Here is a 72,089-nt window from a genome sequence, read left to right on the forward strand (position 1 = left end):
TGGGGTGGGGTGGGGTGGGGTGGGGTAGGTTTCAACTTTTCTGTACACCAAAAAATTTGTTCTTTACATAACATTAGCGCATTTCACTACAAAAGTGGGGGGGGGGGGGGGGGGGGGGGGGGCAACAGGCCTTCCAATGACCATTTTCATAGTAAATTAACAGTAAAACGTTAGGTTTCCTGCCCCCCCCCCCCCCGGGTTTTACGTGCCTGGAAAGGGCATGACCGTAAATTAACGATCTGTATTGTATACTGTCAAGCATATGTTGGCAAAAATATTGGAGAGTGGGAACTGGAACTTCCTGTCCTTCCACCAATCATTTGAAAAATCCGATTTTATTAAAAACATAATTTTCTGTAAATCGTTGTGTTTGCAAATTACATTAAAACGGTAATGTTTTTGTGTGTACATGTATTGCCGCTGATCGCTGGTACACATGCGATGGCTCCGAACTCGGGCAATCGAGCCATGGGTTACGTAATTGTAAACAAGAACAAACCTCGGTGTGTATGTAAAATGCTTGCAGTTAATGACTGAATGAAATGAGACTGATTCGATGTGGATTTCTGATGATTTTCTATACATGTTTAGAGTTGGTATAATCATGATAAGAACCCGTGATTTAAAAAATAAAGTTTATAAATTATTTGTTATGCTTACAAAAAGGATCCATTTTTTTCACTTTGTAGAGAATGCAGAAAGCTTGTGTATCAACTGGCTAAAGTAGAGTTAAATCACAGATTGCTTGTCCACATGTGATGAATCTCCAAAATTAAACACAATAAGACGCTTGAGATGTATATATATATTTGGGGCGCTCTTGCCTTTTTCATTTCACTTATAAAAACCGCATCTACTTGCACGCATGATTGTATTTAGATGAAATGAAATGAACCGACAAATAAATCCTTCTGTATGCAGACAATTATAAGTTAATAAAACTTAAAACTACTTCATTTTATTTAGTACGATTTTTTCTGACAATTAGAAACGTCACATACCCTTACCGTAAACTTATTGTGAGGAAAATGACAACCCGATAAATAATCAGGAAAATTGTGTAGGTTTTTTTAAATGTATGTATAACTTGACACAAATATTATGAGGTCCATTGATCACTAACTCGAAATGTTTGCGGTAGCATCTTTACAATTACTTTATAATTGAAATAAAACATAATATAATTGTTAATTAAGTATGATATAATGTAAAAGGATTCAAAATGATTTCAAACATAATTTTCCAGTAATTGATGTGTTTATTTATGCGATGGACGAAAGCCGAGTTAGCTTCGATGTTTTTGTTTTGATTATGCAAACTTGTCACTCTGGCCACCTGCGAGCGAGGCGAGAGTTGGGTTACATAACTGTATAAACAACGCTGACCGTGAAGAATGTAAACAGCTTGCAGTTATTGACCATGATTTATTATACGTTTGAACGTTTTATTTTTATGTATATTACTTATTTTAATTCTAATATGAAACAAATAAAAGATAATTTATCTCTCTCCTTTTGTTGTTGTTGAAGGTTTGTTTATGTTAAAACGAAAGAAAAAGAGAAATGTATCATTAAATAATTTGTATTTGAACCACAGAGCATGTTAAAAACCTTATTTAAAATGAATATTAGTATCTATTGTAGTCAGGTATGTTATTTTTAGCAAGTTTATTTCAGTTATACGCATGGAGAGTTCTCGCTCACTTGCCAAATGAAAATGGCTACTTGTTTACGGGTATAGCTTTTTACTCTAATATAACACAAGATTCGAACAAAATAACAATTTCATGAGATAAATAAGATGTTAAAGAACAACTTTTCCATCGGAAGCCATATCGAATTCTTTGCCGTTTTTGAGCTATAAAGCGAAAACTTTTAGGGGCCGTAGATCCCTAATTTAAGGGGCCAGCCCCTTTTTACTGGTGTCATATAAAAGCTCTTGAAATTCTACACAACTTTTATTCTACATGTCTTAACAAAATATTTTTAGTTTAAAAGATATAAAGGAAATTATGTGCAAATTTTCGCTCTTTCAGGCGTCCTGATTTTTGACCCCTCTCTATCGCCATTTTAAATGGCGAAATCAAAAAACAAAATATGATGTGCACAACTACAATGCTTCTACTTTACCAATTCAGTGTTTTCTCTGCTCCAATTATTATAGTCTCGGAGCCTTTATCTGGAAACCAAAGCCCCTAAAATTTCACTAAAAGGGAAATAACTCGCAAGCGGAAGAGAATATCCAAAATGTTTAAAAGTATTTTGAAAGTCTTTAGTAAAATGTATTAAAGCTGAAAATTTGAGCAAAATCGGTTGAGGAATGAGCGAGATATGAAGCTTCAAAGTTAGCGTCTAGGAAAAAAAAAAAAAAGAAGAATAATAAGAATAATCTTAACCAGCACAATAAGTAGAAGGTCTTTCGTTGCTACGGAAGACCTTAATTATATAAAATATATACATAAAATATGCACACGATATCACTGGGGGAAAAATAAACATATACAGCATATCTATATATCACTTATTTGAGTAATAATGCTGCAAATATGCTGATTTAAAAGATGTAATAGAACCTTCGAAAAATTGAATTTAAAAAAACCCAGTCTAAATCCTTTCTACCGACAAAACACCTTATGCAATATTATTTACAAGCTGTTTAGGTGGTAATTGGTTTTTTTGTTGGTTTTTTTTTTTTTTTTTTTTTTTTTTTTTGTCGATTAAATCTAATCTGTTTATGAAATAGCTAGCATGTCTTCACACCCGAGGGCGCATATGATGTCACACATAATGGCGCGTGAAATATCGAAAGTGAATATGCATATCGCCAGATTTGAATTTCATCGCTTTCAAACTCGAAAAAAACTACGCAAAATTTTCATTAAAACACATTTAAATTAGTTTTAGGTATGACAAGAATTAATATTGCTAAGAAAATGAAAAACTTTAGAAACATGCATTGTGTCCTTAAATAACAGAATAATGGTAGTTCAGGGATTCGACATTTATTGATATGTAAATACTACACACGTCTTTTCCGGCATGCTTATTTTTAAAATACTTGATTTTCGAACTGTATTGTGTCTTTCCGGTTTGTAATAGATTGCACTGACAAACTCTTTTACTTTAAAGTTCCGTTGGGATTCAAATTAAAATAGATCCTCAGTACCCTTTGCAGTACCCTTTGTTTGTCTTAGGAGGCGACTAAGTGGATGAAAACGCAAAAACTGAGGTCCCGTGTCATAGCAGGTATGACACGATAAAGAGCTCTCCCTGCTCAATGACCGCAAGCGCCAAGAATAGGCCTCAATTTTGTAGCCCTTCATCGTTAAGGATAACGTCTCCATGTGAGTGAAAAATTTTTGAGAGGGACATTAAACCCACCAACCTCGCTGTTCCACAGGAGAATACTTCACAAAAGTTTTTTCTTTCTTGACCATGTATACATGGATCATCTTACTTTTGGTAAATGATTTGAAAAACTCTTGAATCCACACAACTTAAGAGGGTTTGTATTATAAGGTGGTCCCGCTACTCTTGAAAAGAATTTGTTGGAATTGATTTCCCATAGAGAATTATGATCTCATATTCTGGTCCCACCTGAATCTGAGAAATTTTAATCTGAATTACCTGGGGATGCTTGCATATTAATATGATTAATGGTCCTGCTGTTATTGAGAAGATTTTTAAGATGTTCCATATAGGACGTTGATGTCCTATTGTGGTCCCACCCTACTACCGGGGACCCCAGTTTACAAACTTTTGAATCCGCATTACCTGGGGATGCTTGCATATTAAAGGTCAAGTACGGTGATTTTCCTAAAACTTGAGTTTTATACAGAAAAATGTCTGTCGTACACTTATGGATTAATTTCCATGGCAATTTTGATAAAAATCACTTGGCGTGAATTACACGGCGCTATCAAACTTTTACCAGAGCGATCGATAAATGTGTTGTGACGTGAGTTATCGCTCGTAGCTTATGACGTCATCTGAGACAACTTTCGACTGCATTGATAGTGTTTACATAGAAAAGTCCTGTATTTATGGTACAATGCGCTGCTTTGAACTGCAATGTCAAATCGGGACAGGGATTAAATATATTTCTTTTCCCAAAAGATACTAAATTTCGAAGAATTTGGATACTGAAACTGAAAAGAGACACTGAGATTTGTGACAAGCCACGAGGATCAGTGAGTGACACTTTAATTAACGAGGATCAGGTTTCCATCATCCTGTTTGACTCCAAACAAAGTGCAAAGTGATGATTAACTGGACATCCTACAAAACAAGTGGAGGGATGTATTTTAATTATATAAAAAGTTCAACCCAAAAAGGGGGGATGCACGCAATCCACCCCTCTCTACATCCACCACTGAATGCTTTAATGCGACATTGTATTCAATGGGTTTGCGATTGCACATAAAAATTAATGTCACCCATTACCTTGTTCGAATTCATTTTATTTCTTTTATTAAATGAAATATCTTTCGAATATTGTCGTACTCATACTATATTTATAAGGGACTCATCGTCATCATTTCATTTCTTCACTATATATATATATATATTGAAAAAAATAAAATATAGTAAAAATGGAAATGAATTTAATTTTAAAAACCCATTTTGATAAAACCTTATTTATTGAGAGGTCAGTCCAATTTCCAAAGCTTTTTTTTTTCAAGTTCATTATGAAAACAAGTACAAGTTTTTCCTTTTCCTAATATGCTACATTCCTAATGTGCTATACATATATATCATGAATCATTAAGGCAAAATTTCACACCTCAAAATGCTACAATTCGTTAACTTTGTGCCGTAATATATCAATTTCGCATTTGACGTGTGTTGTGAAGAAATTACATGTACTAATAGGCCTAATTTACATTTTATGATATTGTATCTACATGTAGATGGGTTTTTTTAAAAAAAAAAAAAAAGGGGGGGGGGATACAAATAACGTTGTGCACAATAAGTTTTTTTCTTTGTCTTTTGTTGTTCTTTTTTCAAAAAGGCATTTTTCAGTTAAATATATATCTAGCTAAACACATTATAATTTGAATCTGATCAATCTCATACAAATAAATCCCATAATAAAAAAAATACAAACGTGAGAGTCAATCTAGTTAAATACGCTCACAATCGCTACAATAGAGTATACGGCGAGTATCTATGAATTCTGATTTTGATTAGCCTCGATTGTGTAAAATACAAAGGTTATATTTTGATAGAACATTTTTTTCCAATATTATTCCCAATTTTCTATGGACTGGCCCGGTAAATAATTTCTAAATGAGATTCCGATGAGATATTTGTCGAACATATAAATGTATATATCATATAAATATTACTATCTAATGGTTTCGAAACGGGTGTAGGTACACACATTATAAAGGTTGAATCCCAAAACTCAAGTGTATCTACGGTATTTCATCGTCACTATCCACGGTGTTGCTAAAACTGGCAATTCCTCACAGAAATTAAAACGATGATATACAGGCGTAAACAACTACAATTGTCTCAGATGACGTCATAAGAAAGGGTGACAATCCCTTCATTCGTTTCTAAAAACAACGATTTTGGAATAGGTATTTTGCGCATTTACCTGGATTTTAAAAAAAATAAACACATCAATAAACTTTTCAAAACGGGTTTTAATGAATTATAAACTTTATTTTCAAATCTATTTTTATTACACTTGACCTTTAATGACTAATCACTGTCCTGTTGTTTTATTTATATTTATCTTCAATATTTCATGTGAAACTTTTACGGACAGACACTTAACTCTTGAACGGGGAGGGATCTTTATCGTGCCATACCTGCTGTGACTCGAAGCCTAGGTTTTTGCGGTCTCATCCGGGTTAGAATAGGTCCTCAGTACCCCTTACTTGTCGTAAGAGGTGACTAAATGTGGTGGTCTTTCGGATGAGACCGTAAAAACCGAGGTCCCATGTCACAGGATGTATGGCACGATAAAGATCCCTCCCTGCTCAAAGACCGTAGGCGCCAAGCATAGGCCTAAATTTTGAACCCCTTCACCGGCAATGATGACGTCTCCGTATGAGTGAAAATTTTTCCGATGGGACGTTAAACAATACAACCAAAGGGCTGCCCCATTTAGTCGCCTCTTACGACAAACAAGGAGTATATTGAGAACCTATACTAACCCGGATACCTACGGGACAAAACAGCAAGGTACATGTATGTTAGTCATACTTGTATTAAGGCATATCCATGCTGCGTTAATTCAAGTTTGGTAATATAGTGACCCTTAATGGTTAGGTTGAAACCACAGTATGATGTTAAAAGTTTTCATGGGAATTTTTTTAAATGACAGTGACAAAGCAACAGCAAGGCCAAAGTGACTCTAGTAAGTGATGTGGTCCATAGGTATCTTTTTTTATCAGAATAAGAACGAATGTTGATTTATTAGAGCTTGAAAAGGTGAAGATAACGAACAGTGATCAATCGCATATAAAGAATACAACATTCAGAGTTGGGTAAATACGGATCCTTAGATATACCAAAGCACTCAAAGTCAATAAAAGCGTGCAATCGATGTTGCCGGCACTTTATTAGAAAATAAGCTATATCAAATCATATTTTTTGTGTGCTATACATTCATGGACCCATAGCCTCCCTAGGCATGGTATACTTTTTATTTCCCCTTTACTTATAAACTTGGTAGGAAGCGTAGATACCCTGATTTTGTAACATACGTGACTGTCGCCGACTCAATTTTTAAAATTGAACAAGCAAATATAAAAATCTGAGAGCGTGTTTTTTAATTTTCTTTGCGTTAATATCATTTGTATTTCCTAAATTCTCATTCAATAAAAGTTTAACACCTTTTGCGTATGATTTTAAGCAGTGGTGTATATATTACTCCATGTCGCCAGATTATATTATGCGATCATAGGGTCAATTAAACACCCAATGTATGGACAAAGATTTCGTATTATCTTTATGTTTTTGATCTATTTTGGCGCTAAACTATTAAAAAACTGTGGGAAAATATTCATCAAGCGATATTTGGATGTGGCATTGAGAAGAAGTCATCATTATTCTCAAAATTTTGTATTCTGATTTTAGAAATGTAACATACGATACAATAAACTTTTTATGAAAACGTATTTGCAGAGCAAATGTTGCCCCTTTTATGAAAATCTCGTAGTGTACAGAGAATGAAAATATAAACATTTCTTTTGCAGAAGTCAATAGTTGGTCTGAAATTTGACAAACGTGTCAAGATGTAACATTCGTGATGTAACACTCGTTACCGAGAAATTAATTAAAGGGAATGATAGAACAATTTCCGGCGTATTTTTGCTCTCTCTCTGCATGATGTGGTATACGACATGAACGTCTACTATGAACATTTGAGTTTGGAAGTCAATACGTGTTAAACTTTGAGAATTAGTATTAATTTTCTCTTACGGTAAGTACTGTTACAACAACTGCAATGTTTGGTATACAATATTGATTAAGCAGATGGAATGTTTTGGTCTGAATTTGTTCTTCTGATATCAAAGAATGTATATCGTATTCGAAATATCTCGAAATTCCTCTGGTGTAAGAATTACATTGGGTAGAATGCTGGTAACATACGTTACTCAAAGTATGTTGAATATCAACTATGTTATGAAGAAACAAATGTGTTATTGTTCCCGTATTCACTAGCATATACAGATATCCTCTGCAAGAAATACAGTCCATGTTTTTTTCTGCTACTGTCCTATTTATGATACATGTAACTATGCAACTCTACATTTATCAATTTGCTAGAATTCAGCATCTTTTCATAATATATCTTAGAAATGAAGGGACTAATCTCTGATGATTGTTCTATGCAATCTTATAGAGAAATCATTCAAAAATATTTTATCTGAGTGTAACGTATGTTACCAGAAATTCTGTTACGTAATATTATTCTACTTGTTTTTAATTTTTTATTTATTTTTTCAGAAATGGCGCTTGTGAGAGCAGAAGTACAGAATAACTACCATGAAAAAAAAATGTATTAAAACATAAGAACCATGAAAAAATGTTTTAGAAATAATATTATATGCTCCCTTTGTGGCATTACTGAAAAGGTAGAATGTCTGTATAGACAGTGAAAATAAAGGTTTAACTACCGGTCATAGGCTACCATAATGATACATGTAAGTTTTGTCTCTCAAAATACTTATAAGCAACTGGTCATTTGAGTAATTTTGTATGACCTTTGACCTTGTGACTTGGAATCCAATGGGGGTCATCTATTCATAAGGGGCACCAGTGTTTCAAGTTTGATGTATATCAAGGAAAGATTTCTCAACGGTAGTTTAACTGTTGTCCTTTTGACCTCAAAATTAATAGGGGACATCTATGGCTTAAGGTTCACGTTAAATATTCATTCATAACACCGCGTGGTGGATTATACTGACAGTTTCTATGGAAAGGTATTCCAAAATAAGCAACAAAAACATAAGATTCGGTATACATTTAATCAAAATGTTGGGAAATTAAACATTTTCTTTATATTATTATTGTAAACAGATTGTTAGAAATGGGTAAATATGATTCTTTCCATTTTTTGAATAGAAATGATGTGTTTATAGTAATGAAAGGAAAAATAAGAAACATACGTTACTTTCATTGTTTATTATAACAAAGAGCAATCCAGGTTTCAAAATATGTGTCTGTTATTTCTATAAGAATCATGAGCATTTATATAACGAAACATCAATCTTTTACTTTTGTTTTAATCGCATATTTATTGCAAATTAACAAATTCAGAAGAAAAGACACATTTGGTAACATTTTTTGCTTGTCTACGTTATATTTCTATTAAAATTGGTATTTCCATTGAATTAAGTGATGTCGTTATGATTTTGCAACATCAATCGTAAAGAATAACTGATGATCACATCGTTTTGGCATAATATTTTCATGGATGTAATGTTGTGTAAGTGTTGAAACATACGTTACATAATTATAGCGCTACTTCATTTACATACAAAAAAGCTATCGTTCTATATCTATTGCTAGTCTTTTGTTTTCATGTTTCATACATATTGAACTGTTCGAGAATATTTGTTAATCAATTTTATTTTCTGCCATTTCAAAGATATTGAAAGTGATATCTAGTCGTTTATTTTGCGCTCTTAAAATCTTATTGCTGACTTTTACAGCAGATAATTTCTTGTTGTGTTGATTAAATATTTTCTTTGAAAACCTGTATTTATTGCCTTTCGCAAATTAGAAAAATATATGCTCAGTCAATTCCAATACAAGTTATGGAATAATACATGGAAAATTAATGTTTATCTTACATATTATCATGTTAAGGACTCAGTAACGAAGGTTACATGTGAGAAAAATCTCGAAAAATATACCATACTTTGACCTACTGTAAAAAAAAAATCTGTCATACTTAACTTGAAACAATTTGAGGTGAATGTTCAACAGATATTTACCATTAATAAACGCATGTTACCATATATATTTTGAATGGTCGCTAAACTATGATTTTGAAACCCTTAATTGCACGCATTTATTGACTTTGGGTGAAAGGTGTCTATAGCAAGTATATATATGTGAGCATTAGTGAAAGATACGTAATCAAATGATCTCTTTGCAGAGTTGAATATATCATGAGTAAGTCATGTGATGTTGGCTAATAGAAATAAATGGGTAGAAATGTATATATAAAGAGAGCAAATACTATCTTTTTGCATGTTTTAGCGGCCATATAAATGAATGAATGAAAAAGTGAACATAACAAAAATTTCAATATTATCAACCATTTAAAGATTAACAATTTCATAAATTGTATCAAGAAATATTGCCCCGAAGACTGAATCGGTTGACTGGGAAGAGTAAGCCCCCACCCTATCGCCCAGTCACAGCTGATGTGAGCCACCTTATTCATAAGACTAGGATGGGTAGAAATCGATTAATCCATGAGTCCTCACATCCATGTGATGCATTTTCGACGTCATATAAACTCTCATAATATTATTGACTGATCTGTTTTGATCTTGCAAACTCGCACCTGGTTGAGCTTGACCCGAAAGTATGAACTTGCATGTATTAATCGATTTCTATCCATCGTAGTTTTATGAATAAGTTTGTATAGATTTACATATAAAAACTCCTATGTAAATACATCGCTCTTTTTCTCTCTCTTTAGATGTAAATGCATCTCATATTAACATATAGATGAATTTCTATTTTGTACAAGAAGAAAAAAATTATACCAAAATTTCTTATCTACCACAACAAAGCAATTCTCTTTTGTTTACATATCAATAAACACCCAAAGTCAATAAAAGCGTGCAATTGAGGGTTTCAAAATCATGGTTTCTCGACAATTCAAAATATATATGGTAACATGCCTTTATTAATGGTAAACATCTGTTGAACACTCACCTCAAATTGTTTCAAGTTAAGTATGACAGATTTTTTTTTACAGTAGGTCAAAGTATGGTATATTTTTCGAGATTTTTCTCACATGTAACCATCGTTACCGAGTCCTTGACATGATAATATGTAAGATAAACATTAATTTTCCATGTATTATTCCATAACTTGTATTGGAATTGACTGAGCATATATTTTTCTAATTTGCGAAAGACAATAAATACAGGTTTTCAAAGAAAATATTTAATCAACACAACAAGAAATTATCTGCTGTAAAAGTCAGCAATAAGATTTTAAGAGCGCAAAATAAACGACTAGATATCACTTTCAATATCTTTGAAATGGCAGAAAATAAAATTGATTAACAAATATTCTCGAACAGTTCAATATGTACGAAACATGAAAACAAAAGACTAGCAATAGATATAGAACGATAGCTTTTATGTATGTAAATGAAGTAGCGCTATAATTATGTAACGTATGTTTCAACACTTACACAACAGTACATCCATGAAAATATTATGCCAAAACGATGTCATCATCAGTTATTCTTGACGATTGATGTTGCAAAATCATAACGACATCACTTAATTCAATGGAAATACCAATTTTAATAGAAATATAACGTAGACAAGCAAAAAATGTTACCAAATGTGTCTTTTCTTCTGAATTTGTTAATTTGCAATAAATATGCTATTAAAACAAAGGTAAAAGATTGATGTTTTGCTATTCAAATGCTCATGATTCTTATAGAAATAACAGACACATGTTTTGAAACCTGGATTGCTCTTTGTTATAATAAACAATGAAAGTAACGTATGTTTTTTATTTTTCCTTTCATTACTGTAAACACATCATTTCCATTCAAAAAATGGAAAGAAACATATTTACCCATTTCTAACAATCTGTTTACAATAATAATATAAAGAAAATGTTTAATTTCCCAACATTTTGATTAAATGTATACCGAATCTTATTTTTTTGTTGGTTATTTTGGAATACCTTTCCATAGAAACTGTCAGTATAATCCACCACGCGGTGTTATGAATGAATATTTAACGTGAACCTTAAGACATAGATGTCCCCTATTGATTTTGAGGTCAAAAGGACAACGGTTAAACTACTCTGGACATACGCTATTGTCCGTTGAGAAGTCTTTCCTTGATAGACATCAAACTTGAAACACTGGTGCCCCCTTATGAATAGATGACCCCCATTGGATTTCAAGTCACAAGGTCATACAAAATTACTCAAATGACCAGTTGCTTATAAGTATTTTGAGAGACAAAACTTACATGTATCATTATGGTAGCCTTTGACCGGTAGTTAAACCTTTATTTTCACTGTCTATACAGACATTCTACCTTTTCAGTATTGCCACAAGGGGAGCATATAATATTATTTCTAAAACATTTTTTCATGGTTGTTCTTATGTTTTGATGCATTTTTTTTTTCATGATAGTTATTCTGTACTTCTGCTCTCACAAGCGCCATTTCTGAAAAAATAAATAAAAAATTAAGAACAAGTAGAATAATATTACGTAACGGAATTCCTGGTAACATACGTTACACTCAGATAAAATATTTTTTAATGATTTCTCTATAAGATTGCATAGAACAATCATCAGAGATTAATCCCTTCATTTCTAAGGTATATTATGAAAAGATGCTGAATTCTAGCAAATTGATAAATGTAGAGTTGCATAGTTACATGTATCATAAATAGGACAGTAGCAGAGAAAAACATGGTCTGTATTTCTTGCAGAGGATATCTGTATATGCTGGTGAATACGGGAACAATAACACATTTGTTTCTTCATAACATAGTTGATATTCAACAAACATATCGTTAATGATGATATTTTGTCAATATGTAGTTCAATATTTGATGTCTAATCAAGCATTTCATTAAGTAGCATACGTTACTTTGAAAAACGTGTTACCAGCGTTCTACTCAATGTAATTCTTACACCAGAGGAATTTCGAGATATTTGGAATACGATATACATTCTTTGATATCAGAAGAACAAATTCAGACCAAAACATTCCATCTGCTTAATCAATATTGTATATCAAACATTGCAGTTGTTGTAACAGTACTTACCGTAAGAGAAAATTAATCCTAATTCTCAAAGTTTAACACGTATTGACTTTCAAACTCAAATGTTCATAGTAGACATTCATGTCGTATACCACATCATGCAGACAGAGAGCAAAAATACGCGGAAAATTGTGATATCATTCCTTTTAATTAATTTCTCGGTAACGAATGTTACATCACGAATGTTACATCTTGACACGTTTGTCAAATTTCAGACCAACCAATGACTTCTGCAAAAGAAATGTTTATATTTTCATTCTCTGTACACTACGAGATTTTCATAAAAGGGGCAACATTTGCTCTGCAAATACGTTTTCATAAAAAAAATTATTGTATCGTATGTTACATTTCTAAAATCAGAATGCAAAATTTTGAGAATAATGATGACTTCTTCTCAATGCCACATCCAAATATCGCTTGATGAATATTTTCCCAAAGTTTTTGAATATTTTAGCGCCAAAATAGATCAAAAACATAAAGATAATTCGAAATCTTTGTCCATACATTGGGTGTTTAATTGACCCTATGATCACATAATATAATCTGGTGACATGGAGTAATATATACACCACTGCTTAAAATCATACGCAAAAGGTGTTAAACTTTTATTGAATGAAAATTTAGGAAATACAAATGATATAAACGCAAAGAAAATTAAAAAACACGCTCTCAGATTTTTATATTTGCTTGTTCAATTTTAAAAATTGAGTCGGCGACAGTCACGTATGTTACAAAATCAGGGTATCTACGCTTCCTACCAAGTTTATAAGTAAAGGGGAAATAAAAAGTATACCATGCCTAGGGAGGCTATGGGTCCATGAATGTATAGCACACAAAATATATGATTTGATATAGCTTATTTTCTAATAAAGTGCCGGCGACATCGATTGCACGCTTTTATTGACTTTGAGTGTAAAACAAAAATCTATATTTTATTCTGGTACCTTAGCTGTAGATAAATACATATATATTCTATTCTGGTACCTTAGCAAGACCTGTATACATATACTGTAGATAAATACATCTATATTCTATTTTGTTACCTTAGCGAGACCTATTTTAAATTGCTCAAGCCTTTTAATATCTAGATATTCGACATTTCTGCAAAATAAAGTAAAAAAAAATCACACAAACCGTAAGTACTGTGCATCTAAATATAAATGTAAGTCAACCAAGAGAAATAGTTCTTGTATACGTCTCGGTCGTGATTTTTATAATTATAACATTTTGCTATGAAAGTCAACTTCTCTGTTTTGGGGGGGGGGGGGGGGGGGGGGGGTTGTGCTTAATTTTTAGCACGTTCACCTCCGTTGATAATCTATTTTTGTTTTCAAAATACGTGACTGGCGCTTAGCATTCCACCCCAACCATGATTATTTTCTTTAAAAACTTTTACTACATTCTATGATCCGCATGATTTCAGCTTCTCCATCGTCCACTTTCCATATCTGTGTTGCATATTCCATTATCACCTGCATATGCTGTTTATGTCTCTCAACTGATTCGACACGCAAGAGTTTGTTCTGCGTTTGATCCGTTTTTAAATCAAGGATGGCAACTGGCGAACAAGTTGATGTTACAGGGGTTTCAACAGTCTTGTTTAAAGTCAACATTTCACAAACTCTGTGGTCAGAGTGGCAATGCAAATTGTCATCTGTATGTTGTGTTTCATGCCAATTGTTAGGCCATTCTTTACACACTGATTTGGACCACGAATTACTCCATTTACCCGATAAAGATAAAGTGCTCACGGCTTATATGACCGGTCTACAGGGGATGCTTACTCCCCCAGACACCTGATCACACCCCTAGGTTATTCTTGGGTCTGTGTTTATCCAGCTCTTAATTTTCATTCCTTATAGGAGCTTTGGGATTGATCAATGTTCGTGATCTTCACCTTATCTATTTCATTGCACTGAAAATGCCTTATTCCTTTGTTTTCGGTACAGTATTTCATTTCAAACTACAAGTGCTTTCGATGCTTAGGATTTTGTGAGAGAATCATTACCTTGTTGTAAGCCAACTTTATATTCGAAGTCCCCCACAAACCTCATCAAATACACATCAAGCCATTATGATACTTTCCCTCCATCAATATTATACGTGTTTAACAATGAAGTGGTTCTTTTTATCATCATTGAGACCATCAGTAACCCTGTATAAAATCAAGACATTTCTTCCTCCGTTCAGGAAACCTTTTCGTCCAAAACTAGAATTCAACAAAAAGTATTTTCTCCAACGAGCATTTAATTCATCCAATCAATGAATGAATGAATTAAATCCAAAGGTGAAGATAACGAACAGTGATTAATCTCATAACTCCAATGAGCACTACAAAATCGAGAAGCGGACAAAGACTGACACCTTGATATACCAGAGGTGGGATCAGGTGCGTAGGAGGAATAAGTATTCCCTGTCGACCGGTCACACTAGCCATGAGCCCTATATCTTAATCAGGAAAACGGAGTTATCCGTAGTCAAATCAGTGTGCCAAGAACGGCCTAACAATCGGTATGAAACACGTCAGACAGTATATCACCCAATTATAGGCTGTATTGGCAAACTAGATCGTTATAACGACCATATAATTTTTCAACGAGACTGTTGAAACCCCAGCACCATCAACTTGTTTGTCAGTAGCCTGACTCGGTTTAAAACCTGATCATACACAGAACGCACTCTTGCGTATCGAATTAATTGGGAGATAGAAACATCATATGCAGGTGATAATGGAATATTGCTACAAAAATGAAAGGTGAAGATAACGAACAGTGATCAATCTCATAACTCCTATAAGCAATACAAAATATAAAGTTTTGCAAACACGGGCCGCTGGATATACCAGACATGGGATCAGATGCCTTGGAAGAGTAAGCACCCCCTGTCGACCAGTCACACCCACCGTGAGTCCGATATCTTGATCAGGTAAACGGAGCTATCCGTAGTCAAAATCAGTGTGCCAAGAACGGCCAAACAATCGGTATGAAACCCGTCAGGCAGTATTTGACCCCATGATAGATTGTATTCGCAAACTAGATCGTTATAATGACCATAAATTTTGCGAAATGCTGACTTTAAACGAAACTGTTGGAATATGGGAAGTTGACAACGGAGAAGCTGAAATCATCCCGTATGTCTTAAAGTTGAGTTGGTAGTTTGCCTTTAATATTAATTTTCAATAAAATATCTAAGTACGAAGCAGATATGGAGGACTCCGTGCTGTCTTTTATCTCAAGTTCACTGAAATATATCAAATCGACATATGAATGAAGATGATTAATGTTCATAATCAAATGAAACATTGTTCATATAACTAAATATTATTTTTAAAAACGGTTGTATTCATATCATTTACTTCTTAAAATTATTATGAAATTAGATAAAAAAAAATTGTTCCCAATCCAAGCCTGTAAATTATCGTGAGGAGTGGTAGTGTAAGGTGTTCTTTAGAATTTTTTTTTTTTGATCTCCATTTGATTTGCATTATTTATGGGATATTTGTGGCACAGTACGTTTGACGTAGCTTTTTCGTAGCTGTTAATATTTTCGTGAGGAGCAAAGATAGAGATTTGGAAGAGCATTTATTCGATCTAACGATGTATCTTTGTAAGGGTTTCTGTGAAGTCCAGTATTGGTACGGTAACTGGTATTCATTCATGCAAGGCGAAGATAACGAACAGTGATCAATCTTATAACTCCTACAAGCAATACAAAATAGATAGTTGGGCAAACACGGACCCCTGGACACACCAGAGGTGGGATCAGGTGCCTAGGAGGAGTAAGCATCCCCTGTTGACCGGTCACACCCGCCGTGAGCCCCATATCCTGATCAGGTAAACGGAGTTATCCGCAGTCAAAATCAGTGTGCCAAGAACGGCTTAACAATCGGTATGAAACACGTCAGACAGCATTTGACCCAATGCATAGAATACCATCTCATTGACTGGTATATTTTAGATGTGTTTAAAACTGAAGCATGATTTTGAAGAACTTTTGATATGGTAGTTTGAGGATAAGTACGATTACCAAATGCCAAATGTAGTATATAGAATTACGATTGGAAGTTTACATCTGGGACATAACGGTCAGATTGTGACAGTTTAAATTCTCGTGTGTGAGTTTAGCTTGGCGGTATACGAGCATCGGCCTCTTTGAAAACTTTTATTAGACCTAGTGATTTATTATCAATATATTTTATCTGTAAATAATTGTTAATAACTTAAATCTTTGAATTGTCTGTGTTTAATTTTGCTGGTCACAATAAGGTTTATTCTGACCCATTACACAGACCATGTGGTATTTGAATTTTTAAGATATAGTGTTAGACCGATGCATTCACAAGTAATCCCTCCATGTACATCTCTGTATTGCTTATAAAAATGTAAATGAGAAAATCATTGTACTTAGTTATGCTCAAAGAGTGATTTGTTGTATGTTTCATATAATCAATCAATATCATATCATCATCATCATCCACATGATTTGCTTGATCACTTCTACTTACAAAATGAAATATGCATCAATATCGTGTGTTTATTCGGGTGATGAAAAGGTTAGGGACCCCAAAAAATGTGTCTAATCTACATGTGGCATGGTAGTTATGCTCGCCAGGTTCTTCATATGTATTCTTTGTGGTGAAGACAGGGGTCCGTGTATACTCAACTGTTCGTAGATATTCCTTATAGGAGTCATGAGATTGGTCACTGTCCGTTATCTTCACCTTTTCATAGTATTTTTGTTCCAAACAAATTGCTATATACTAGGTTTAGACAACGTTCAAATCATTTCATTCCAGCCCTTTTTTCTTCTTCCAGATTTCCTCCAGTCAGATTAATTGATTCCAACGGTTATGACTATTATTGGAATCCATAAAACATATACACTTAATATACAAAAATAACCCACCAAAGTTCATTTAGAGTGTGCTTCAGATACGATATAATTACAAAGTGGAAATTTATACATGGAGGTAACACAGCTTGTCATTTATTAACATATTTCAATCTGAAGTGCTAAATATATCTTTAAATCATCTTTTGTTCAAAGGTCAATCGGTGATTAGCGAATTTTACTTTCTTAACTATGCCAAATGTAAGAGATTACAGCTGTGGATAAAGCTAAGCATTAATTTGAAATACAAGTGTACGGTTTGCCTCACCATTTTTGTAATTGATAGCAATTATTGAAAAAATAACACATCAAATAATTACAAAGGCCAAAGCAGGTAAATAAGATTTTTCATCGCAAGATGGCGGAAAATGGACGTAACTTGCAGTGACTTATTGTCACGTGATATAGCTGGATGTAGATAGGAAGATATAAAACCTTTCGAGACAAAACGAAACACGACACACATTTACTTGATCAGCATGTACAGAAGATATACACAATATAAGCTATATCATTAGTGTGCGTAATGATGAAATAAATGCTGTTATGCATATACATAAAAATACTGGTTTACGTCTTAACTTCAGCCCATAGGCCAGAACATTGATGTGTATGTGTTAGCAATTTCAAAAGGTATTAGAGGATTAAACATTATTTTTGAAGAATTTATCGATGTGTAAACTCCGGACATTTTACTCACAAACTGAATGTTTGATTCTTATAATTCCAATTCATTCACTCTATTAACAATTGCAAAAATTTGAATAGTTTCCGCGCACTATATGTTATTTGTTTTCAGGCGTGTATGAATAAATCGCGTTTTCGGATTCATTGATGTATAAACTCTTGTTCAGCTTTATTTTTGTCCAATCAAAACAATTGTAATAAATAACATTGGAATTATATAATGATGCATAAGATGTAGGGAATTCCGATTGCTTCAAACACATTTATAGATGAAAAAAATTGAATTTTTTCTTATCTTTAAAGTGAGATATAATTATGTTCAACTGATAATATATATTACTCATTGTATTTATATGAAAACAATTTATAGTAAATTAGAGAGATGGTTACATCTACGCAATATTTTGCTAAATTAATCGACAAAGCTTTCTTACATAGTTCATATTTCTCTGTCGGCACATTTTAAGATGATGCAAACTAACTTACATCATTCGAACGGCACTGGATATGTTTAAATGGTCTTCAATATGCGATAAAACAATGACAATACAACCTCACATTGGGTCAAATGCTGTCTGACGTGTTTCATACCGATTGTTAAGCCGTTCTTGGCACACTGATTTTGACTGCGGATAACTCCGTTTACCTGATCAGGTTATAGGGCTCACGGCGGTCAACAGGGGATGCTTAATTAGTCCTCCTAGGCACCTGATCCCACCTCTGGTGTGTCCAGGGGTCCGTGTTTGCCCAACTATCTATTTTGTATTGCTTGTAGGAGTTATGAGATTGATCACTGTTCGTTATCTTCACCTTGCATGTAGTAGCAGGTAAAAATGGTAAGACTACTAATTTTTACTAGTTTTGAATTAATGGCAATTCGGGAGAGAACCTACATAGCCTATGCCTGTTGCCCGATCCTTTTCGGTTTCTCAATAAAATATGACGAAATCAAATCAAATGAATCAATTGTATCAGTGTTAGAACAGGGTTTCAGCAAAGTTCATCGTCAGAAAGAAAAGCATTTTCAGACATATTTACGATACCCTGTAACAAACCTTTAAAGGAATTATTTGTAGAGGAGAAGAATCTACACATAAAATAAAACGAGTGCTCAATTAACTCATCGATTACCTCTCACACAAAGTACCTGAGAGTACATTCATCGCAGGTGTCCGTAGCAATCGTTTTAACCAATCAAAACTCCCAAATGCTCGACCCGGTGTATTTATAAGTGAGAGATAATTGGATGGTGTGTATATGTTTGATCCTAGGGAGTCATCATCATGCATAGGTTACAGGTATGTAAGCATTCCTAAACTTTTTGTTTTTATCAATACTATACTCTTTCGATGTGCATTGAACGCGAAAAGATGATCAGATAAATGGAGTAATCCGTAGTCAAAATAAATGTGCCAAATCTAAAAGTTGCAGATTAGAATGTCTCATACATAATTATGCAATTTAAATTGGTGAAGTATAGGTTAGATGCGTTATAAATATGTGTCTGTTCGCTACTTTCAATTCCGATTTATTTGATCGAATTAAAACTACTAGCCTTCTAATATCCCAATACATTATACATGGATAAGTTTTTAAATCAAGACAGGCTACAGATAAACAAGTTGATGTTACAGGGGTTTCAACAGCCTCGTTTAAAGTTAGTATTTCGCAAATAAATTTCACGGTCGTTAAAATGATCTAGTTTGCCAATACAACCTATATTGGGTCAAATACGGTCTGACGTGTTTCATACCGATTGTTATACCGTTATTGTCAAACTGATTTTGACTATGGATATCTCCGTTTACCTAATCGAGACATAGAGTTCATGGCGGATGTAACCGGTTGACAGGGGATAGTTACTCGTCCTAGGCACTTGATCCAACCTCTGGTATATCCAGGGGTCCGTGTTTGCCCAACTCTCTATATTGTATTCCTTGTAGGACCTATGAGATTGTTCACTGTTCGTTGTCTTCATGTTTTTCATACAAGTCAGAAAGATTACATTTCATTTCCTGAATGGTGGATACAGATGAGGCCGGGTACTCGATTTTCATTTAAACTTGTTACCGCCCCCATTCACATCCATCATGCACTCATTACAATCTACATTATCTATAACTTGTATAGTTCACTTTAATAATTATCAATGGAACAAGGTAATGGTGATTCAAAATAATGAAAGGTGCAGATAACGATGAGTGACCATAAACTCCATAAAGAATACAAAATTGAGGGTGTAGTAAAGACGGACCTCTGAAAATAAAAAGAAGTGGGATCAGGAACCTAGGAGGAGTAAGCATCCTCTACTGACCGGTCAATCCTATGAAAACAATACAACACCCAAGGTGAAGAACTGCTATTGTTTCTATTTCCAACATATATAATGATAATCATTTGTTTTATTGAATAAGATTTGGCTGTTGCTGATTGTGGTGCTTTCAAGTTTCACTGGTATGAAAGCCATGAAGAATAATTATGGCGTGGGTTATAGACACCGCATGGCAAGAGGTAAGTTCACCTACAACGACAGGGGTGGGTCTGCTAAAGTTTCATTGTTGTATTCCGTGATAAACTGATGCTCTATTACCCTACTGTATAAAATTTTCCTTACGGTGGGGTGAAAATTTTGGTTTATTTTAAATAGCGGTTTGTTAAAAATAAGAAAGTGAAGATAAGTAGCAGTAATTAACCTCATCAATCGTACAAAGAATGTAAGGTGAAGATAACAAACAGTGATCAATCTCATAACTCCTACAAGCTAATCAATGGTAGGGTAAACATCGACGGCTGGAAATACCAGAGTCACCATCACGCCGACAAATTTCTAATAATTAAATTTGCACCCAAAGTATCTGCAATCATAACACAGAATATGGCATATCATAACACAGATTATGGCATATCATAACACAGATTATGGCATATCATAACACATAATTTTTGAGAGAAAAATAACTCTGTAAAGCACTTGCGTTTTATGTGAAAGATACGTGTAGCACTCTTCAGCTTAGGAGGTAAATAAACTAAATACTGCCTTATCTTTTAATATCGCTTGTCTCCAACGACAGTAAAACGTTTTACAGATTCTAACTATCTTTTTTATGCTTGGAAGGCAATGTTTACCAAATAATATTCTGCTAAAATTATTGGTAGAAAATCGGAAGGAAGTCCTCTAAACGGTACACCCACGCCTGTGTCACAGTTGCTTTCCAAACTCGTTCTTCACTAATACACAGTATATGTACATTAAACATTTATGCATGTAAGCAATTACATTATTTCTTTTCACTATAATTATAAGCAGTACGTACCGTAGCATGCCCGATTGCAAAAATTTTCAAAAAGTGAACGGGTTTATATCACTTCATTCCTCTTTATTTATACTAGACATCTAAAAGTGAACGGGTTTAGATCACTTCATTCCTCTTTATTTATACTAGACATCTAAAAGTGAACGGGTTTAGATCACTTCATTCCTCTTTATTTATACTAGACATCTAAAAGTGAACGGGTTTAGATCACTTCATTCCTCTTTATTTATACTAGACATCTAAAAGTGAACGGGTTAAGATCACTTCACTCCTCTTTATTTATACTAGACATCTCTTCTTTTTTTCATTTTGCACCTTGTATACTGTGCTACAGACCATACCAGATGATGACTGCTAAATACCGGTAATGGATATATATATATATATATATAGATAGATAGATAGATAGATAGATAATATATAGATGGATAGATAGATAGATATTTTTTAAAAGTATCATGTTTAATTTTTTTTCATGCGTATATGTGTAGTACAAACAACTCGGACATTATGATATATGACTTATTTTAGTCATTTTACTGTCAGATCGTCATTCTATTCTTTCTGTACCATTCTGAATGTTGTTCATACACAGGAGACACGGGAACGATTGCTTTTCACGCACGGATATCCTTTCCTCAGATGAACCTTGGCAGACACGCCGTGGTTGTGTTTGGGAAAACATATGTAAACTCTGGGTCCGCCTATGACGCTAGCACTGGCATATTTACAGCGCCTGAAGATGGTGTCTATTACTTCACATGGACGATTCTGACGAGTCCAAGGAAAATGTTCAGCACGGTGATTGTTCTCAATGGTGAGATATATGGTTTCAATTATGTTGATGGGAAAACAGCGAGTCCGAACTATGCTTCTGGATCGTCATCAGCCGTTATTGGAATGAAGAAGAACGATAGAGTTTGGATAAGAGCAATTGAAAGAGCAGCAGAAATGGCACAGCCCTTCTGGTCGTCATTCTCAGGGTTTAAGTTGTAATTAGAATATCTATTTTAAAATAAAAATAAATGAATCTGAAAACAAACATCTGTTTTTTGTTGAATAAAGGAATTCAAATCGTCGTAATTAAATTCCCCATGCATTCACTGGACTACGATTGCATGAAGTATATATGAAGTTTATTTCGTGCTGCCAGTGAACTGAATGACTCGTCCCCGTCGATCTTCTCCGGATAAACCCCATCGTCGCAAGCCATACCCATTGTCCCCGTTTTCACTACGTCAAATGCCGTGGCTGTATGATTAAAACAATCCTCGACTTCATGAAAATTTATGTTCATTAGTCAACCAATCGGTGAGTTTCCATGATTTGCTTTCTTTGGTGGAAAGAAAATCATTCGGAGGTAATTGCGTGCTCGTAGCGGAATAACCCGAGGAGTGCCGAATGAGAACAAACTGGACACTTTTTAGCTTTTGTAACTAATTGACAGTTCTTTGTTGACTTCACCAGTGTAATAAATTTACCATATAGTATGCGTAACACCGCCGCTCTCTTTAGGTCAATTCTAGTCTTTAAGATTTCAACACATCCGCTTTAATCCGAATTTCCTCATCAAATTTGAAAATACGATTAAGTTTATTAACACAGAATTTACAAGCATATCCACTGCTGTTAATGCGAATTTCATTTAATAGATACTTATAAACTTTACTTGCATATGTACACAGGGATATGTAACCTTATTTGTCTGTTAATTATTACATGTACTTGTAAACAAATACTCCACGTGTTAGTTGTGGGAGCAAACACTAAAACATCAGAAATCTGTTATTGTGACTGTGATTGGTCAAAAATGGTGTCATTTCATAGATATTCATGAAAATCAAGGGTTTAGCTGATCATGCAGCCACGGTTTGAGGTCTAGTAGGCACTATCGGACTCAGTCACCGTGGCTAGCAACGATGGATAAAACCAGATGTTCGTTGTAACCATGCAGTCTATAATTAACTTGCAAATGTAAATGAAAAATGTATGCTGTAACCGTTTTGAAGTTTCTTGCAAAGGATTTCTATATTTCTCAGTAATATTTCCTTCTCTCTAGTAAAACATATCTTAGTTCCCACTCCATTTAACAGGATGTACTATATAAAAGATGGGGTACATGCTCTTATAATCTTATGTGGATAGTGTGTTTACATATTTTATATCCCCTGTAAACGAAGATTAGGGGCATACGGGAGTCATCTTGTCCGTCTTTCCCAAGTATTTGAACAGATTTTATTAAAACTTTGTGAATATCTTAAATGAATAATGAAGTTGCGCACCTGCTATTTTCATTGAGATGTTCTGACATTCAAGGACGTTATGATTTTTTTTATTTGAAAAGTTTAAAAACCATTTCTTCTTCAATGAGCACACATTCACTATTTCCCACCATCAACTTGCCCGGTGGGAGGCATTAGCTCTTTATGTCACTTCTAGACCAAGCGTAAAATTCTCAGAAACTTCCATTTACGGTCTCTGAAGAGGTTTCGTATCGATAACCGAGGTAACTCAGTAAATCCAATTCCAGACATACCCACTCCATTGACACAATATTTAGCATAAAAATAGTTTGCCCCTTATTAACAAGAGAAGATAACGAATGGTGATCAATCTCGTAGAATCCATAAATAATACAAATCAAGGAAGGGTGAACACGGACCCCTTGAAACACCAGGGATGGGATGAGGAGCATAGAAAGAATAAACATCCTCTATTCATCGGTCACACACAACACGAGCCCTATATCTCAATCAGGTAAACGGAGCAGTCCGGAGTCAACATTAGTATATATAAAGATCGGCCTAACAATTGGCATGAAGCACGTCAAACAACATTCGACCTAAAGGCAGCTTGTGTTTGAAAATCTCTTGATGGAGGGGACAATGTCACGAACCAATCCAGTCCATCAACTGCATGTAGGTCAAATGACCAACGTTACCTCAACAACGCCGATATTGCAATGTCTACAACCTTGTTTCTATGCTGCATCTCCATTGCATGCATTGTTCTTTCATGTGGGTAACAAAATCGCTGATAAGCAAAGTAATATTGTATTTCAAAGCATCGTGTTTTCAAAGTTTCTCAATATAGTTGACATCATTTACTATCGTACCAACATCGTGAATACTGCATGAACGACTGTCCGACAAGTTTGAATACTGCAATGTCCATTGAGAGATCCCGCTCCTGCTGAACTGAAGACTGAATTCAGGTGGAGAATATGCAGTATTTGTAAATGAGTCTATATTAAAACAACATACATTTTCACTTTTGCACACTGTTTTTCCCTATAATACTTCTAAAACTTCATTGTTATTTCGGATTTCAAACATTTCGGTTGAGCATCACTGAAGAGACATTATTTGTAGAAATGCGCATCTGGTGCATCAAAATTGGTACCGTATAAGTTTTACATTATGACCCCTGGGTCGAGGCCTCTGCTGGTGGACTATTAGTTCCCGAGGGTCTCTTCAGCCCAGTAGCTAAGTACTTCGTTACTAGCTTATAAATACGGATGTATATTTAATTGCTGTTATAAAATTTAGAAATTCATTTCGAAATTAAGGATTATCTCCCTCACGCATACATGTAGGTCTTATCCGTAGACGAATTTGACTCCACTTTTTTGGCACACTGTTTTCCCCTATAATAGCTCTAAAACTTGATTGTTATTTCGGATTTCAAACATTTCGGTTGGGCATCACCGAAGAGACATTATTTGTCGAAATGCGCATCTGGTGCATCAAAATTGGTACCGTATAAGTTTTACATTTAAGAGTTCTTGGTGTTTTTATTCTCATTTCCTTTACTAAATTTTAAAGCAATACAAACTGTAACTGACGGTAAATAAAATGAAAAATAAAAGAACAAATATTTAACATATTTGTGATTAAATGCATACAACTTAATAAAATTAGACTGAATCTGAAGCAATAAACTCGTCAAACCAGCAGAAATGTCGATTCATGAATCATTGTCATCCTGTCAGTAATTCCTGTTCGTAATATCCGATGTGCATTGACCTCGGAGGTCACCAGTTCGGAAAAAAACCGAAAGAGAGGCACCGAGCACGTGTCAGATTTGTAAACAATTTAACATGCCAATTTTCGTACAAAATTCACTATCAACATTTCATTTCAGTTGCACATTTGCGTAATTATTACTTTCTTATACATACAGTACTTCTTGTCATTCATGAAACGATGTAATATTTTAAAAGAAACGAAACGTGTAGTTACTCACGTCAGTTTCCATCTATGAATATGACGTCGGTCTCAGCAACCCGATTATGTTCGGTGGTAATCATCGTTCCCTTGTCCGTGTATATGACGCAATGGCGGTTTATACGAAACGCTCTGTGTAGGTATGCTCTCAAACAATATTCCCTTGTTTATCTTGCTGAATTTTTCTTCAGATCTCGGGGATTATATCAGTTATACTGATAGGAGTTAATTGATGCATAATTGGATAGTTGAAAAAATGCCGTCAGTTACAGCTTGTATTGCTTTAACTCATTTATTACTCATTTTACTAGAAAAAAATAGATATATGCACATGAAATATATTGATGTACAAAGTACATGTATGTGAAAATTCTTACAAATTTTCACAAAACTCAACTTCCCCCATTTTTATCGGCTATAGTGCGCGACCATGCTGAACTATGAAATACATGTGGGGATTCCAAAATATTCTACTCCGAGTTTATGCTTCTTCAAATATCGGAATATATCTTGACGAGAATACTTTAAAGTTAGCAATCAGTAATTCCATCGAGGTCAGAGCGCGAACGATGGCACACAATAGTCGTTCCAAGGAGCGTAAAATAGCGAAAGTAACTATGCATTTCGCAAGATTTGAATTTCACCGATTTCAAACTAAAAAAAAAATTAAGCAAAATATTTCATCAAAAACACATTTAAAGTAGTTTTAGGCATAAAAAGAATTAATTTTGCTGAGAGAAAAAAAAAGATGTATAGAAACACGCGTTGTAACTTTAATTTGTATTCCTTATATAGGAATTATGAGATTGACCACTGTTCGTTAACTTCACCTTTTCATTCAATTTATTTATGAGATTAATCCTTGTTCGCTATTTTCACTTTGATAAACAAGCATTTCAGATTTACTTTAACCTATATGGTATCTTACATAACTTAGAATTGATTCCATGCTATCATGATTTCTAAGACGCATTAGCTGCAATAATGTAGCCCTATCCATTTTTTTTTTATTCTGACGTTTTCGGGATAAGGCTACAATACGCAAGATCGCGACTACTTTTTCCGTCTTGGTTTTAAATTTTACTTTCCCCATTCAAAGTCTCGCGAGACCCAGAGTATGCGAGAATTTGGGCATGTTGGTAAATGATACCAGTTCTGCAACTTTTGTCGTGATTGATTCACCCGATTTTAACAATGGTGTACTATCATTGCATTGCATTAGACTGTAGTAATGATTCAAGAAAGAAACATAATACGCAGAGATATCCACAACTGATAGACTTTAATGGAAATGTGGATTTTTTAAAAAATTTTCCCCCCACTACTGTCAGCCAGAAAATTCCCGAAGCTGAGAAGAGCTTGCGTCAAAATATATAGCTTTGCGAGCTAAATTCAGAAGTCCATGTTCCTGTATCCAGACGTTTTTACACACCTTTCATTTAAAAATGTTTTTAATTGTGGAAAGCACATGGAGGTTAAATCGTTTCCGATGCCATGTTTTGAATAAACAAAAAATGCCCAAGATCGACACGCTTTTTCGGACTTCTTTACAAGAGAGTTCCGCTAACTCGGTATTTACGATCTTGCAAAAAAAAATAAAATTTAGAGAGGGCTACATTATTGCAGCTAAAGACGCATGCCGTATCTATCATTACTTTCAGTACTTTGATTTTATTATAATTATATCGCTGTGTTAAATATTTAAAAATCTGTGTACATCCTCGAACACCCGGTTTACTCTGATTATGCCAATGTCAGTTAAATGAAATAAATTTGCAGATCAAATTAAATAATAATAATAAAAAAAAATCTTAGCCGCAAGAATGATATTCGGTACAACTTATGGTGCAGAAGAACATCCGGGCAACTACCTACAGTAAGGTCACTGACGGTTGCCGAAATGCTTCGAACCGTGTGTAACAGCTTAGGTAATGATTTTTCCATCTTAAAACGAAACATCAAGATAAATATGTAGGTCGTTGCACGATTAAATTTCCACGTTGATAGAATTTCCGAAGTTTGGTGTTGAAAATAGTGGAAAATGATTAAACTCGAATTTCCTCGGCAATTCTAAAAAACTATCGTGTCCTTTACGTGCCTTTGATCTTTCATTCGATAACCACCTTATCTTTTTTCTGTAAGGGTTCTGTACCCAAAAAGTTAAGTAGGAATTGATAGAACTGTTAGAAGAGATTTTTTTTATTTAGACATTTTCAACTACTCTGGAAAGTTTGGGGGGGGGGGGGGGGGGGGGGGATCTATTGCTATAGTGATAGTGTCCTGCGTCCCATATACCCGCAATGTAGCAAAATGAAAATTGCACTCAGTTCATGTTTCTGTAATATCATGTGACTTCATGTCACATATCTTTAGCTTGATACAATGAGAAAAAGTTACCTTCACAACTGATTCGCCATTAATTCTATTTCAAGTACCGTAGGAAGAGAACTAAAACCTACGAGTTTGAATTTCGCTGTACAGTATACAGCTTCCATTTTACCAGAACTTGACATTGTGAAAGTGCACAGCTCTCAAATCTGGAGATATTACAGTTTTCAGTAAAATAGCAGTCAGTTTGAAATGAGAAAAGTGACATTTGAAAGTGTCAGTTTACAGTGTTATTTTACAATATTATACAGTGATAAGGACTTACAAATTATCATTGAGGTTGGGTGTATTCAATTTTATCTTTGAATTTACACTGTTATTTAGTTGGTGATTTTAAAATCATTTCGGAGCAATTCTGCAATTTTCTGCTACATTATGGGTGTATGGGAGCATTCTTACTGTGGTTGGAAAGGGGGGGGGGGACTTGGTGGGTTTTTTTTTAATTTAACATTAGCTTTAAATCTTTTAAAAGAATTCCTCAACACTGACAGAACTAGACTTTGAAGAAATGTGAAGAAGCTAATTTGTGGAGTTTTATTTTGCAGGTAAAAACCAAGGAGTGACTCATTTGACTGGGCTTAACAGGTTTGTAAAAATAAGACGGAGCACCATTATGTGTTGACTTGATAATCAAATCAGTTACTTTACAATGTTTTGTACTGAAAATCAATGTTCTGTAATATTTAGCTTAATCTTAGCTTCTTTTTTTTTTGGTCTGGCCAAAATAAAATATATATGAGTATTTCTTATTTCACTCCCCCAAAAATTAGGTAGTGTAGGTAAGTAAACCATTTTATTTTATTAAAATCAGACATGGTTTTTCTCCCCATTAAAACGGAATTCCGCTTTTCGGACAAGAAAAATCCGTTCTCTATATAGAAATTCCGCTTCTGTAAATTTCTAGGTTGCTCACTAAAGTTCACCATTTACAAATCTTATTTTCCGGAATATCCGGTTTTGACTTTGAATTTACATAGCGGTCAGTATTTCTTTCTTGTATTCTCGTTGATTGGTTGAATCATTACAATATAGGCCAATCAGCAAAATGAACACTGATTGTAAACATGGGGGCCTTACAAAATTGTTCGTAAAAGTAGTACAAAGAGAAGACAGTAATGTTTATAATGCCATTGCAAAGGTCCATCTTTTGAAGAACCTTTTAGTCTAGTGATGGATACCCGTGGGGATCCGGGTAAGAATAGGTCCCCAGTACCCCTTACTTGTCGCAAAAGGCAACTAAATGGGGCAGTCCTTCGGATGAGACTGCAAAACTGAGTTCCCGTTTCACAGCAGGTGTGGCATGATAAAGATCCCTCCGTGCTCAAAGGCTTTAAGTGCCGAGCATAGGGCTAATTTTGCAGCCCTTAACTGGCAATGGTGACGTGATGTCTCCATGTGAGTGAAATATTCTCGAGAGGGACGTTAAACAATATATAATCAATCAAGTGATGGAAAATTTGCATATGACCTTCGCCTGAGAATAAGTTAAGGAACTGATACTTGCTATTATTATCCTTCAGAATAATACAGTCAATTTCATTGGTCGAGGCTGATCACATGGAGGGAGACAATTTGTGATGTCTCCCTCACGCGCAGGGTGACAACTGTGTTGTCTCCCTTTAGAAGATAACTTCCAATGGTACAAGTGAGAAAGCTCTTTTAAAAATGAAAATATGCGGGATCGTTGATCATAAACTTCAGCGTCAACATTAACGGTAACAAATCACAATCGAGAGAGGAAAAATATTTCCATTCTAATGCAATTTTGCATTTCACTTGATGTTTACATTTTTGTCTTGAAATATGTTACGAAATGTTTACGTTTGACATTATGTCTTTGCGTCATTCCACTGTAACATCACAATTGAAAGCTTTCTCTCGTTTAACTTTCTCAAACCTCAATGCTTTGCTTTCGTTAACATATATATCTAATAAATGTATGACTTTGAGTGTAAAACAAAATAATGTATGTAGTTGAGGGTAACATTGATTTCGCCCCTCGAAAACTATTGAAAAGTTATCAGAATTTTCTGCAGAGAAAGTTATTATGAATCTGTTGATGTTTTAAATGAAAAAAAGATACACGGTAAAAGTCCATAAATGTGTGATACTTTTTTTTAATGTTCAGGTTCTTCAGGATAATAAAACTATTATGGACTGTTTAGCATAGGTGCCCTCGGGTGATAAACCTACTCAGACCTGCTAATTTGTGATGTCTCCCTGCTAAACAGTCCATAATTGATATTATTGACATTTTTGTAGAGCTTAAAACCTCAAAATTGGTTCACAGAATTAATTTTCTGAAAAGCCTCTTGAAGTCAAAAATATCTATTTTCGACCGGTGGCCAAAGGCCCCCTGAACCCCCAGATCTAGGGGCGCTGCCCGGTAGATACTACGCTGGGGGAGGACCACCAAACCCCCACTCCGCTCTTTCTATCTCTGTACAATCATGTCTGTAAAACATTTTATTTGAAATCTTTATAATTTTTGATATGTTTAAATAATAATAATAATAATATTGATTGGTTTTATATAGCGCTTTTTCCAGCATATGTTGCTCAAAGCGCTTTACAATGCATTATTACCCAGGCAGACCTTATATCAATCTAGAACTTTCTCGGCCTGCTACGAAGCATACAGTGCAAGCTGCCGTTACAAGCGTTAGAGCACTAACATTCTAACAATATCTTTCACTGTCTATAGCCAGGTACCCCTTTTACATTTGGATGGAGTGAGGAAATTCATGTAAAGTGCCTTTCCCAAGGACACGTCGGCCCTACCGCGGCCAGGATTTGAACCCACGACCTTTCGGTTGAGAGTCTGATGGCCTAACCACTAGGCCACCGACGCCAATACATGCCTATATACATTGCAAATATTTTTCACACATTTTTAAGATAAATAGTATATAAAATGGAAATTTTTCAGAGAAACTCAAATGCAAAAAGAAATTGCTTTTTTTTTCAAATTCAGGATTTTAATTTTCTTTTATTTACATATATATCATAAATAAGATATTTAGGGTTGACAACAAAAATGTAGGTTGAGTTGGGAAAACAGAAACATATTTTATTTTCGCCTCCTTGACAGTCTCCGTAAACGTCTATAATTTTTCACTGGCACTGATAATTTCATCTGTAATAATAATTATAATAGGGGTTATACCATATCGGCCCTATTAAAAACACAGAATACGAAATGAAATTTTACTCAAGACTTGAATTCAAAATAGCTCTAAAGTTTTGCTATTATCGTCTCACACCCCAGAGTTTTTTTCTGATTCAGTAATTTCTATATTTATTCCATTGATCCACCATGAAAACAATCCTCATGATGCATATAACCAGGAATGTTCAACTGTTTTTTTATGAACACTTTTTGTCTCATTCCCCTTGTTTGTCCTGATGGCCATGGACAATGTCACTTCTGGTATCCCATGTAGGCAGATAGCTCCCTTGAATATCAAATGCTCTATTTGAATGCTGAAAATCAATTGATACTCCTTGATAAACATGGTTTGTTTACATTTCTGTGTAGATTGAGTTTAAACCAAGCAAGATGTAAAACTGCATCGACCTCCGTGCAAACCACAGACAGTAAGGCCCTCTCGGATCCACCCCTATGGAAAGAGGAAGATGGCTGGGTGGTCCTGGATCCACCCAAAGACAGTGAAGTGGTGGAGAGACTAGCCAAACAGGAGGACTGGACGAATGTCCACTACATGACTAGGCCAGACCTCGCCCAACAGGAGAAGCAATGGTTCAGGGAGGCCTACAACAGTCCCACCAAGCTCTATCCCCCGGAAAAATTCCTACTCAAGCGTGGAGGTAAGAAAAGCATTAATCCCCCTTCCTACTTATCCCGACACTGTGTTCTCTGAAGTTCGGCAGCACTGAATACAATGATTTTAACTCGTGTTTTTTAAATTACCTTTTAGCTTATCAGAAGGGAGTTTGTGTTGGATAATTGGTATTTTTATATGCTCAGTCTGGTAATTTTTACAATTTTTTTATACACTTGAGATGGATGATTGGAGGAAGGGCAAATTAATTCCCATGTCAGTATCAGTGCTCCCACTGGACCAAAATTCCCTTTCGCCACTTTTTCGGGGTGCGGCGCAGCGCAAATAATATCATGCTTTACAATTATTTCCATCATATTATTTTATTCATTACACTGATTTTAGCATTTTGAATCAGTTACATTACTTAATCATATCCAGCTACCATACCTAAACACTTCTTTCTGAAATAATAAGTTGATTTGTTTGATAAATTATATTATGGAAATCAAAATCAGATAATAAATCATATAAATATAAACTTCATGATGCTACACCCCTCAGTGAAAAGATTGTGTTCATTGCCCGAAATACAGATGTCACAAAACATCAAACCCAATTTAGAGTCGTATCTCAACCATTCCCTATTAAATTTCTGTTTTGGTAAGGAAGATTTTGCAATTTGGACAGAATCAGATGTTTGAGCAGGTGGGGTTGACAGTAAAGCCAAACATAGATACTTTTTGAATTTTAGACTGACTAGGGTCAGAAGCTACAAGTTTAGTGTCAAAATAGAATGCGGTGCATAGTCTTATGAGATTAGCATTTATATACTGTTGCGCAATGAACTTCAAAGAAAATTATTTATTAAAATTGCTATGTCCATATCAATGGTGACCGACCGCATCATTTATGAAATATTCAAACTAAAATCAAACACATCAAAATCTTGTAATCAACGAGCTTGGCCGCAAAAACAAACAATTGATGTATATACATAATACACAATAATACGGCCAATTTAATTACCGGTCGGTTCTGTGGTTAAGAATTGACATTAATGTGGAGATGATAACACAATAATGAATAAGACTTTAAATGTTAAACAATTGACCACAGCAGGGTACACAACTGTCCAATGTACTTTATTACATAATCACCGACTTTTTTGCAGCCATACATTACGTAAGGGTTAATACGAGTATCGCTCCATTCCTTAAAAGTATTGCTTTTAAGGAATGGAGTGATACGAGTACATTGACCCACTTAAAATCCACTGTAAACATTAATAAAAACTAAATTTTAATTTAATTTTAATCATGTCTTACGTTTTTCATTCTTTTGTTGCATGCATTTATATCTACTTGTATAAAGGTTGACCTACTTTCCGAACTCTCCATTCCTGAAAAATAATGGAGTGTTCGAACAAAAGAATGACGTCATAGGTGGATTTTAACTGAGGCTATTATCTGGCCTTCGTGACCAGCTCTGAGTGCACTGATCGGACTCTTTGGATCAAGTTACTGTAATAATAATATATATGTATTGTAATAATCAGATTGTATTGTTAGATATTAACATTAATTGTAATAATCTGATTGTATTGTTAGGTAATGTTTGTGTGGAGTATGTTCGCATTCCTGTTGGTGCCACCAAAAGACAAATGATCGAGAAAAGCTTTGAGCCACCAGAGGACGAGAAAGACATTGCTCCGTTTGACCTGCGGAAGCAGTGGGCCTGGGCGAACAAGGTTCTGTTTGGACCCCAGCGAGACATGACAAACTTTCCTAGTTTCGTGAACCCAGGCACAGTACCTATGCCTGAGACAGCTCACAAGTTTATCCCCAGGAATGTGTTTGATGCCATGGTACCCTACAGTGGTGTCACAGGTAGAGTACTAGTGAAGTTTGTGTGTGATAGGTTGTCACAGGTAGAGAACTAGTGAAGTTTGTGTGTGATAGATTGTTACAGGTAGAGAACTAGTGAAGTTTGTGTGTGATAGATTGTTACAGGTAGAGAACTAGTGAAGTTTGTGTGTGATAGATTGTTACAGGTAGAGAACTAGTGAAGTTTGTGTGTGATAGGCTGTTACAGGTAGAGAACTAGTGAAGTTTGTGTGTGATAGATTGTTACAGGTAGAGAACTAGTGAAGTTTGTGTGTGATAGGCTGTCACAGGTAGAGAACTAGTGAAGTTTGTGTGTGATAGATTGTCACAGGTAGAGTACTAGTGAAGTTTGTGTGTGATAGGCTGTCACAGGTAGAGAACTAGTGAAGTTTGTGTGTGATAGATTGTTACAGGTAGAGAACTAGTGAAGTTTGTGTGTGATAGGCTGTCACAGGTAGAGAACTAGTGAAGTTTGTGTGTGATAGATTGTTACAGGTAGAGTACTAGTGAAGTTTGTGTGTGATAGGCTGTCACAGGTAGAGAACTAGTGAAGTTTGTGTGTGATAGGTTTTTACAGGTAGAGAACTAGTGAAGTTTGTGTGTGATAGGCTGTTACAGGTAGAGAACTAGTGAAGTTTGTGTGTGATAGGCTGTCACAGGTAGAGAACTAGTGAAGTTTGTGTGTGATAGATTGTTACAGGTAGAGAACTAGTGAAGTTTGTGTGTGATAGGCTGTCACAGGTAGAGAACTAGTGAAGTTTGTGTGTGATAGGTTTTTACAGGTAGAGAACTAGTGAACTTTGTGTGTGATAGACTGTCACATTTATCAGCTTAGTGTAGATAACAAACAGTGATTAATCTCGTAACTCCTTTAAAGAATAAAAAATTAGAAAAAGGGCACACATGGACCCAGGATATACCAGGGGTGGAATCGGGTGTCTAGGAGGAGTAAGCATCCCCTGTTGACAGGTCACACCTGACGCAAGCTCTACATTCTGATAAGTCAAACAAAGTAATCTGTAGTCTGATTGAACATGTGGAGAATGGCATAACAGTTGTTATGAAATAAATCAGACTGCATTCACCTCGGTGATGGCTTGTATTTACAAATCAGATCATTATAACGACCATAGAATTGGCAAAATGCTGACTTTGAGCAAGAGTTACAAGACTGTTGAAACCTTTTGAACATCAGCTTAGCAGTCGATAATCCACCTCGTACAGAGCATGTCCTCATGTATCGAATCAGTTGAGAGACATTAAGACCATTATGTGCAGGTGATAATGGAATATTGCTACACGTGTGTGAAGTTGCCAATGGAGAAACTAAACTCCAGATTCTTTTCAATGAAAACTTCCTCATAGGAAAACTCATGAAAATCTTAAACCTTGGGCATGACTTTTGAACATTTAATGTTCAGGCTTTCGTATTCAAATGCAAATTCCTTTGTGACAAGACTTTTATATTTGAACTCATAACCTCAACTTTGGAGTTTGGGCATATGAGGGCATCTGTGTTTCACAAACACATTTTGTTCATTTTGTAGTGACAGTTTGTTTTATATCATTGTCATTGTATTAACAAGTAGCTCATTCATTAGAAATTAATAATAAATGAAAATTACTAGAAAAATAAGGTCAAAAGTTATGCCACACTCAGAAACATTTCAGATTAATGACTTTTTGATCTGTATCACAGTATCATATCAACATTATGCATATCAGGCTTGCTATCAATTTAACTGATTCATTACTACATTGGTACTCTGCTAGTGTTTCTTTTATTTTAGTTTATAAAATTTTACATTCAAATTGTATGTATATGTTTACAGGATTCTACGTTCTAACTGTTGGTGGGTTCGCGGCCGCCGTTGCTAAGGGCCTCATTGTCAGCACATATGGCCTCGCCTACTTCCTGTACGCCCCTCTTCTTTGGGGTTTTACCCGATTGCCGCCAATCAGGAGGAATCTGGACAACAGAATACCACAGCTTGTTAAGGTATGTCAGTCTATACACGAACAGAATACCACAGCTTTTAAGGTATGTCAGTCTATACACGAACAGAATACCACAGCTTGTTAAGGTATGTCAGTCTATACACGAACAGAATACCACAGCTTGTTAAGGTATGTCAGTCTATACACGAACAGAATACCACAGCTTGTAAAGGTATGTCAGTCTATACACGAACAGAATACCACAGCTTGTTAAGGTATGTCAGTCTATACACGAACAGAATACCACAGCTTGTTAAGGTATGTCAGTCTTTACACGAACAGAATACCACAGCTTGTTAAGGTATGTCAGTCTATACACAAACAGAATACCACAACTTGTTAAGGTATGTCAGCCTATACATGAACAGAATACCACAGCTTGTTAAGGTATGTCAGTCTATACACGAACAGAATACCACAGCTTGTTAAGGTATGTCTGTCTATGCACGAACAGAATACCACAGCTTGTTAAGGTACGTCTGTCTATACACGAACAGAATACCACAGCTTGTTAAGGTATGTCAGTCTATGCACAAACAGAATACCACAGCTTGTTAAGGTATGTCAGCCTATACACGAACAGAATACCACAGCTTGTTAAGGTATGTTAGTCTATACATGAACAGAATACCACAGCTTGTTAAGGTATGTCAGTCTATACACGAACAGAATACCACAGCTTGTTAAGGTATGTCAACCTATACACGAACAGAATACCACAGCTTGTTAAGGTATGTCAGCCTATACACGAACAGAATACCATAGCTTGTTAAGGTATGTCAGTCTATACACGAACAGAATACCACAGCTTGTTAAGGTATGTCAGTCTATACATGATAAAGGTAGGTCCTCTTTTCATAGAACTCAAGCAGGTAATTCTTACCCCACACAATGATTACTACCCCACTTATAAATATGTGAATACAGATATTCAGGTTTGGTAGTGATCTGCGTGAAAATGTTCTGCATTTTTTGGTGAACAACATTAAGTAAACTATTTTATCAGTTTGAGATTCTGTCACAATTTTAAATAGGTGAAAACTTATTTGATACATACATGTCTGCTTTATTATTTTGCAGAAATTAAATGACGTTTATTTCATTAACCCAATACAAAGCAAGAAGGATCATGTAAGTGCCTGCATCGCCACAGCACAGCAAACCAAGGACATGATTCAGCAGCTACCCAAACTCTACGACGTACAAATGGTGAGTATTAAACTCTGTAGGAGGGCTGAAACAATTCACCTAAGTATCGATACTGTGCAATATAAACGCTATATCCAATGTTTGATTCATTGCCTTGATCTTCGGTTCCATACATTTTGAGGTTTGGTAAAATCATTGGGCTTGACCTGTACTTATTAGTTTTCATGCACGAGGGACAGAATGGTGCCCGATAATGGTCAGGCTCTCATTAGTCTTGAGTCTGACAAAAACAGTAATGAACTTATCAGTTTAAACTACAGAGACAACGGGCATTTTAACGTTCAGAGGTTTTGGAAATAGCTTAGTTTTGAAATTGTGACTGAGTCGACGAAATTACATGTTTTTCTAAAGTTATCATTGGTTTCTTCTATAATATACATGTATCATGTTGAAAATATTGAATCGTGGCGTAATTATTGCAATGTGTATCGTATTGTAAAGGGGGCGTATCGTTTCAGTCCTACTCTGTATAACATCGTGGTACGGCAGCTGCCCGAGCTCTACAACATATGATTGATGAAGGGTATACAATGTAAATGAGAAATGTCTGTGCTCAACAACGTACAAATTGTTATTTTACCAATAGAAATAAATGGAAAGTTCTTCTTATCAAGAACCTCAAATACTTAACATGTCGAATTCCTATGTTAGAGTGTCTATTGCTCTCATCTTCCTTTACGTGGAAAGATTGGGGTCATTAAAGTAAAACATGTAATGAAGGGAGGGGCAATATCTCACAACTTTTAAACATCATAGAAATAATCGCAATTCCTAATATTTTGCTCTAATTACAACCAGAATAAGCTAAAAATATATATCCTACACATCAAATGTTTTGTTTTTTGTAGCAAATTACCTTATGTTCTTACATAATGTACCGTTTCATAGAATGGCCTTATGTTCTTACAATTATAATGTGCAGTTTTATAGTCTCCAAAATTAATTTGTTGTAAGTAAATAAAAACTGAATGATGGAAGCATCTGTGTTTTCTTTCAGGAAAATGTAGATTTACAGCTAGAGAATAACTACAGAGACAGGCTTAAACAAGTATATGGCGAAGTTAAAGCCAGACTGGTAAGATATCTGTTCCCTTTCTTCTGATTTCAGGTAAAATATCAATAATACACTATTACATTTGCTGCTCAGTGCATTCGCTGTATAAATGTGGTTTCTTAATACACATATCAACACTTCCTGTGAGTTATGTCCTTTTGCAGGGTCAGCCAAATCCCAGTCTTAGAAAAGCCAAATTTGTCTTCTTTATCCTACCAAATGTAAAATACATGTATTACAATTCCTAACTTAATTATAGCTAATTATTAAATTTTAATACAAGTTTATGGGTTACCCCACCCAGCCATTATTGTTGACTGCAATTGAATTGTCAAAGGTATAGATCAGAAAGTTGCGAAGGCCAATGGAGGGAAATACGATTTTTTCACTACAAGATGGCAGACAGGGGAAGTTGTGTGAAGTGTTGATACCATGTATGATCTAATGATAGAAAGCGGAATCTGATCAGAGATTTTGATGACTTGTTATGACATCTGATTGGTTTTGAAAAATTGATGTCTGCTCCAGTCTGGATGTCTGTGTTTGTGTAGAGCCCCATTAAGGGGTTGATTTCCCTGTGTTGATCTAGATGTTTGTGTTGAGCTCCATTATGGGGTTAACGTCTCTGTTAATCTAGATGTTTGTGTGGATCAACATTAAGGGATTGACTTCTCTGTGGGAATACTAGTTTACTTAAGTGTGGCCTTTGTTGACAGGATTGCCAGATGTCGCTAGGAGTGACAAAGGCGGAGCTAGAGAAAGATCACATGATCCAATGGATTACAGACCAAGTCGTCCAGAGCATCACTCCAGATCTGGTCAGTAAAGGGCATCAGAAAGGTCTAACACCCTCCTCCTCCTCCTCCTCCTTGTCCATCCATAGACATAACTTGTCCAGAGTAGATCTTTAACACTGATGAACAGATTTGATTAAAACTTACATGACAGGTATAATTCTGGTGGTATTTTGATTCAGTTTTATTGATTTTGTTCATTTTATGTATTTCTATAGGAAAAGAAGAACATCCAGTCATGCTTGACTCAGCTACAATCTCTCTCCCAGACAGCCAAGATATAGCTAGCCATCACTCGGAACTGTGTGGGAACATTACTTTATAGACAACTGTTGAAACAAAGTGTGTGAAGTTTATAGTAACAACTCCAATGTTGCTTTGAATGATCTTCAGTACCGTGTATCGATTGTGAATAAAATCAGTATACACAGTACTTCATGAGAAAAGAAGGTTCTTTGTTTCTTTATTAAGGATTTCGTCTGCCGTGGAATTGTGTGGGATCTTGTCCAGTCAGACATGTAAATCTAGCACTTGCCAGAAAAGTATCCTGCTATTTTCTCAGAAAACACCTATTAATGTTCCAGAATGATTTCTTTTTCAGGTCAAGGACTCGAGAATATCAAGTAAACGATTTGTAATTGTGGGATCTCATGTTCATAGCATTTCTGTGGACGTTTCTATGGCTTACAAGCCGTCTAGTACTCGGAAAACCATTATGACAAAGAGTTCACTATTTCTTTTAATGAACATGCACAAAGTGATATAGTTCACACTGACAACGAACTAGATTGTAAAATTTCCATATGTTTATTTGCTTTTCATGTATATGATAACATTTTGTTATATAGAATAATTACCATAACACAAGTTAAACGCATTAAAAACTTATGAAGTTAATTAAACTGCAAAGAAGACGAGAAAGAACAGTTCTTGTAAACTGAGCCGCAAAGGTAAGTCTGAATAAAGATCAGAGAACTGCAATGAGAGAACTCCAGTTCATAGTGCTTGGGATACAGAGTAAATTAGGTTACAAAGTTTAAAAGTGCGGTAATGCCAATACGATTGATAAATATGATTAGAAATAGGTATTAAGTGTAATCTGAATCACTCGGGATTTCACTTAATTGCTGTACTTTGTACAACACGTCCACACATGTAACAACCAAACATTCAGAGCCTGAGAAAGGTGCGTCTTAGTTATCAGGTTATATCTACATAAACAAGTAAAAGAGTAGATATTAACAATTTAACTCGTGAAACCGCTATCCTTAGCGAAGAAATATTTGAGAAGGAAATGTTGCATGGCATTTTTCAAGATCTGAAGAAAAATTCAGCAAAATAAACAAGGAAATTTTGTACGAGAGCATACTTGCAATGAGCGTTTCGTATAAATCACCATTGCGTCGTATACAAGGACATGGGAAAGATGGATTGTCCGACATAATCGGGTTGCTGAGACCGACGTCATATACAAAGATGGAAACTGACGTGAGTAAGTTCACGTTTCGTTTGTTTGAATGACAAGAAATACTAGAAGTGTAAGAAAGTAATAATTACACAAATGTGCCACTCAAATGAAATTTTGATAGTGAATTTTCTATAAAATTGGCCTGTTAAATTGTTTACAAATCTGACACGTGGTCAGTGCCTCCCGCTTCTTTCCGAACTTTTAACCTCCGAAGCAATGTAGATTGGAGATTACGAGCAGGAATTGCTGAAAGGATGACAAAGATTCATCAATCGACATTTTCTGCTATTAATTTGACAGGTTGATTGCTTCAGGTTCACTCTGATTCTATGAAGTTATATATATTCAATCACAATTATGTTCGATATTCGTTCTTTTATTTTTCAATTTAATTGCCGTCAGTTACAGCTTCTATTGCTTTAAAGCACATTTTTAATATTTTATCTGATGGACATAAAATCAGTTTGAGGAAATGTGTTTTCACTTTCAGACATTTCAACAGCTGTATTATGAATTTAAGGTTTTAAAAAGAATTTGAGTACATATTTTGAAATGATAAATTACACTTGCAAGTACTGCACATACGTTTATTGGAAAATTGTATGGTTAGAAATACAAAATTAATGCTTTAAACCACGTTTTTAAAAGTCATTAAAATTGGTCCGATAAGTATACTGCTATTGTTGCGCTTGTGACCTGTTTTTTTTTTTTAAACCACTAACTCGGGTTCATCGGTTGTTTCAGTTTCTCATTTCTAATAATATTTTTTAAAATGAATTTTAAGTCATGGTAAATAATCAATTCCAAAACATTAAAAATGGCGTTTAAGGTGGGTCGATCCTCATGTAACTTATTAATATTAATGGTTAAAAGTGGAAAAACTATTAATTTCCATATAGTTTAATCTAATCAATAACCAAAGAAAATGTGTATGTTACCACCCCTTTAAAGATGTCGGACATACAAAAACAGATATATATCAACATAAAAAAATCGCAAATTTTTTATTTTATTCAGTGAATAAAATTCCTCTGAAAGATATATTTCTATCATGCGCAAAATTTAATTAAATAAAGATTTTGCTGAAACCTATGACATCACATGGGGATCGATCAACCTTAAGGTGCAACCATGTCTTCCCTTACCACTTTGTTTGCACATCAATGAAATCAAAGATACCTCTAAATTCAATACAAATATTTTTTTTGATAATTCATTACTTATTAATGATACCAAGAAAACAATAATTCAGCACATTTGATTAGAACAAACTATATCAATTATCTGAATCAAATATATCTTTAATAATTCTATTAATGTGCGCAATATGGCATCGTTGGTGTCGAATAGAAGTCGAGATATTATGTCTAGAATTATCTAAAGAGATGGTGCGCAATAATTAAATGAAAATGTAATTTGAGTGTATGTTAATTTGGCAATCAAATTAAAATAAGATCCTTCTGCAGTGTAACGGTTGAGGAAGATCTAATTTTAATTAGATTGTTAACTTGACATCTCGTGGTGTACCATATATACTACTCAAAATTTGATAAGGATCACTAGGTTATATGTGTGTAATTTACCACTAACATAACAAAAGACATAAATTTGACTCAGAAACGTGTTTACTCAGGTTATGAATGAAAATTCATGAACAGCATGAACTTTTATCAATACGGAATGCTTGAAATCTGATAACAACACCAAAAGGCATTTTATTACAAAAGGTTAACAGCAAACCAGAGAAAGAATTACACAGATTTTGGGGATAGTCCATCATTACACTTAGTCGATGAAGTGTCAATACCGGGTATGGCCTCCCCTTGCATCAATGACGGCTTGACAACGTCGAGCCATGCTGTTAATAAGCACCCGGATGTTTCCAATGGGAAGGTTGTTCCACTCTTCCACGAGGGCGTTTCCGAGCTCTGCCAAAGTCGTGGGTTGTGCTGTACGGCGTGAAAGGGCAACCTGCAGCATGTTCCATACATGCTCAATCGGGTTCAAGTCCGGCGAGCGCTCTGGCCAGTCCATACGGACAATTGTCTCCTGCTGAAGGTACTGCTCCACCACCCTGGCACGATGAGGACGGGCGTTATCATCCATCAGGATGAACTCAGGGCCAACAGCACCAGCGTAGGGTCTGACGTAAACATCGAGGATCTCATCCCGGTACCGCACCCCGTCATTGTTCCTCTCTCCAGGACATGAAGATCTGTTCTTCCATCCCTGCTGATTCCACCCCAGACCATGATGGAACCACCACCATAACGGTCATGTTCACTGATGTTGGCATCATGGAAACGTTCACGTTGTAGTCGCCACACTCGGTGCCTCTTGTCTGTAAAGTCCAAACAATACCTGGACTCATCGGTGAACAGAACTTGAACCCAATCGTTCTGTGTCCAAGTGACATGATCTTCAGCCCAGTCCAATCGCTCCCGCCGGTGTCGAACAGTCAGAGGGACTCGAACACATGTCCTTCTCGAGTTGAGACCTGCATTGTGAAGCCGATTCCGTATCGTCTGAGTGGACACATTCACCCCCTAGGCGTTCAGGAGGTCGTTACGAAGGCTGGTTGCTGTCCAGAAGGGATGACGTCGTGCCTGAAGAGCCATAAAATGGTCTTGGCGTTGGGTTGTCGACCTCTGACGACCACCCCCATGTCGGTGTGCTTCTGTACCAAAAGTTTGCTGTCGGTTCCAGGCCCTGTTTACAACGCTCGGGCTGACGTTTAGTGCATTTGCAACGTCACGTTGTGAATAGCCAGCGTCAAGCATTCCAATACATCTGCCCAGTTGTTCTGTCGTCAGGCGACGTCTTACACGTTGATGGGGGCATTGTGTTGATAAACGTAGTGTAAACACTCAAGTGAGTTTGAAATTTTAGAAAGAATCAGACACCGATGCCTGAGTGAAAATCGTGCAATGGTAGCAAAAGCATAAACTGTGATGAGAAACGCATTTCCCATGGCATGAAATGCACGTGCAAGTTTGTTTTTTATTTCACTTGGACACAATATTGCCAGTTATGCAGTTATTAATTTTTTAAACATAAAAATATCTATGATCCTTATCAAATTTTGAGTAGTATATATACTCATCAATACTTCGCACGAGTAACGTCCCTTGTTCGCCATCTCTCAGTTAAAAATTGTATTTCCCAATGCTGGCCTTTGTAATTTTCATAGATCCGCGCCGTATACTCTATTATATAGCGATTGTGAGCGTATCCTAGGATCTGATTTTAATTAGATTGGACCCTTGGCTGACCCCGCAAAGGGACGTAACTCACGGCGTAGTGTTGATTCTTGTATTACTAAGAATATGTATGTAGCCCAATAAAGGAACTAACGGGAAGTCAGTGCGTATACCGTACCAGAAATGTAACGTAAATCCTGGTCCACACGGCACCAGAAATGTAACGTAAATCCTGGTCCACACGGCACCAAAGATGTAACGTAAATCCTGGGGCCCGTTTTACAAAACAACTTACGACAAAGTCGCAAGTCTTAAATTCTATTACACAGTTATTACTTTAAATGAATGAAGTAAAACTTTTCTGAGGCTTAATTTTCAACAATTTTTACAAAAATATTTTGCATTTGGAGCGAATGATCTTACAATAAACTGGAAAATTCCAGTATGTAAAGTTGGTCGTAAGTCGTAAGTTCTTTTGTACCAAGTCCTGATCCATACGACATGTACCAAAAAAGAAACGTAATAGTAATAAGTGTGTGTTTGTGTGTGTGCTGGGAGTGAAATAAGTCTAGCTTCTCCCAAAGCACAAGTTCTTTTTGTCTTACAAAAAGAGCTCGCTGTCAATAGTACTTGGGATCAGAAGGGCTTATTATAGTACATAAATTATGAAACGCACTGTTTCCGTGTTGTGCCCAGGTTTGGTATTGATTCCTAGACTATGTTCAACACCTTGTAAAGTTTACAAATTTATTAAAGCATAAATGAATATGGTTTTGGAAAAGATGATAACAAATAATAAGTTTTCCCATGAAAATGAACGAATATAATCAGAGAGAAATGTAAAATATACCCAAAACAAAAGATCACAATGACGAAAAATATGTACCGTAATGATAAGAAAAATCTAAAGTTAGAACACTAATGAGCTCCCATACACTGTCAAAAACAAACAGTTTACTACACCAGCGTGCTCCACACACCTCAAAGTAATACAGTTTAAGGCTAAATATAAATGCTGAGATAGCCTACAAATATATAACTACTAACTATGAAAAATACTCAGGTAAGGGATATTTAATTCTACCTTGCACTAAGTAACCTTCGACTCTGCTAGGATATATACATATATTATGTCAAGAAAACTCGAACTCATAAAGACTGTATCATAATTCTACGTTAGTTTTACTTATTGCAAGGTGAAAAAAAAACCCCTGATATACGCAATTGAATGAATAGAACGGATACGAAGTTCTTGTAAAAAGTCGAAACCTAGAGGTTCTTGATCCAAGCAGAGAGAGAATAAATATCTCGTGTATTTCGCGTTATATATTAGACCCCAATAAAATACTAAAAATAAACGCTTAATCTGATCAGCCAACATTAAGCCGTTTAACCAATGAAATTGCAGAAAACAAATAACCGTAACGGTCGAGAAGACTGGTAAAACTGCGGGTATAATGGATTACATAAAAAAGTGAAAGTGAAAAGTAAATATGTGAAACATCGAAAGATTGACTTTATACAGTATAATCTTAAATGAATAGGAAGTATTATATAGACATATAAAGTACATTTTGTATAAGCATGCAAGTCTAACCAACATCAAAATTTCCACAAAATAATCTGCTCTGACAATCTTAAGTTTACACGAAAAGGTGAAGATAATCAAACAGTGATGAATCTCATAAGTAACTCGTATTTAAGCATTTTCGCCTTATCCCTGTCAAATCAAAAACCCAGAGAATGTTGTGGTTGGTACGCTTTTGGAACTGTATCCCGTTCCCGATGTATACTGTATCCAAACCCGGTCTCCGCGTTTCAATGAAAGGGTAGCCATGTTTGTGCCAGTTTGATAACTGTAGGAGTACGAGTACGAGTAGTTCATTCTACCACTGCCCCCTTTGGCCCTGGCAGTTACTTGAGAGTAACCGTTTAGAGTGATGTCGACGTTGATTTCATTGTCGCTGTAGGAAGTAATGGAAACGTAGAACACATAGACCCCAGCAGAGGGCGCTGTAAAGACCCCGGATGAAGAGTCGTAGCCAGCGCCCTTGTTGTGCAACACTTTGTTGAAGACTAATTTACCAGAGGACCAGAGTGTATTTGATGACGATACTCCTGCAGTGAAGCCTACTCTTTTTGAAATATCTGAAAATATATAGAAAAAAATCATATTTTATTTTATATATTATGTTCAAAACTAAGAACATTAATGGACGGTTATCATGAGCCGTCCACTATAAATTACTTCGCAATGTTTTCCATTGAACGATACTGAATTTATTTATTTCCATGGACACTTTAATAGATCATTTGAATCTTTGATGATAAATTACATGAAATCATGTAAACCAGATCACGCCTTCATTAAAGGTAATATCCCAGTTTTAGTGTTAATTACCACAACTTCAGTTTTAGAATTTATTATCACAATTCCAGTTTTAGTATTAATTACAACAATTTCAGTTTTAAGATTATTTACAACAATTTCAGTTTTTAGTATTGATTATAACAATTTCAGTTTTAGTATTAATTACCACAATTTCAGTTTTAGTATTAATTACCACACTTTCAGTTTTAGTATTAATTACCAAAATTTCAGTTTTAGTATTAATTACCACAATTTCCCTTAGACATGTTGTTTTTGAACCATTCTAGAGATAGTACCGCCGCCGCCATTTTTAACTGATTCTGTTGTGTGTCTGCCAACTCTGACTTCATGTTCTCTAAAGTATTATTTGTTTCTTCTGAAAAAACAAGAAGACAATCAATCATGCGTGTCGATCGTCCAACACGTACGACTTCTGGCGGGTAAGATTAATTAAAACTAGAAACAAAGACTATGTTGTAAGCTATTTCATTACCTGATAAGTGTTCGGACATATTTCTAACTATTTCTGACACCATGCGACCCTTCTCTTCGATTAGCTCTGGGATGCTCTGATTTACATCACCCAGGCGCTTACTTAGGTCATTAGAACGTTTGTCAACATTTACCACAGCCATGGACAATAGACGCATGTTGACATTGATACCTGACAAAGCCCCAGTGACGTTTCTTTCTAAAGAATCTAGATTTCCATTCATTTGTCTTTCGAACTTCTGTTGATCTTTATGAAGATTCGAAATAGCATTATTAATTTTTATGTCTGTCTCATTTTGTTCCTTTAGCACCGTCTCCATTTCTGTTGAGGTTTCCTTTAATTTCTGGTTTTCAAGTTTGAGCGCCTTGATATCTCTCTGTGTGGACTTCAGGTCCTCTTTCGATCCTATCAATATTTCATCCAAACTGTTCTGTAGTTTCAACGTGTTATCCTTAAGTGTCACCATCTCCTGCATCAGAGTGTGGACGTGTTTCACCAGATTGATTCGAATAAGGGTTTCTTGGTTCAGTAGTTGTCTGAAGACGTCCTGCCCGAGAGCCACATTGTCAGCCACGTCCGTACCTGTGGAATTCACGGAGCCTGTGGAGATAGTTGTTTTCAGAGTATAGCAAGCCATGATAATCCATAACAGCTTCATTATCAACTATTTGTGAATCCTTCGAAGCTTACGGTAACTGATCGAGATTAGTGAATAATTGCCGATTTTATACGAAAGAATGCAACAGGACATTTGAACTTTGATTGAGTATTTACTCTTAACACGGCTAAGGGGGTACGCGATTTAGAGAGGAACGAGGTGAGGATGTTTTATTTTTAGAAGGTTTGTAAGTGTCCCTAAGTTCGAGGTGCTTGGTTAGGTATTAGAATGTGATGCTTTCAGGAGGTCGAAGATCAGTTCCAAGGAGATTCATACATGACTCTAAGTGCTCTCCAATTACAACATAATCATTAGAACAATAATCATTACGTAATGAGCTCGACAACGATGTTCCGAATATGTTAATAATATTTGAAATTAAAATTGGAAACTTAATGATCGTAGCGTCATTCCTGTACTAGACGTACAAACTAGTGAGTTTCATTCTATACAAATTGCAACTACGGAACAGTCATTTTAACATCAATGTGCATGAGGTTTATGGTAATGATTTATGATTATACCTATCACATTTCTGTTAAGTTTATCCACCCCAATCATAGATAGAATGGTACACGAGGTACAATTAAACAAAACGACAATAGAGAAAATAAGATAGCACGGATTAGAGGTACAAGTATGGCATGTCAAACGTTGCAATATTTGATCTTTTCCATTTGCATTGTATAATTTTTCATTTGCATTCTATAATTTCGATTTGCATTTTATTTTTTTAAAATTTGTATTCTATATTTTCTATTCATATTGTACAATTTACCATTTGTATTCTATATTTTCCATTTGTATTATATAATTTTTTCGTTTGCATTGTATAATTTCCATTTGCATTACAAATTTTTTCATTTGTATTGTATCCGATGAATTGTTTATTTTGATTTGTTACGAAGGATTTCATTCGTTTAGGTCCCACTTATATTTAGCCGTCACCAGCTGTAGGCCGGTGATGTACCACAAATAGACTTACTTTGCTCAGCGCACAGTGGTGTAGCAGTGGGGGTTCTTTAACGTGCCAACTTCAGTCGCAACAGCAACACGGGGTGTCTGCTTTTAAGGTCGCATTATCGGTGATTCTCACTTTTAAATAGCCGTGCGTTTGGCGAAGTATTAGCTATATTTACGTTAAACCTTGGATGCAGCCATGACACGAGTAGAACTCGAACATGCGACCTCATGGTTACGTACCAAAGGGTATATCACTGAACTACCGCGACCGGTTCCATATAGAACTAGTTGAACATACTAGTATGTAGCTAGCAATAACAAATCTTGCGCCCCCCCCCTTCCTTCACAAATATGATATTTTGTATAGAAATGTCGAAAAAAGCATGAATATACCTTTTATTTTGTCAGAACGCACTTGTTTCAGGGGACTCCCCCCACCACCTAGGATTTGCTCTGGACTCACTAGGGGTCTTAAGACAGTCCCCAGACATCCAGCAATTTACTGCATCCTTTCGTTCAGAATTATCGAGATCAGCCAGGGACTAGTTTGAATGTGCTGATCACAATAGGCGCATAAAAGCAATTAATTTGGGGGGAGGGGTCACGCCATTGCAATTAGCAAATACGGTATATTCCTGCGAAACGTGGCTCCTGAACTTGACCTCTTCAATTCGATAAAAGATAATTCAAGATTAATCCAATGAATAGTTGTAACAAACCAAACTTGATGTTAAACCCAAAGGTCCAAGGTCCCTGAATATACTGAATTCTGACTAAATAAGATGTCCATGCTTTTCTGGACAGTTCTATAAAAAATAGAACATGGGGGGCTGGGGGGCTTGATTCGCCATTGCTAGCTACGTATTTCTAAAAATAACTAGTCCTGCATGGACCTGGTTGCGGTAGCTCAGTGATATGTCGCTTGGTTTGTGGTCGGGAGGTCGTGAGTTCGAGCCACGCTCCTGCCATTGCGGCAAACCTAAGACATAAACATAGGTAGTGATTGCTCCTTTGCCAAACACTCGACATTTAAAACTGAATCACGGGTCTTTCCGATATGACCTTAAAACCAGATATCCTGTGTTGAGGCAGGTGTTACGTTGGCACGTTAAATAACCCTCATTGCTACGGCCCTGTGTGCGCTAAGCACGTCTATATCAGTAAACAATTCTCAACGTTAACTAATGAAATCCATCGTGACAAATCAAAATAAACAATCCCTGGGATACAATACAAAAGAAACATTATACAAATGGAAAATATAGAATACAAATGAAAAATTATACAATACAAATGGAAAGTATACAATACAAATGAAAATTCATGCAATGCAAATGGAAAATATAGAATGAAAATGAAAAATACAATACAAATGAAAAAGATCAAATATTGCAACGTTTGACATGCCATATACATGGAATTAAAAAAAAAGATTGCAAATTAAATGTGAATTATATTTGTAGCGTCATTCATGTATTGCATGAACAAAACAGTACATGTGTACATGTATACTAGTGGTTTTCATTCTATACAAATCGCCACTACGGAACAGTTATCTTTACATCAAACTGCATCAGTTTTATGGCAATAAATCTATAATTATACCTATCATATTTCTGTTAGGTTTATCCTCCCCAATCATAGATAAAATGGTACACGAGGTACAATTGAATTAAACGAGAATAGAGAAATTGAATATAGTACAGGTGAAAAGTACTGCATGGAATTAAAAAAAAAAACCCTCAGAATAATGAAAACTAGCAAAGGTATGCAAACACAAAGTTCCAGTGTTGGATGATCAACTGTAAAGATAATCCTAGTTATAGTGCCTTAGTCATTATTATTACAATTCCTTCAGTGACTTCCCGAAATACTGTGGATATTCATGATTCCTGATGCTTGTTATTGGCCAGATCTACTTCATCCACTGACGTGTTCTTCGTCTCCTTTCAACTATAGTCCAGCTGGACATGTCATTACTGGTGATGTTGATATAGTCCAGCTGGACATGTCATTACTGGTGATGTATTTGAAAATGAGGACTTCAAATCGCTTATTCTAAAAGGTCCTAAATACAGAGAACCTCGGTCTTACAATTGGTGATAGCTATTCATCTCTATCATCAATTCTGTCAAATATTATGCCAGTCGAAGTGCTAAATATGAAAAAGAAGAACTTGATACAATGTCAAAATGGATTAAGACTATAAAAGGAATATTAAAATTCTGCATTAGACACATTAAATCTAGCGAATTAAATAGGTTACATGTGGAATATGTTGTGATTCCAGCCGACAAAGCTTGTAACAACATTGCCTTTGTAATGTTCATTATTACACTGTATTTTAAACGAACTTGGCATTAATTCCACCCTTGGTAATAGTATCTATACTCCAACCACCCTTTTAAAAGATGAAATTCGTCAAAGTCATGCTTAAGTTTTAAACACATTTAATATCCCAGTCAATGAGTTGGATGAATATGAGCTACCATACCTAAACTTCATAAAACCCTTACAATCAAAGATACATTTCTGGATCCAGTAAATGTTCTACATGTACCAGACCCCTATCTGTGCTCCTCACGAAAATATTAACAGCTGTGAAGGAGCAAATTCAGACGTACTGTGTCACTACATATGCCAGAAGTGGTATAAATCGAATGTGGATTCTAAAAACTCAATGAACTTATAGCAAATGTGAAACCACAAAACGTTTCTCCAATCAACAACATCAAAACGTATGACTTTTCAACACTTAACACACAGGACCATGTCTCGTGATAAATTAAAGACTGGACTTTTTTGATATAGAGAAATGCTTCTTCAACAAAAATGAGAAGAGAAAATATTCATATCTTGTGACTGTCATCCAAAATGTAAGGTGAAGATAACGAACAGTGATCAATCTCATAACTCCTACAAGCAATACAAAATAGAGAGTTGGGCAAACACGGACCCCTGGACACACCAGAGGTGGGATCAGGTGCCTAGGAAGAGTAAGCATCCCCTGTTGACCGGTCACACCCGCCGTGAGCCCCATATCCTGATCAGGTAAACGGAGTTATCCGCAGTCAAAGTCAGTGTGCCAAAAACGGCTTAACAGTCGGTATGAAACACATCAGACAGAATTTGACCCAATGATAGGTTGTACTGACGAACTAGATCGTTGTACCGACCATAGAATTTGCGAAATGTTGACTTCAATCGAGACTGTTGAAACCCCTTTACCATCAACTTGTTTGTCAGTAAATATTTTGTTCAACACCACTCTTACTCCACACACAAATACTCTGAAGTTGAAATGAAAGATATTATGGAGTTCCTCATTAACAATATCTTCGTAATCGTTAGTGATCAAAACCCCTTTTCACAAAAAAAAAATCTTGCAATTAAGATGATAATGTTGTAACGCTGTAATTCTTTCATAATACTTCACTCATATATTTCTGAATAATCAAAACTTCTTGTATACATAGGTGATAAAACTGACATGCTTCCTTACGGCATAGTTGCATTGAATTGAATATAAAGCAGAGGCAAATTTTTATCTTTGTTGTAAGATTATTTTGTGAAAATGAATTTTCAAAGGTCTTTCAACAATCTATTAGAATTCCCATGGGCACGAATTATGCTATCTCCTAAAAAAAAACCTCCAAGTTCTTCTACCATATCTTAATTGATATCAAACAAATCACAAAAACCTCATATGCAACGTTACTGATAGAGAACATTTGTAAAATATGTAAGGAAATGTATATATCAAGAAAAATTAAAGAATATTTAGTGCTCCCTCGATACAATGCCACCCCCCCTCCGTTATAATGCAATCCCACTTATTGCCTGTAAATCTTAAAGAATAGATTGCTCCACATGTTTGTATTGCTTATAGGAGTTATGAGATTGATCACTGTTCGTTATCTTCGCCTTGCATGTTAACACCCCCGTTATGATGCCAACCATGCATAATGCCTAATTCCACTGATTTTCACAAACAAATGGTCACATTTTACAGGGTTTACCATCAATAATATTGCCAATTACCCAACACATATCTGAAATCAGACTTGAAAATTGGGAGCGGTGCGATGAAGTGTGACAGACTAGACAAGATATTCAGGTTGTCAGGTTAATTACTAATAAATGTAACTGCTGAATTAAAACTCACGATTATCTAAATGTTTATACAGAACGGAGTCCAAATGAATTTTCTGAATTGAATTTCTTTTGGCTGCTCAGTGAATTGTTAGGAATGGTGAATTTGTCGTATTGGCATCCCGGCTTTATTGCCCAAATTCGTCTTGATTATTATCTAAAAATGAAAAGGCGAAGATAAAAAACAGGGATCAATTTCATAACTCCTGATCAAGATATAGGGCTCACGGCGGGTGTGACCGGTCGACAGGGGATGCTTAGTCCTCCTAGGCACCCGACCCCCATATCGGGTGTGTCCAGGGGTCCGTGTTTGCCCAACTCTCTATTTTGTATTGCTTATAGGAGTTATGAGATTGATTCCTGTTCGTTATCGTTACCTTCCTACAAGGAATGCAAAATTAAGAGTTGGACAAACACGGACCCCTGGACACACCAGAGGTGGAATCAGGTCATAATATACACAATGGTGTCCGTAATTTCTTTTGTTTCTATTAGAATTCTTTTTTGCTATACTAAAGCCACTATCAAGGGGTCCAGTCCTTTAATAAAACTGCATAATGACTTGTAATATGAGGTGGACTCATTAAGGCGTGCTGCCTTAATGAGTCCACCTCATATTACAAGTCATTATGCAGTATTATTAAAGGGCAGACGTACATGTACATACATATTTCACTAATTAATCATTCCAATTATTATAGCATTATTCAATTGATACTTTTTATATATCTATCAATACATATGCACCCTACGCAATACAATAGACAAGCATTGCAGTATTAGATAGATCTTAGTCGGGGTATCATCTTCGTTAGCTGCCATTTTCTCTTTAGTTGAGGAAATAATTTCTGTTATAAAATACTTACGGGAGATAAACACTATGAAAATAAAATGAAAATTGCATTAGGTCACCTGAGTGACCCAGGTGACCTAAACATATTTGCAGGGATATTAGCTCATATAGACTTTACTGTTTCAGGAAAAAGAACGAGCAGGGAATTGAACAGGGGTTCGAATTTACTGGCTACCGAACATGGTTACGACAACAGACAAAATCATTTGAAGCCGAGCCTTTTCGATTACTTGTTTGAAGGTGTGTTTGAACTCAAAGATAGTGGGGAAGTATGTTAAAAGTATGTCAGAAGTATTTATCAAATTTTTGAGACGGCGATGCATGAATACAGCGATTTACAGTCTCAACCATGCACATATTTTTTCTGCGCTATAACTCGAAGGGTTCTATAGGGTGTATCTGTAGTTTTCTGGTCTGTCCAAATATTTTCACAGAAAGCTATATATATGCAGCTACATACATGCATTCTGAAAAAGTGAGATAATTTCTTCTCTCCAATTAATTAACAGGATAATGACGTGACTAAATCTAGTCATGACAGAGTGTCATTGGATTTTAAAACAGCCACTGATAAAACAGCACTGATATCCGGGCATTTTATAAAAGGAATCGCCTCCAGAAACTGTATACATGTAATCTACATTGATGCACCCAAGCAAGTCAGACTGAATCTATGAACCAATGCCACGAAGTTTGTGGTTCATTTGCCGCAGTACAAATGTGTGTTATAATATAACACTAGTTCCATCATAACCGTTTCACTGTCAACAGGAGAGGACGAAATGGTATGTCACTTTTCTTTCACCAATTCCATCTCAATTCTTGACACTGATGCATAAGCTAGCGATAATACTATATGTGGTATACTCATTTTCCACTAACAAGTTTAGAATGTTGATGCTTTAGCTAATAGTAATTTTCCTTTCTTTTGATTATGATTGTTCATGATTCCAAATTTCAGCTCATTAAATAGATGATATCATTTAATGGCAATACTTGTAAAATCTGCTCCGTAAATACCTCTACCGTTAATCCGATGACTAGTGATTGTATGTCGTTACCGAGTCAAGTGTATATTTCAATGACACCCCTGTATCGTTCCTCAGATTGTCAGCAAGTGTTATACTGTGGTGGTGCTGCTATATGTTATATCTATCTTTACAGATTTAAATTATTTGTATATTCATATATTTCCTCTAGAACTTCAGAGTGCAAGATCTGCCGTACCTCTTCCTTGTTGCCTGCAGCATTGTGCATGTGGTTTACCTGCTACCTACTATAAGTATTTAACCTTAATCACCTGTTCTATAGCTATTGTTATTGAATACTTCTTTATGGTCATTACTCATGACTTTGACTTCGCAAACATACTCTCCTAAGAAATACTAAACTTCGTCTGAGATGAGCACACAATGTAAATATCACAACACTTGCGATATTTCCCTCTTATCTATACCACTGAATTTTGATATCATTTTTTTTAAACATACATGCCCCTCGAGCTATGACGTTCAGAATGGAATACGATGTTGTTAAGCTGATTTGTGATTAAAGCTACTGTCAAATAAGGTAATGTTGTAGGAATTTCAACTGTCTTATTCAAAATAGATTTGTTTGCAAATTCCATAGTAGTTATAATGATCTGATTGCCATTAAGTTGAATACTGTCTGGCATGTTCCACATCAATCATTAAACCGTTCTTCACATACTGCTTTTAACTACAGAACACCGTGTCGCGGCAGGTGTTGCCATCTTAAAAAAAAACCATTGCTAAGCCTCGGGGCGCTAAATATAGGTCTGACTTCATCGCACAAAACCTACAGCTGGCGATGTCTCAATATAAGTGAAATTTGTTTTTCGACGGGACGTAAAAGAAACAACCCACAAACCAACTACGGGATATCTCATTTACTTGATAAACAATAGCGCTCATGCCGGCCAATTGTGACCTGGCCAACAATGGATACCCACTCCTCCTATGCACCTGTCCGCGTTTAGGTAGATAGGGACAGATCCTTCTATAAATGTGCAGCATTTAGAAGTAAGAACCAGCTGTTCGTTCGGGTGAGAGCTTAAAACTCTATGTCCTGTGCTGTGGTAGGCGTTCTTACAACACGGACCTATCTCTATTCGAATCCCGCTCGCGCCGGCAAGTGAGAAAGTTTCCCAGTTGACTTTCGAAAGGTCGGTGGTCTCTTTCCAGGTACATTGTATCTGGGTTCTCTCTTCCACCAATAAAAATGGGCGCCACCAGATAACTGAAAATATGTTGAGTGTGGCGGAAAACAGCAAATCAATCAATCAATCTGTTAAGATCATAAGATCCTTGAAATATTTCAGTACGCAATAATAGTTCTTTCCCTTTGTTGAACACTTGGGCACAGTGAGAAGCAAAACATATTTGTGTCCACACGCGGTGGGTACAAATGTCTATCGTTGCCTTATATATTGCTTAAAGGATGATTACCAAACATCATGCAACCACCCAAACTACTGGGACACACATTTTTAGTAAATTTATGAGTATTTGATGATACGTTAGCTCAAACAAAATTAGATAATCACTATCTTTCTATCTTTCTTTGGCTGATATAAAAAATAATTTATGCTTTCTTAACTTAATGCCTATTTATATAGCCAGTGTATAATATATGTATACATTTTGTACCCACCCAAGCGTTCAACAGAATATTGAACGTACCTCCATCACAGAAGAGCTTATATCTCGGAAGTTGAGTATTGGTTGTACTTCACCTAATTGAAAACTTATCAAAAGGGCGTAAAAGAGCAAATACTAGTAGATGAAAATCTAATTAGAGGCAAATTCCATGTTCAAGAAATGTAACTGACTTTTTTCTAATGTTTAGATGCTTACCAGGGACTGAAATTGTGTAGATAAAAATTGTTTTTATTTGTTTTGTTATCAAAGCAGAAAACAAGTCAGCATTTTCATTTGATGTAGTGAAGCATAATTCGATCCATGCAAAAAAATAATGATTTTCTGAGGATAGATAAGACATAATTATTTCCTTTTATTCAGATAAAAAACTACGAAGTCATTCTTTTATCACAGAAAGGTAACACGATACGCAACACCAAAAAAAGTGGATGTTTAGATTGTTGAGTTTTGTCATGCATTGCTTAGCACTATGCAGCTGTTGTTGAAGTAAATATTACAGAAACTTATCAAGTGTTGACATACTTAAGGACGAACAGTGAAATCTTAAGATATATATGTAAAATTACTTTTACCCTGTGTATCCTAAAACTAACCAGGAAGTCTTTGATTGTATGTTACAACTTAATCATCTACAGCAGATCTTACCTGTCCAAAGGACGGATCAGAAATTCTCATCGATGGAATTGGATTTGAAACTCAATCCTTTCGATTCCCTCCAACTGGGAGTGCTGGCTTTCCTAAGTAAGTTATTTAAATTCATATCTTCATATCCAATTCATATCGTAAATCAGTTACTAGAATTTGTGGCATATCTTCATGTTCAATTCCCGTTTTGTTTTCGAAGACTTGGCAACTGGTAATAAGATCATGAACACCGAAAACTACTTAACTATTTACGTCTACCGTTCTTTATTTTGTTTGTATATATGTTTGCCACTGTTGATTACTTACTAGTATTAATTACCACTTCTATTTACTTACATATATATGTCTACAGCTCTTAATCATTCATCTGTGTATGTTTATCACTTTCGATTACATATCTTGGCACATAATTTTGACTACACATAATTCCGTTTACCTGATCAGGATATAGGGTTGACGGTGGGTGTGACCGGTCGACAGGGATGCTTACTCCTCATAGGCACCTGATCTCACCTCTGGTGTGTCCAGGGGTCCGTGTTTGCCTAACTATCAATTTTGTATTGCTTATATGAGTTATGAGATTGATCACTGTTCGTTATCTTCACCTTTCATCTTTGTATCCTAACTGGTCTTGACTACGTATTTTGAGAGATAAACTATAGATGAAACCCCGCGCAAGCGCTGGAAATCACAATTGAATAATATTCATACAGAAAGAACTTTTTGATAATGCGTGTTTGAATTGTTGAGCACATGAATGAACGATATCTTTAATTCAAAGGAATTTAAGAACAGTGTTTGAATAACTTCATACATTAGTTATATTTCTTTATATCATAGGCAGTAAATAAATCTTGATTGTTAGGAAGTTACGTGAAGCTCAAAATTAAATGTTCCTTGTATAACATAAATGATCTCTCTCCGTATTGAAAATTAGATAATGATTTTACGAATGCATTCCGCCATGCCGAATAGTTGACTAAAGACAAAATGAACGGTCGTTCTTAATTTTAAAATTTGAAACTTAGTATTGCGAATGTGTTTATAATAACAGTTTTTGTCCAGTGTGACAATGCAAGGGTAAAATTAAGAATACATGTATGTCGTTTCTAGTTTCTCGTCAAACGCAATAATCGAAAACATAGTTCACTATATGAATGACAAACAGAAAAAAACCTGTTAAATCGTAAACATTGGCCTGATTTCTTGGACATTGTGAGGTAGTGTACAATCTAATTTTGCAAAAATGTTTTAAGGTATAAGGTGCAAACTTCCAGAACAGCCCCGCACCATTCAATATCTGACATACATGTCTTGAACAGTTTTCGTCTTATTACTTACTTTTATGATCTGTACCATCACCAAAAATGTTCAACCAAAATAAAAACTTTTTGTGTTTATCCATGTGTTTGTACATGTCAGGTTATAAATTATTTTAAAAAGTCGTAACAGTGACTTCTATAATTACAGGGGAAATTAGGAACACCGAAAATATCATGTGAATATCATATCTAAAGATTTATCGCTCTATGGTCTCGGGAGGAGGGTGTCCTTCGTTGAAGTAATATAATTATAAATCTTCATAAAAGGATAAATATGGGCCCAGTCAAAGCTATTATAAATATAACTTACACTGAACACCTACACAATTTTATGCTGATCATGTTGTAAACCAATTGCAACTCCTCTGTTTGCCGGAAAAGCCCGAGAATATATATATATATATATATATATATATATATATATATATATATATATTAGCGAAAATAGTCGGCTATTGTCATCTTTGATATCGAGAAAAAATACGCTATATAATAATGTTTAAGTTACTCGTCTCTGAGATTGCTAATGTCAATACACATGCACCATGTATCACCTAAACATGTACATGTATATGCATTTATATTCAATATAAATACAAAAAAAAAAATGTTAGAATTTCTATATTGAAATGAATTTATGCCACTCTTAAGCTTAACTCATAAAATGTTTCAGGAAATAAAATTCCAATTTCGTTCTGAGAGTGGTCATCAAAAATGTTATAAATGAAGAATGACATTTAAAGTACATGTTAAATCATATCTTGAAACTGTCCTATAAGTCATGGACTTGGTCTCTTATCGATACAAAATATGCATGCCTTTAATAAAACATTTGAATTTATTTAGAAGGGTTAACCATTATGGAAAAGAAAACAAAATGTGCAGATTACATACAAACCCGTTGTCTTAATCTGCATACTGAGATCTATATCAGAATCATAGAATTTGTGACAGTTCATACATTACATATTTTAACACCACCCCTGGAATATGATGCAATGACTCAGTGTTTATATATGATTGATACACATTTTCCTAATGAACATAATTATTCAATAAAGGAAAATTATGAAACTAAAGTAGAAAACTGATTCATGTCTTCTTTAACGACATTTTCCTCGCAAACTGGCCAAAATTGTCCTTTGACATGCTCCCCTGAAAAAACAATTCCCGGTGACCCATACTTTTTTCTCATAACAAGTAAGCTTATTGTCTTTTTAAAATCATTCCTCAATTTGGATTAAAACTCTATTGTAGTTATTTTTTTCAATTTTAACTTTTACATTGCACATTAGAATTTTCCCCATATTTCCTTTGAAATTACAACTACTTTATAACCAACTTTTTAAAACGCCCCCTGCTGAAATCAAAGACGATTTTCATTTGTTTTGTTTATTGATTTTAACTCATTAATGCATGCTTTACCTTATATCAAAATTTTAATAAAATCTATTATAGAAACGAATTACGTTCGTCACCCTTAAAGCAACAAAATAACTAGTTCGTGCATTTTTGTTCTGCGTATGGCAATGCCAATTTGAATTGATGCTGACGACAAGTTAATGTCACAAGGATTTCAACAATCGCGTTTAAGGTCAACATTTCACAACTTCTATGGTCGTTATAACGACCTAGTTTGCCAATACAGCCTGTCATTTGTCCAATGAGTCTGACGTGTTACATTCGAATTGTTAAGCCGTTTTTACACCAATTTTGACTACAGGTTACTCCGTTTACTTTATCGACATGCAGGGTTCACGGGGAGTTTGAGTGTGACCAGTCAACACGAGATGCTTACTCCCTCCGATCATTTGGTTCCATTTTTGGTGTGTTCAGGGGTCCGTGTTTCCCCAACTCTTAATTTTGCATTCTTTATAGGAAGCATGATATTGATCGCTGTTTTTCATTATTATGGTTACATATAAGTCATTAAAGCTACGATAATTGTCTCTGCACACTCTTAAGTCTAGACATGTATTTCAGGCACATGTTCTGGTACTAAGACGATATCTGCAACAGACAATGTTCAACTATTGACCTCAAATAACTTTCCAGACCCATATGAAAGGTATGTTCACAATTGCATGCTATCAATTTATTTGCTATACGTAATCATAGGTACCAAAACACTTACAGACAATTGGGTACTTATCTAGGTAAAGATCAGGAATCTTTAAAAAGTTTATTACAGGTAAATCTTCTTCAAAAGTCCTCATACAGTAGTAAAATGTTTTCTGGCGTTTTCTTTACACACTGATTTTGACTACATGAAAGGTGAAGATAACGAACAGTGATCAATCTCATAACTCCTACAAGCAATACAAAATAGAAAGTTGGGCAAACACGGACCCCTGGACACACCAGAGGTGGGATCAGGTGCCTAGGAGAAGTAAGCATCTCCTGTCGACCAGTCACACCCGCCGTGAGACCTATATCCTGATCAGGTAAACCGAGTTATCCGTAGTCAAAATCAGTGTGTCAAGAACGGTATAACAATCGGTATGAAACAAGTCAGACAGCATTGGACCCAATGATAGGCTGCATTGGCAAACTAGATCGTTATAACGGCCATATAATTTGCGAAATACTAACTTTAATCGATACTCTTGAAACCCCATTACCATCAACTTCTTTGTCAGCAGCTTACATGTTACTCCATTTACCCGATCGAGATATAGGGCACATGTCGGGTGTGATCGTTCTATAGGGGATGTTTACTCATCTGGCATGTCCAGGGCTTTGTGTTCGTCCTACTCTTAATTCTCTATTCTTTATAGGGGTTATATACAATGAAATTTAACAGTTTCCATTCATTCTTAGATATGCCCTCACCCAAAATATGGAACATGTTATTGAAAAAAAGGGAAAAGGGGAAGATATCGGACATTGAACGTCATTTTCTTATATCCTATAAAAATACAAAATGAAGAGGACAAACACAAATCCCAGTACATACCAGTGGTGTGATCAGGTTTGTTAGAGGAGTAAGCATCCCCAGTACATACCAGAGGTGGGATCATGTGTCTAAGAGAAGTAAGCATCCCCAGTACATACCAGAGGTGGGATCAGGTGTCTAAGAGGAGTAAACATCCCCAGTATATACCAGATGTGGGATCAGGTGTCTAGGAGGAGTAAGCATCCCCTGCTCACCGGTTACATCTGCCTTGTGTCCTTTATCTTGATCAGCTTGACACCCTCCCCTCTCTGAAAGACGATGCTACGTGCCTGTTTCCCCCTCTTCCGTAAATCCGTATTACATCCGTTTAATAATAACTCCAATGATAACCCCCTTTATCTGATCAAGATATATGACTCACGGCGGGTGTGACCGGTCGACATGGGTTGCTTACTCCTCCTAGGCACCTGATCCCACCTCTGGTATATCCAGCGGTCTGTGTTTGCCCAACTCTCTATTTAGCATTGCTTATAGGAGTTATGAGATTGATCACTGTTCGGTAACTTCACCTTTGATCCCTCTGTCAAACACCAATAACACTGGTTCTTAAATTCGGTATCAAAACCAGTAAGTAAAAAAAATGAACGAAGCCCTCCGATTGTTAGCTAAACCGAAATAAAAAATGCATAAAAATTGCTAAATCATGTGACTTAAGTAGATTCTAAAACACAAATATGCACGAAACGGAAGAACCCGAAAATACCCAATAGACATAAGACACGCCAGATAGACTGCATATGACCTCACGACAGGTTGGTTTTGTGAATCAGATCATTATAAGTATTAACGAGCATAGCATTTGTGAAACACTGTAAACGAATATGTCGAAACTTTTGTCACATCAGCTAGTACTTAGTCTGCCTCGGCTGAAAACAGCATACACATAACATGCTCCTGGGTATGGAACCTCTTTAGCGACACAAACGTCATAGCAATCGGTATGAAACACAGCAGATAGCATTTGACCCAATGATACGTTGTATTGGCAAACTAAATCGTTATAAAGACCATAAAATTTGCAAAATTCTGACTTTAAACGAAACTGTTCAAACCCCTGCACCATCAACTTGTGTATCAGTAGCCTGCCTCGATTTAAAAACTGATCATTTGCAGAACAAGCTCCTGTGTATCGAATCAGTTGAGAGATATACAGACCGTGCACAGGTGATAATAGAACATTGGTACACAAATATGAGAAGTTGACGACGGAGAAGATAAGACTAATGACACTTCGTTTGTTATAAAGCTGAATATTTATCATTATTATCATCAGTAGTAGTAGTAGTAGTAGTAATAATAGTAGTAGTAGTAGTAGTAGAAGTAGGAGTAGTAGTAGTAGTAGTAGTAATAGTAGTAGTAGTAGTAGTAGTAGTAGTAGTAGTAACAGTAGTAGTAGTAGTAGTAGTAGTAGTAGTAGTAGCAGCAGCAGCAGCAGCAGTAGTAGTAGTAGCAGTAGTAGTAGTAGCAGTAGTAGTAGTAGTAGTAGTAGTAGTAGTAGTAGTAGCAGCTGCAGCAGCAGTAGTAGTAGTAGTAGTAGTACTAGTAGTAGCAGTAGTAGTAGTAGTAGTAGTAGTAGTAGTAGTAGCAGCAGTAGTAGTAGTAGTAGTAGTAGTAGTAGTAATATTAGTAGTAGTAGTAGTAGCAGCAGCAGTAGTAGTAGTAGTAGTAGTAGTAGCAGCAGCAGCAGTAGTAGTAGTAGTAGTAGTAGTAGCAGCAGCAGTAGTAGTAGTGGTAGTAGTAGTAGTAGTAGTAGTAGTAGTAGCAGTAGTAGTAGTAGTAGTAGTAGTAGCAGCAGTATTAGTAGTGGTAATAGTAGTAGTAATATCACTGTACATGATTCATACATTGATTTATGAAATAATTGATGAATTGTTAGTTTGTCGTTAACATCTATGTTCAGTAACATATCCAGATACGAAGCAGAAATGGACAAGTATGGTGTCTTTTGTTCAAGGTACATGGGATATATCGAAACAAAATGTGAATGAAAATGTGTATTGTTAGTAGGTAAAACAAATATAAACATTACTGAGTCACCATAGAAATATTAATTTGAACGGATGTTATACATGTATATGTGTAAAGAAAGAAAAAAACTGGACGTCAGATGCAAAAAGTTGCAAACTGTATTTGAACTGCCTTTTTCCAAGCCCATTTCAAAAATGAAAAAAAAATCATCAATGTCTCGATTTGTTGCATCTTCTTTTTTTGCCTCATAATGAAATACATCTACAATCTAATTGAATTAGATTCTTTGATCCGCTCACGTATATCGCTACACAAGGATCTAACAAAACCGCACACGGAGGTAAAATCTAGTGACCTTTAAATCTAACCGATCAGCGCATTGGCTATTAAATCAACGGTGTAAACTCGGGTCATTTGGAAGACTTACATGATGAAATCTTGCTAATTGCCGCCGAAGCATTCCTTTATAATAACGTACCAGACATACCGAAGACTTCTCAAAGAGTGTATAGTTTGACTAATAATTGTTGTTTGTGTGGATTTTCATTTGTTTTAAGAGAGACCGAGAGTGAAGGGAACTCCAAAATCAGGAAGTTATATGAATTGAAATTAAAACTTACAGAGGAAAAGGTTGATGTGATTCGACAGGTGATTAATCTACCGCAGCGCGCGGAGGGTAGGAAAAACTGTCATAGTCTTCATTATTCAGCACAGTTATAATAACAAATCTTTCTGTTCCTCTTTTAAAGATTGAATCTTGCAATCTTTCAAAATTTATAACGTGCGCCAATATTCGGTTACCATATTTGTTGTTTTCCCGAATGCAAATGATTGGATGAACATATCGATGAATATGCATGATTAAAAGTTCACTAGATTTGACCTCCGTATACGGTTTCGTTAATCCTTGTGTAGCGATATTCGTGAGGAGATCAAATGATCTAATTTTAATTAGATTGATACATCTATTGACTGCATTAACAAAAAAGCTTCAAGCTTTTATAAAAATCGGAAATTTAACGCCATATCAATACTATACGGTACTGTACCTTGCTCAAAGTTTGTAAAATCTAAAGCTGCAATAGTCCTTTAGGGACTGTCTACTATAGATACACGCAAAGCCAAAAATTTATGATGACAGTTTTTTAAATGATATTTCACAAGTATTTTTCTGATTCTGATTCTATCGTATTTTGTAGTAAAATCGACGAGTACCCGTGAACTCACACCTAATGGACTGTTCTATTAGAACACTATCAAATTCTCACCTAATGGGTTCTATTAGAACACTAATTATGATCAATTCCATGCACAAATGAGGTAATTTTAGCTAATTATTAAACTACATGTATCAGATATAGAATAATCACATGCATCTAATTTTAGATTCGTATAGTCTTTGAATACAGTTTCTTTGAATTGATAATCATAACATTCTTCAAATTCAGGTCGTATAGTGTTTTGATTAGTAAGATTATGCATTGCCCTAAATCAAATGCAATTGATAGTGTGTCATAAAACCACAAGAAACGCTTTAAATGAATATTTTCCTGGATTGAAACACAAAATTCAGCATAAATGATTGCTGCTAAACAAGAATTTCGTAGCCATTACATAGAAAGGCATTTATTATGGGGATACAATTCGGAAATTTTATCAGAAAAGTATCTCTTTTTTGTGGAACTCTCATGTGAAGAAGGTGCGAAAGAATGATTGATGAAAGTAAATGACAAAAACAAGAATTGAAAGTGATAGAGGATAAATAACCTTGGTGAAAAGAAGGAAAGGGGAGGGGGTTACACCAAGATTACAATTCCGTGTGATTGATTGAAATTTTTTAAATGTTCATCAGAAATTGTCTAAATTTTTGTAAATTTCAGAATCATTGTTTACTCTTATACGTTCTGGTGTACATAGACTTAAACTGTCAAACATTGCAAATTATGGACATAAACTTTCAATAAAGAACAACATTCTGACTCAAATTAAGGTAAAAATAACGATCAGTGAAGAAAAGGGACTTACCTTTAATGAATTTGAAATCTCCAATTAGGATTAAATATATATACAGCTACTTCAGAAAATAATAAATACATGTAATTGCAGGATCAAATGGAGGACATGCCAATTATAACCATGGGTAAGTGTAAATTCTTAATCATTTATTATTAGCTACATGGACATGTAGTTTCTAGATATGGATTGATTTACAGTGTCACAAATGTCCTAGCAAAGCATACCCTTACATACATAATAGGAGGGTACTGTGTTACTTAAAATGGTACACAAAAAGTATGGGATATATAGTCAGATTTCATATGACCAACTTATTTGATTTGATATTTTTAGGAGGTGGGTTGAAAATAATATACCATTTACTGCAAAATCATTGTCTTCATATCACACACTCCAATAAGTATCCTGGTATACAGTTTAGTTGCATATGGCTTGAATTATCTTGTATAAGATCACAGTTCTTATTAGTACCCTACCGGTAACCGGAGGGGACTAGAGGTTTCCTCCTCGTCTGTCCGTCTTTCCCTCTGTCAGTCTGTCCCACTTGGTTTTCCGCACTTTTTATACCCCCGCTCTGAAGGAGAGGGGGGGGGGTATGCTGTTTTACCAATGTCCGTCTGTCTGTCCGTAACAAATTTTTGTCGCAGTTTTCTCAGCAACTACTCTTTGCAGATGCTTGAAATTTTAGCACACTCTTTGTTTTGGCATGCCATATGGCGGGATTCATTTTTGTATGAATCTGATGTCAACTTCCTGTTTATCGGTGTGTCTGTCCGTAACATTTCCGTCGCAGTATTCTCAACAAATACTCAAGGCAGATGACATCATAGCAGGGGTATTACTAGTAAGCATTCACTCACAGACTTCTTATTTTCTAAATGCTTGTAGATATTGAGCTGATTTTTAATATGCGGGTGTACCTTGATGATTTACAGATCAAATTTGCATTTTGTTCCGCTTGGATGATTTTTGACAAAATTATGGCCTTTTTAATTTTTGAGGGGAACCAGACACTTACTGGTAGGGGACTAGTACTCTCAGAATGCTTGTTGATAAATGTTAGATTGAAATTGAAAAAAAATCTCTTTCATTGGATGATATCCAACATTGTAGAAATCTTACTAAGTTGTGTTCACCTGCACGATACCTTGAAGCAATTGCTTAATGGGTTTGTATCAAAGGACACCTCAGACAACGTTTAAAAATGGTTTGCAACGGCCAGAGCCAGTTCAGCTGTGTATCTGAGCAGGCAAAAATGTTTGGCAAGCCTGTTGCCTGATTATTTTCAATACATTTCTATCTCTTACACAGAAGGTTTAACTTGTAATCTGAACATTTTTCATCTTTCTACGACGGAAGTTTGTTAATGAAAAACCGTCGTCATTCAGCCTTTAATGTCTTATATATTCAAATCTGCACTATATAAGGAAACAATTGTGGACTCTTTCAGTGATGAATATGGTTTATTATTCACAAGAAAAACATCAATATTGACTTGGCTTCTCCTCGGTCAATATCAATATTTTTCTGGTGAATAACAGACCATATTTATCACCGAAAGAGTCCATAATAATATGGTATTTACCTCAATATCATCTGTTTTGAAATATTTTCCTGTTTTTTATTTTGATATACACCTAGTCAGATTATTTTTTTTACAGAATATAGGGAAAATAGCAGAAAACATGGTTGGTCAAAGATTTCAAAAGAGTGAAAGTGCTTCGTTTCTTTATTTCTGTTAGAAGTTCATTGTGTTCTCTTGCATTTCTATTTTCTTTCTTTCGTTTTTTATTTAATTATGCAGAGGAGAAAAATATTAAAGAAAGTACCTTTATTGTGTTGATTGTTTAAAAGATAAATAATTTTTTCTTTAACCTTTTCACTTATAAACAATTGTAAATTATGTTTAGTATGGTAAGATAAACGAAAAAATGTTGCCTTGGCCAAAAATCAAAGGCCTGAAGGGCCTGAGAGTCGACTCGCACTTCATTGTCAACAGGAATGGGTAATCTTGAAGGAGCAAGATAGTAGTAATCAAGGATGACGAACATCGTGTGTGTGAGTTCGCATATGCACGTTTCTTTTAGCAGGATTTATACTTTAATACATCATGCCTGTGTAAAGTGACTAAATTTGACTAAGTCATGACCACTGCCATTTAAATTACATGTACATATCCAACATGGATATTAAGAGTCATTGCTAGCTGATGATTGTGCTAAACAATCCATGATGTACAAATGCTAAGAATTGGAGGAAAATCATTATGTAGTCATATAGTACTTTATACCACAACAGAAAACCCTCAAATAAGCACCACAGTGGTTGTAAGGAGATACCATCCAACAAAAAAAGTTTAGTAAATCAATTCCTTGAGCTTAAACTTTAGTCAATGTTACAATGACTATGCAGTTGACATCTGTAAGAAACATCGCTGTTTTTACTGTACTGACTCTCCGTGCATATTTTGAAAGTTCATTCAGCAACTAGTCATAAAATGCTACCATCAAAACAATAAGGAAAACAAGAAATGTTTGTCAAACAATACAAACATACAATAATACCCCCCCCCCCAACATGGTGCAGAATTGAAAAGTGTTATACATATGCATCATTTAATTGATAATATTGTAGTATCAAACTAATTCAAGTCAAAATGTTGAGTGGACAATACATGTATCTTCCCATGTCCAGAATGGACTGACCCTTGGCCTTTGACCATGTGACTTAAAATAAATAGGAATCATCTACTCCATAAGATGTACCAGTGTACCAAGTTTGGTGTCAATCAAGCTACTGATTTTTGAAATATAGGAGACAATATATTACTATGTCCAGTTTGACCCTTGATCTTTAACCATGCGACCTCAAAATCAATAGGGGTCATCTACTTCTTAAAATGTACAGGTGTTCCAAGTTTGATGTCCGTCAAGCAAAGGATTCTCGAGATATTAAGTGGATAGTATATTCCTATGTCCATTTTGACCCTTGACCTTTAACCATGTGACCTTAGAATCATTAGGGGTCATCTGATCCTTAGGATGCACAAGTGTACCAAGTTTGATGTCTGTCAAGCAAAGGGTCCTCAAGATATTGAACAGACAGTACACTCCTGTGTCCTGAGTGGACTGACTCTTCACCTTTTGACCTAAAAATCAATCGGGGTCCTCTTCTATTCATAACCAACCAACATGTGAAATATCATAACGATCAAGAGAATGGTTCCCAAGATATTGAGCGAACATGTGGTCTACCGACCGACAAGTGCAAAGCAGCCCCCCCCCCTTTTTTTTTCTTCTTTGAAAGAGGGCATAAGTAATTGTTTACAGAATCTCATATACAGTCACATGAATTTAGAAATATTGCTGAAATGGGTTTCCGTACTTCGGAAAAAACGTACATACTGACTATTACAATGACATTAATGGGCTTCCATAATTCTAGAAAAAATTACAATCGGAATTATGCATTATGCTTATTAATTTACACTCGTATATAACAAAATATAATACGCACTTTTTAATTTTTTATGAGAAGGGACAAATACTACATACCTCTAAAGGTTTTTGACTCATTTTGTTTTAGTCAATGCAATGTGCACTTAATTTCTCGCCGCGTTGTTTACCTATCTAAAAGCGTACAATTGTTTTTTTTTTTTTTAAATTATCTTACACACTGTAACTAATTACTATGAAACAACCAATTAAAATTTATCATCGAACAATTTTTAAAACTGCCATGATATTGTGATATCGTGACTAGCACATGTTTTGTGTACACGTCCTTTGTCACTTGATTTTGTCAAATTTCTGCATGTTGCACGTTTTTCATGGGTTTGGGAATATGCGATTACTAATGAGTTTTAACTTTCCTTTTGCAGTTAACAACTGATGTACTTGCCCATCTAAATGCGGCGAAATCTTAGAGGGTTATGTTTGAATTCTTCATTTAGTACCAATTAAATTACTAGCTTTGATTATTGATGTTTATAATTACCGAGGGGGGTCGTTATATCGCACCTTTCGAAGCTTGTGTGATGTTTTGATTAGAAAACGTTGAACGCTCGCATCTGCTATTTAATTGATATGAACTTTAAAGAAAATACCAAGTCTGTTAAAAAGTTATTGCTACAAACTCTTGTGCTTTGCTGAAATTAACATTACCCAAACGAAAAAAAAACAGGGTAACAAAATACGTATTATTTCCGAAAAATACTGCTATGTAGTGTGTATAAAGACAAGATTGCCGTTTTCTTAAAAAAAAAACAAATTTGCCGCACTGTATACAAATTCTAGTGCATGCTTTTTTGAGAACCTGCATCATTTCCACAAAGATTTCTCGTTAAGTTAAATGCGATTGTACACACGAACAATGGTATTTCCACAATTTACAGGCCCCAAAAGGGGATGCGTATTAAATATATTCGGCAAAATACGGTAAATGTGATTATCTATATCTGACTGTAGAATAGCCTGAAAGCGAAAACATAACAAACTGAACGTGCATGCCTCGTATCACCCCTGTAGATTCCCGCAGAAATAGTCATATGGTTTAGGCTTTGACACACTTTCAAAGAGGTCTCAACGAGGTGTATGATCGGTCGTAATAGACCAAGACCATTTTCAAATATTTACTATGCTTTTCCAACCTAAGAAAGCGAGATATTACTTTCTTTACTATAACATATTTACTTACAAGTTATTTGTTTCATGTTTACGAATTAATTTTTGTAGTTGATATATTTATACACACGTACAGTCGCCAGTGACACTTATTGACTTAATTTGCTTACATCATGTATTCATGCGCACTATGTTTAGTTTCTTTAAACGTATTGAGGGGACCCATTTAAATTACATTGTTATAAGAATGTCAACATACATGTATGATATGTCTTTAAAACCTAATGAAGCTGTTCAAAAAAGCAAATGAAAATTTTTTGAAGATCTTTGTGCGTGGGATTTATTTGCTGTTGGTGTAAGAATAAACAAAAAGTTTGTGAGCCGCGATAAATCCACACGCCGTTGACAGCAAGGAGCATCTCGCTTCGTGAGCCGACTCAAAAATTGATTAACAGTTTCTCGGGCCAAAAATTTCAAAATTCAATGCAGCAGGCAGGTTCTTTTTTTTTTTTTTTTTGAAGCCGATGTTATCTTTTTTCTTTGTCAGTCAACAAAATGATGACATCAACTGATTTTTACTTTTTTGAAATCTTATATTAATTATTATATATACTAAACTTAAAAAAATAATATAATTCCAAACATTTTTATACAAAGTTAATTTATAGCACACCGGTTTAACAAGATATATTTAAAACATTTTTTGCATGAAATACAGATAAGCCTGGACAGAAAAGACAGTTAACACGATATAAATAATTATTTCTTTTCCAGTTTGTAACACAAGATTTGATTAGTTAGCAAGCTGAGTGTAAATTACCGTACACCCAGCTTGAGCAGTATGCACAATACATATTTCCTCTATCATAAAAAGCAATAACATGATATCACAATGCATTGTAGCAGTTAGTAAATCTTATGGATAGTTTGAAACACCATTTATTGTACTCGGTTTGCAAAGAGTTTATTTGGTGACATAGGAAATAAATTCATTATCCAGGTCCAATCAAGGGTTTTCGGGAATTTACACTGGGTTGTATTCCATATTCGGCCTCAGGGTGTATGGAATACAACCTGGGGTAAATCTCCATACACCCTTGATTGAATCTGGATATCTAATATTGCACCCCATCCAATAAATCCCCCCAAATCGGAGTTCTCTGAATTTGCTTGTTTTATTTATTAAATCATAAAAAAGCAACAAGTCTTTAGTTAGAAAATGTTTAATAAAGGAACTATAGAACTAATGGGGAATATTGGCAGAAGTTGGCCATATAATGCACTTGCAAAGTAGTGCATCTTTTCAGCCAACTTGTGTCAATATCCACCAATATAAGTTCACTAGCCCTATTGTTATTACACAAAAAAAAAATACTACAAGTTTGGAATTTTCATTTCAGTCAAAAGATTTTATTTAAAAAAAAAATATAAAGTTTTCAATTCTTTATTTTAGTTGTAAAAATTGTTGTGTAAAAGGCAACTGGATAATTTTCACAGACTCCATTGTATACACCTTATCTCATTTATCTATTCTCTACCCTTTTTGTGGGCTTTAGCACTGCTGAATTCAATGACTTGGCTGTGGATAAATGTCCTATTTGCCAAGTAACATTTTTGAAGACAGATTTGGAATAACATGTAACTTCCTGTGGAGAACCAGCAGAAGTAAACACAGTTTCAAATACTAGGTACTTCCTTTTTCATGTTTATGTTTTTATGTCACAGCCGGAGTCATGTCGGTAACTTATTGCAGCTATTTTTTGTATGTTATCAAGTGTTGTATGGTGATATATAATTTCATAAAGAAAGGCCAGGGCTCAACATTAAAGTGGACCTATACTCGGCCTACGTCACAATCAAATGTAAATGCGGAACCATGCGTCCGTTTTCCGAAATGTGGTATTTTAACAATATCGGTTTGATTTTTACATGGTGATATGAATGTCCGATATCGATTCCTTTCAGGGCGTTCTTATCAGCTGCGGTCAAATTTTGTTTACAAAAAGGGAGGGGGGTAAAGATGAGGGCTATTCCAGCAAAAACGTATGGGGGGGGGGGGGATGGACGGCAACCGATATTTTTTTGGATGGGTGGGGGTGATTTGGGAAAATATATTTGTATGGGTGGTTGTCTTCCAGGTTAAAAAAAAAATGGGTGCCTATGAATTATGATAAAAATGAAAACGTATCACGTTACGTTTCTTTTATTACAAAAGAAGAAGAAAAGCGGAGCCATCCTACATTACGTACGAAAAAAAGATTGATAAATGGGCAGATAACTCAATGTGACAGTAAAAATTTCCCCTCCAAGGCGTTACCCAACCTATTGCACCTGTCCTAAACGACCACCTGTCTAACGCGACCAACGATCATGAGTTTTACAGCCTTTTCGTGAAAGTTTACCTTTACGAAACGACTGTACATTTTTCTATTACAACGCGATTCCTACTTTCGATTTCGGTCGAACATGACTATTCTGGGAATTATCGCCCCTAACACTTTCGTTTTAAAATGCACAGGTAATAGTTCAGCCGTGATCTTGTTTAATCGGCACTCTGAATCAATTATTATATCCAAGCTATCAATTGGTTTGCGGGGTAATTCGGATATGAAATATCCCACCTGGTATACCATTACGTTTAACAGAGTGGAAAATTTGCCTGATTGCGATATCAATGAGGTAAATATTGTGCTTGGGACTGAAATTTGCAATGGAATATTCGCGAGTATCAGAGTTTCCTGTACGAGAGATTGTAGGGGAAAAAGTCAAAGGAAAAAAGTCACCATCTATAGTATATGTATACACTTCGTAATTTAGGGAAATATTCATGTCTTGCACTTAAGTTGAGAGAAAACCTAGCTTTTTGAAAATTTCTTCTCCGTTGCTCCCTTGAATTTGTACACCGCCATACAATGCCATTTTATGTATACATAAATTGTAACTGATATAATAAGACGCATGTCTTAAGCAATAACGAGAGTAACAATAT

General features: G+C 35.4%; 2 protein-coding genes across 2 annotated transcripts; one reads left to right on the top strand and one right to left on the bottom strand.

Annotated features, from left to right (window-relative positions):
• Positions 1-27,428: 27,428 nt before the first annotated feature.
• LOC125674760 (ATP synthase F(0) complex subunit B1, mitochondrial-like) lies at positions 27,429-39,178 on the top strand. Its single transcript, XM_048912036.2, has 9 exons — positions 27,429-27,549; positions 28,555-28,594; positions 31,548-31,837; positions 33,402-33,680; positions 35,510-35,676; positions 36,756-36,884; positions 37,882-37,959; positions 38,655-38,756; positions 38,951-39,178. Exons 1-9 carry the CDS (start codon positions 27,522-27,524, stop codon positions 39,014-39,016), a joined length of 1,179 nt encoding a protein of 392 aa, XP_048767993.1. The 5' UTR covers positions 27,429-27,521; the 3' UTR covers positions 39,017-39,178.
• Positions 39,179-44,133: 4,955 nt separating this feature from the next.
• Positions 44,134-46,985, bottom strand: LOC125674758 (uncharacterized). Its single transcript, XM_048912033.2, has 3 exons — positions 46,265-46,985; positions 46,019-46,147; positions 44,134-45,548 (listed from the first exon to the last, which is right to left on the bottom strand). The coding sequence occupies exons 1-3, from the start codon at positions 46,920-46,922 to the stop codon at positions 45,124-45,126; spliced, it is 1,212 nt and encodes a 403-aa protein (XP_048767990.1). The 5' UTR covers positions 46,923-46,985; the 3' UTR covers positions 44,134-45,123.
• Between the last annotated feature and the right edge of the window lie 25,104 nt (positions 46,986-72,089).

This window comes from Ostrea edulis, chromosome 3, assembly GCF_947568905.1.
Source record: "Ostrea edulis chromosome 3, xbOstEdul1.1, whole genome shotgun sequence".
Classification (NCBI taxonomy): domain Eukaryota; kingdom Metazoa; phylum Mollusca; class Bivalvia; order Ostreida; family Ostreidae; genus Ostrea; species Ostrea edulis.

Excerpts from the sequence above, each read along its gene's own strand:
- LOC125674760 (XM_048912036.2), top strand. The coding sequence starts at position 27,522 with ATGCTTCGAACCGTGTGTAACAGCTTAG. Across the intron at positions 28,595-31,547 it reads CATTTGACTGGGCTTAACAG|ATTGAGTTTAAACCAAGCAA; the intron begins GTTTGTAAAAAT and ends ATTTCTGTGTAG. Across the intron at positions 35,677-36,755 it reads GAATACCACAGCTTGTTAAG|AAATTAAATGACGTTTATTT; the intron begins GTATGTCAGTCT and ends ATTATTTTGCAG.
- LOC125674758 (XM_048912033.2), bottom strand. The coding sequence starts at position 46,922 with ATGAAGCTGTTATGGATTATCATGGCTTGCTATACTCTGAAAACAACT. Across the intron at positions 46,148-46,264 it reads TATGTCCGAACACTTATCAG|AAGAAACAAATAATACTTTA; the intron begins GTAATGAAATAG and ends TTGTTTTTTCAG. Across the intron at positions 45,549-46,018 it reads CATGTCTAAGGGAAATTGTG|ATATTTCAAAAAGAGTAGGC; the intron begins GTAATTAATACT and ends ATATATTTTCAG.